This window comes from Musca vetustissima, unplaced genomic scaffold, assembly GCF_032173495.1.
Source record: "Musca vetustissima isolate MV318-11 ecotype Yass unplaced genomic scaffold, APGP_CSIRO_Mvet_v1 utg2237, whole genome shotgun sequence".
Taxonomy (NCBI): Eukaryota; Metazoa; Arthropoda; class Insecta; order Diptera; family Muscidae; genus Musca; species Musca vetustissima.
The window spans coordinates 74,032-141,700 of record NW_026882745.1 but is presented as its reverse complement, the minus strand read 5'-3'; the positions used below and the strand labels follow the sequence as shown (position 1 = coordinate 141,700).

The following is a 67,669-nucleotide window of genomic DNA, read 5'->3' as shown; positions in this document are numbered from 1 at the left end:
TTATATTTACATATATTTATATTTTTCGCTCAAAATGCTTACCTAATTTCAAAGTTCCGAAACATGTACTTTCTTGTTTCAGTATCGCTAAGAATACTTGTCTGGGATGGTTGTAGCGAAATGGGAAGTCAATTTACTGTTAATCAAAATAAATTCATAAAAACACTATTTTTAAAGGGATATATTTACCTCTGTGCGCAGTTCGATTTTTGAAACTATCTTAATACTCAAAGAAATTATGAGTTGTACAACGTGAGTTGTTATGAATCACTTCAGCATTACTCTTCCTACATGATTCAGCATGGTATATAAGGTCAGCATTATATAAGCAACTGTGACAAGTTTCAAACATCTGTTTTAATTATAACGAATTGATATGCTCTTATATGTAGACATTAGGTAATTAGAACGTTTTAGACACAGGGCGTACTCACGGCGTTTTTGTTTGTTTGTTTTACAGGCCTTATGGAATGAGCCAATGCTCATAAAAAGTACGCACAAAAATTCACGACGACACGTTTCAGCGACACCATAGTTACTCGATGTTTTAAGCATAACCACATGCAACAATTTGTCAGTGACATTCGTCTGGCCTTTGGGCGAGATTTCGTTTGTCTGTGTTTGTGGTACCGATGATGTGTACGTGTACGTTGCTGCTAGATTTTGAGAGTCTCTGGGACCATGCGTATGCACGCCAGCTCCGTTATTGTAGACTTCAATTTCTATGAAAATCAAAAATCAGCCGCAAGGCAATTGGATATAATTTCTAATTACTTGCTTGAGCGCAAATAACTAACAGCATTTTGCCAAGAAACGGAAACGGAAACATGTTTTGTTTTTGTATTTGAAACACCCTCAAACTGGCAATGGAATATGGATTGTTTTCTCTAATAGCATATGGCTCTCTGCTGTCATAAGGTATATGGGACAGAGGCAAATTGTTTGGACATACCGAGTAATTGAATCCGATTGCCATAGGAGAACGAAGGAAAGAAGGAAGGAAGGTTAACCTCAATGAGTGTTTCTATGTTTTGCAGTTTATACAGCTTTAAGGTTAATTATGATCCTTGTTGTACTTTGTTTTGTATTTATTATTATTAAACTAAGAAAGAATATTCAATAGAATATTATTTAAGTTACTATTTCAAGAAATACGAATATATTTTTAAATAAAGTAGCACTGTTATACATCCCATGTCAAACCCTTTTTGCTTAATACCCCTAATTTCCTAAGTACATTATAAAACCAAGGAAAAACTTCAATTACTTTGACGTTACGAAAAAGTTCGATGCGAATAAATATCGAACTGCTAGGCGGTTAACATAATTACCAATAGGAGATTTTCGCTGACGGTTTCGGACACTGTTTTTGTGAGTTTCTATTCCAAACAAGTAGTGCTGGATGTACGATATACGTCAGGCATGCCCCACGTTGGTTCTTATAATCTTATTACATAAAAAATAGCATTACAATATCACAGTCTTAAATTGTAAAAATAAAAAAAAATTGACCTCCATCTCTATGTTATGTTAAATTTTGTTTGCCATATTGCCTCTTAATTTTAACCTCTGTTAAGCGCCCTTAATTCTTTTAAACCAACTACTTTATCAAAAATATATTTTATCAATTCTCCACAGTTTTACTTATTTGCTTCATCTTTTGTTAATTAGAGTGATCATATAAGACAAAACTATATATTTCACACTATTTCTCATTTCTCTTATCGTATACTAAGATAACATTCAAATTATGGAATGGAATGAATTTCGACAAAAAATACTATCTTTTTACATACAATTTAATATGACGGCGAGATCTTATCGTATGTTTTTTTCTTAAACTCCATTTAAGCATAATCGTGATATTTATCATCCTGCGACTAACATCCTTTCTTAGCTAATTTCAGTGCCGTCTGGCGCCCAACGACAAATGCAAATCTACCAAAGGATGAACATCTTTTGAAGTGTTTGTTGTTTGCTGAATTCATCATTGCAATATTGTGACAATATTAAGTGACATTCAAGTAACGCAAACAAATAGACTCACCCGTAAACTCCCTTCCGATGCATACATACACATGTTCTCACTCACACACTCTTCAGGCACTTGTAAACACGAAAGAAGTCATGGCAAACAATGACACACACAAAAAGGGAGGCCAGGAACCATGAGCCATGTTTGAAACAATAAAAAACGACACTCGTGCATCAGATATTTTACCTAAAATTAACAACAACACAGCCTGCATTGGAGTGGGAGAGACTCGAAAGAGACAACAATGCACTTGAGTAGAAAAACTCTTAACTTTAGAATAAACAATGACGGCATGGCGTGTATAACCCGAAGAGTGCTTCGAGGTTGCTTGTTATTTAAATAAATGAAAACAACAAGCTAAATGGGACTGCATCCTACACGGGGACCTTTGTTCGTATACGTTCAAACATGTAAAATTCTGCTAAATAATTATAAGAAATATTAGGAATGCTTTGCGTATCAAGTATCAGGGAGGTACATTCAACGTTATACCAAGAAAATATTTGAAAGATATGAAGGTAATTCGCTCCACCGAAAATTCGGAACATATCGAACTGTTTATGTTCTGTGTATTCATCTTAAAACATCGACGTAAACCGCTTCAATGGCTATACAAGTGATACCATAATTTATATATGTCTCTCGTACAATTACACTTCCCACAGTTGTAGACATAGAATATTTGGAATTGCAAAAGAAGCTGTATGTGTCTTATCTGCTTCGCAGCCCATGTTGCAATCTTTTATTTGTTTCCAAACAACAGCAGCTGAACAACATGTGACAACAACCAGTGGTTCGTTCGTTAAAACCATTTTTCTCGCATATTACAACCGCTGAAGCTTGAAGATAAATACAATTTGCTACGGCATCCTACTCCTGTAAACTGTCATTGTCTCGTTTTCCACATTGGCGGCGTGGTCTCATACCCACCAGGCTCAGCTCTTTTTTCAGACGCGAGAGAGTGAGAGAACCCTTCAAGGGATTATGAAAGAGATTTGCTTACTAATGTATTTCACCTGCCGTTATCCAGGATAGGCAACACAATAACAGCCAAGGGGTGGAGGGTGCCGCAGCATAGTTCCATCTAATGTTACAGTTTTAATGGGAAAACTTTTCTCCTTTGCAACATTTCCATTATTACTGTCCCGTGCAAACGTATTGAATTCACGTTGTACACACTCCGCCGTCACTTTGTGTGTGTCAACCGGATGAGGGTCCTTTGGATTGAAATGCAGATTCCACATTGTTATCGTTTCATTTCGTTATTGCTGCATCCATCCTGCATCCTCGTCAGTGCCACTGCCGCTGATCAAAAGTCAGCTTAAATTTCACTTCATATTGCGCTTTATTGTGCTCTGCTCGTTGCACCGAAAGTGCTGTTGTCATCAAATTTCGTTTGTAGTGGCCTTTGGCTTCAGCAATTCCTTATTGGTGTTACAGTTGTTGCTGCCGCTGTTTCTGATGCCAAGGTAAAATTGACTTTTTGTGTCGTCAGGTGTTTGTTGGCACATACATGCTGACAAACGTAAAAGACCCGACCCGCCAACCTGATATTTTAGTTTCGTTTCTCGTTAAAACAAACGAAACATTATTAAAAAAATGAAAATAGGTTCGAGTTGCTCGGTTATTTGTACATGGTGCGCTGAACATTTTTAAGCTCTCACGGGCTGTGCTGGACATTTCATAAGTTCTTCATATTTCCAAAATATTGAATGTTGGTTGATAAATTCGTATTTCAATGAGGAAAACAAATATTCGATAAGTGTCATCGAAAACGAACCATACACTGAATCTCTTAAAATAATGGTATCGAATATACATATTAACAGAAAAGTTAACAATGAAAATTACATTACTTTCCGACATATATGTATATACTAGCAAAGTGCCCGCTACTTCGTATGCGGAAAGGTAATACAAAGCATATTTCATATGGAATCGAGAATACTGCAAATTTGTTGTAATATAGTTTGCGATTTAGTACTCTTCATACACATAAGCACTATTTTCTGAAATATTTCTTACTTCCATTAAAGAGATTAAAACCAGTAAGGAAATAAGTAAAGTGCAAGTCGAAAGATATATAGGGACTTTGGTACACCATTTACATTAAATCGGACGAAGTTATATATGGGAGCTATATCTAAATCGGAACCGATTTTCATGATGTTTAACACACATCGTTCTAGACTTAATTCAGCTCGCTGTGCCTAATTTCGTGTAAATCGAAGGATATATAGGGAGTTTGGTGCACTATTTACCTAAAATCGGAGTAAAATATATATGGGAACTATATCTAAATCCGAACCGAATTTTTCCAATTTCAATAGGGTTCATCCTTGGTACTTTTCGAACACATAGTTACACATTTTCAGGCCTACTTTCATACCACCACCACTAAATTTAGTACCAGTTAGTGTTAAAGAACCCTTTGGTACTTCTTTCTAACTCTCCGTCAGTGACCCACATTACAAACTTTAGATTTCCAGCACTTCCCGTTGCCGAAATCGAAATTTAGTGCATTTGCTATTCTATTTACTATTCCTACACATCAATTCGAGTTTCCAAAGTTATCTCCATAGCTAAATACTACACTTCAACAGTAATCTAAATTCCAAATCTCAGGATCCAACCAAATATAAATTGTTCCAAATTTAGTACCATAATAGTCATACGTAAGAATTTCTAAAACTACATCAATCTTACTCTTCCAGTAATTTTAATCCCACCAAAGTCCAAATTTAGTACTTTTCGTACTCATAAGTACGAATTTCCAAACATACCTCAATACTGATTTCAAATAGTAATCGTAAGTCAAAATTTAAGAATTCCAGATCTGTCTGTTCACCAAAAACCAAATTGTACCAGATTTGGTACCATTCTGTACTTTTCGTACCCATATTCCAAACGATATCAAATCTACACTCCCAAAGTAACCTAAGTTGCAACATTCGGGATTCCAATTCTACCAGTTCAAGTCCGAATTGTACCAAATTTTATGCTTTTCGTACCCTTAAGAACGAATTTCCAAAACTACCCCAGTCATGTTCTCCAATAATAACCTTTAGTCCACATTTAAGGATTCCAGCTCTATCCGTTCACCAAGAACCAAATTTGTACCATTTATTACTTTTCGCAGAGGTAAGTACGATTTTATAAAACTTCCTCAATTCCACACTCCTATCCGTTCACATAAATCCAAATTGTAGCATTTTTAGTACCATTTAGTACTTTTCGTACTTTAAGTTTGATACTGTCTACGTTCAATCCTGTACTCTAACAGTAATTTTATTTTCAAATATAAGTTTTCTATTTCTATGTCTATCTATATCCTTTCATTTAAATCCAAATTGTACTAAACTTAGTACCATTAGTACGCATAATCATGCATTTTCAAACCTACCTCGATATCTCAATTCTACACTCCAAGCTTAATTTTAACTCCAAATTTTAGGATTCCCGCTCAAACAAAACGAATTGTACCATATTTAGTATCATTAAGTGTCAATAAGTACGAAATTCCAATACTTCCTTAATTCTGTAATTTTCATTTACCATATCTATCCGTTAACTCTAATCAAAATTGTACCAAATGTTGTACCATTTAGTACACATGCTGACGAATTTTCAAAACTACCGACATATCTCAATTCTGCACTCCAACTGTAATATTAATTAAAAATTTCAGAATATCAGCCTTTATCATTTAGTACTTTTTGTTTCTATTATTAAAAATTTCCAAACCTATGTCAATCCTACACTCCAACAGTAATTTTAATTCCAAAATTCTGGAGTCCAGCTCTATCCGTTCTCAAATAATCAAGTTGTAACAAATATAGTACCATTTAGTACACATAAGTACTATACTATCATATCTCAGTTCTATATTCCAACAGCAACCATTATTCCAAATTTTAGGTTTCCAGCTCTCTCCGTTCACCCAAATCCTAATTGTACCAAATCTAGTGCCGTTTAGTACTTTTCGTACATACAAATACGAATTTCCAAAGATGTCTCTATAGCTCAATCTTCAACAGTAATCAGAATTCCAAATTTCAAGGTTTAAGCTCATTCGTTTAAGCAAAAACCAAATTGTACTAAATTTGGTACCATATAGTAATTTTCGTACCAATAAGTAACTACCTCAATCCTACATTCAACATTCATTTTTTCACAATTTGAGGACTCCAGCTCTATCTGTTCACCTAAATCCAACTTGCACCAAATGTAGTACTATTTAGTACTTTTCGTACAAATAAGTACGATTTTTTAAAACTGCTTCAATCTTGTGCTCCAATAGTAGTCCTGATTCCGATTTTCCGGATTCCATCTCTATACACTCAACTAAATGCAAATAGTACCAAATTTAGTACCATTTTGTACTTTTTATACACATAAGTACGATTTTTTAAAGCTACTTCAATCTCGTGCTCCAATAGTAGTCCTGATTCTGATTTTCCGGATTCCATCTCTATACACTCAACTAAGTGCAAATAGTACCAAATTTAGTACCATTTTGTACTTTTTATACACATAAGTGCGAATTTCTTTAAGCATTTCCATACATCAACACCACTTCCCAACCTGTATTCCATATAAAATTTCAATATTCTAGCTATATAGGTTCAATATGTTCAAAATATATACAATTAGAACTAAATTTAGTAATTTTTAGTACTTTTAGTACACTTATAAGTCGAATTTCCAAAAATCCTTTTGTACATCTTCCTAACTTTACATCAGTGACCCACATTCCAAATTTCAGAATTCTAGCTCTTCCCGTTCGCCTAATACAAAGGGTACCATATTTGGTACATTTTAGTACTTTTCGTACCCTTCTAGTTCGAATTTCCAAAAACCCAGCCTTATCTCACGCCTACACACCAACACCAACCCACACTCAAAATTTCAAGCTTCTAGCTTTAGCCGTTTCGTCTGGGCGATGATCTGTCAGTCACTCACTCACTCAATCACTTAACACTAAGCTCTTTTATATATATAGATTAATTAAATTGTATACTATGTCAAAAAAATATTCTTATCTAAAGGGATATTCAGTTAATATAGTTGCTTTCTGAATATCTTGTTTGGGTGAAATTTGAAACAATGCATCGTTTTTTTTTTAAGTCATATATTTCTATAGCTTGATGGCGTACTTAATTATACCTAAGATCTTATTCTTAAGTATAGTTAATATGATTGACCATCACAACAGCGGCAAACAATTCAAAATTAGTTCATTTATTTTTTCAAAGACATCGCCACTTATTCATTTGACCTGAGAAAATGTATTCTTGTCATGGTTTATCCACTAACAACAGAATTCTGGTAACAGCAACACTGAATGAAATCTGTTTGAAAATTCATACACAAATGCAGAAAATTGTTCTTTATAAGGCCACTTTACAGACGTTAAATTACCTTTGTATTCCATTGTCATCCGACATACCTTATCCTTTGCACTGAGGCGATTTTGCCATGCAAGTAAAGTTCATTGAACGACTTAACAGGCCCAAGTGCACGCTGACATTTCACATGTATACTAGACTGGGTTACTAATTTATTTTAACTAATTACGGGAATTGTCGGCCCAGATATTCCCGGGGTTTCCGATATTATTTCCCAAGAAAACGGTAAATAATATTTCTAATTAAATACACACTTATCACCAAAATTATGTGTCGCAATTTCATGTTAAATAAATATAAATACAAAATTAAAAATTTCAACGCAGAATGGATCCGTTGAGCCGGTGATGAGGCTTACATTGATGGTATTGATAGTTTGGTTTAGTTTTTGGTTAGGTGTTTGTCACCAATCAATTACATCGATGCATACATTACGATACATAGTAAGTTCGGGTAACATACAGAATTAAAAAAGTGTTTAGTTTTCGTTTGTTAATTACTAAAAATAACCAACAATTTAAAAAATATATATCATTTAGTTGCAGTGATTTTTTGAATAAATTTGAAAATACATTTTCACATCATTAAGAAAATTTGCGGGTAATGTGGCATTCAATACAGTCATATGTGAATTTATTTCAAAATTTATTAGAACATTGTTTTTATTAAAAGAATAGTGTAGTACTTCATTTCAAATAAATATTTACCATTTCATCCTTCAGTGATGCAGATAAGGGAGGACGGCCAAACTTAGTTGACAGGATATAATTAACAAGTCAACCATTACACCAAAACAAGTCAACCAATACACTAACATAAATTATTCAACTATTTTCTGGTAGAATAAAATTAAACACAAATACAATCATGTATTCTTAGGATATTTAACTTATTTGATTGGTACCGTTATTGTCATGCTCTTGTTTAGGAAAAACACTGCTGTACCATCTCACATTACCCAACCTTACTCTAATGAAAATAATTTTGTTGTGTTATTTTCTTTTATTTTCCAAGCATGTGCACTAGTATTTGATAAATCAAGTTTTTACCATTGTTTTGCTACCGCAAAACCAAGATGGCTTTTTATTAACCATAAAACGGTTACTTATTTTTAAAATATACATTTATTCCTATTTGTGATCTGAATCAATGCGTGTTACCACAATGATAATTACTTCAGACAAAGTTATAGTCCACAAAAAATGTTGTTATGAATAGGTTTACCTTGGGATGTTGTCATCTCAGGGTATGGGCATTTTAGGGAGTGTTAACTCAAAATATTAGGAAAATAACCCAGACTTCATATCAACTTATATTCCACTTGACCCCATGTTTCAGTCCACATAAATTATTAATTTTATTTTCTGATATAATATAAATTCACATAATGAAAACGAGATTCAAAGGGGATAAGACACAAAGGCTTCCGCAGAACTACACTACTTTAGATTTCCAGTTGCACTAAATAAATTTTTATTTAACATAGAATAGCGACGTTAGTCGCATACATTTCAATATATATATATATATATATATATACCGTGTGCCAAACCTATATCAACGGAAATTGCAAACTGAATAAAACACCTATAACATTTTAAAAACAAACTTATAGTGAAAGCTTTTTCAGAACAAATTTGGTAATTTATTCAATTTTTAAAAAACCAAAAGCATAAACTCAAAATTTTTTTTGAAATTAAAAATATTCTATGGAATTTTTGAACAATTTTTACTCGGTCTTTTTGATTCTTAAAAAAAGCAACCTTTGCTAGTAATCGACAGCATAACCATTGTTTTTATTACGGCAGCACCCCTACGAGACATTGAATCAATAAAATGCCCAATTCGATCCGTGGGCACCCTGAACCTTTGGGAAGAGGTTATGCATGTTTGTTTGCGATTTTTCTATAGGGTAATACCCTGATCCATTACTTCATAAAACTCGTAAATATCTCGAACTTCAGAAAAGGCCCAATACCATTATTGACCCACAACTTATAATTGGAGAAACCACTGATTTGTGCATGATATATTTCTCCGAATTCATTTTCTGTTATAAATTATTTTCACAATCTTTGGTAATTAGCTGTTTTATCGGAGTACTGTAGTTGTATGTAACCATTTGTTTATTTTTTTGGCAGTAAGTCAAAATTTAAAACTAGTCATATGTGAATATAATAAAATCCATTTAAAATTATCTATACGAATCAAAATGGGTGAAAAACCAAAACATAGTAATTATAAACCTAAACATAACTACAATTTTGGAGTTTTTTATACAATTTTAGCTGTTTAGTTTAATGTATATATGCATATAACCCAGTCTATTATTCATCCACATATTCATATTTTGTATTCTTTAAAATCAGTCATTTAGCTAAAAGCAACAACACCAATATGCCAGTCATTTGTTGTCAAGTTTAAGAAATTGTTTTCCTCCAACACGCCTTCTGCACAACCAACAACCGAAGCAGGCCTAGCAATACATATCTGTAGAGAACAATGCCATGATTCGTCACCTAATGCAATTGCACTTGGTGTCAGTGGATGTGACTTATTTTAGCTAGCTGGCATATTGTCGTAGCTTTCTTCTACCAGTTTTTCGACTCCGCTTTCTATCGTCGTTGTTTCGGAATTTTAATCGCTTATTATGAAGTCTTTTGTTTGCTTCATTGGTTTACATTTTTTAAGCTGCTTGCTTTATGTTTATGCCTTTGTGGATGTTGTGTTTGAAGAACTTCACGTCCTTCCCTGGTGCCACCTCTTTGTGTGTTCACTATAATCTGCCCTGAGCCTATGGCTTTCGATTCCTTTCGTCGTTGCTTCTATTGTTCGTTTATGTTTGAATTTGTTCTTTGTCGGAAAGAGAATATTAAGATATGATAATTGCTTTGATAATAATGCCCAAACGTTCATTCTGCGACACAAAATGTAAACAATGTATCAATAAAATACTTCTGTAAGCTTATTGATAAGTTCGGCCATGATGATGCTCTCCGCTATTTGTATTTTTGAAGTAAACAATTATGACTTAAATTTGAGAAAAAAAACTCCAACTTCCTTTAATGCAAGCGAAAACGCCTTTTCTCCACACATTAACTAAATTTGCCATATTCATCTTTTCTACGTGGAAGAGTCACATGTTTTTTACTCCATTTCATGTATTTCGGAAAAAAGTGTTGGTTGCATTGCCTCGCATACAGCGGCAATGCAACCATTGCCGCTGTATGCTATGTTGGCGAAAAAACGTGAGAACAAATATTGTGTTAGTCTGAGCAAAACAATCGTTTACTTGTTGGGTAGATGTCGGACAAGTACTCGCGTTGGTGCTGGCTTCTCGTTGTTTGTTGATCTGGAAAATACAAACATTTTCCCCGGGTGTAGTATTTGTTTGGTTTGGAGTTTCCACTTCGTACTGGCTAGTAGAAAAACTATTGTTTGTACTTCCTTTCAAACAAATAACTTACAGACTATGGAAGTGCATTCACCAAAACGTTCTATTGGGATGGTGGTTTGTTCTGCAGTTTATTGTTTTTTATTAAAATTGCGAACTTTCTCAAAGTAATAAATTTAATATTTACATTGTAGTATTTGAAACATATTTGATAGATATGTATAATGTTCCTTCTCGATGCGCTTCTTTTCAGAAACACACATCATTTCAGAAACATAGAGGAAATTAGGGTAAGTGAACTATCATTTACTTTTTTTGTTTAATTTGTCCCCGTAAAACGGTAAAAATAACAACAAATTGTTTTCACAATATAGAAGACATATTGCCTAAATATAGTCCAAGTCAAACATTATTTTAGAAAAAAACTCAAAACTGCCAAATAAGTTTATAATTTTATTATGGGCCCACAATTTCAAATTATTCCCCATGAAAAGGACCCGCTTTTTAGCGGTTCACATTACATGAATTTGAATTTCTATATTTAAATAATAATTTTCGGCTTAAGGTTCGTACCTAAATGCATGCGTATGCGTAGGATGTTATTCACCTCAAAAGTTAAATACATGTATTTCAATGAATCTTACCCAAATACGCATTGCGTATAAAAACATAAAGTTGAAAATGTTCAACATTGACAATGCGTATTTTGGAATTTTTGTTTTTTGAAAATAGAATTCCAGTCATTGAAAATTTTGTTTTTCTATAACTGTAAACATTTTCGGTTAATTGGGAAAATGTTTTCATCCATATTCGCTGTTTTCAATTGGCACAGATGCAAGTAAAGTCTTTGCGAATTTGGGTAATACAGTCGTCCGTATCAAACCCTAAAAAGGTGTGAAGGTGAGTACTTTTGTACGGAGCGCAATAAATTAGGTACGACCCTAAAAAATAAATAAAAATGATAACTCGCCGATTGTAATTACAGCTAGACGTACATTTTTGTTGTGGAAAATAAGGAACCATACAACTTATTCATATTTAAGAAAAACTAATTGTTTGACTTTTGTGCTAAAAAATTTTCAAATCACAGATTTTAATCGAGCTTAACTAAATTTTCAACATAACAATTATTTATTCAAAATCATTATTTGAATTTTGCGTTGTAAGGACAGTGATCATTTGAAGGTAATCTTTAAAGTGATTGTTTATACTTTTTTCGAGTCGAGCTTAATGATTTATGTTTTGCAATGAAAAGGAAAGGCAGGAGAAGAAAATACGTACCCACCATTATGCGACGCGTTTCGCCGTTGGTTAAGCGGCTCATGTTAGATTTTTTGTTTTCACCAATGAGGAAAAATATATTAAGGCGGTGTTGTTACATTTCAAGCCTTTTCCACATAGATTAGTCCACGTTACCCGCAGGTCCTTTACTATCAGGTTGTGATGTGTTTTAACAAATTATTTTTATTTAATTGTAAAAATCAGCATTTAAAATACTACTTGCTGTCTTGGTACACTTAAGTTCTTTCTAATTTTCATTTGTTTACAATTGTTTCTACTTAAGTAGCAACAATTCGTAACTTTCTATAATAGTCTCCTAGAATTTTTTTCAAACGTTTCTGCCTTATATAATTTATATTATTGAACTATCCGTTTTTAGTATTTTGTATTCGAATTGGTATTTTTTATAGATCAGCTTCCCAATATATAGTACATACACCTTTATTAATTATTATTTTCTCATATAGTTTCAATTAAGGTCTTTTGCTATATACAGCATCGTACCTAAAATCTAAATACATTCTTTACTCCAATAGCTCTTATTCGTATTTGTCTTTTTGTCAATATCTGTCTGTAACTACGTGAACTGTGAATATTAGGTTTATCGTTTGTTTTGATTCTCTTTTTACTTCCTTAAGGTAATCTGCATTCATTCTTTTCTGTTGAGCAACGCAAATAGAGTTATTTAAATAAATTCAATACAAATAATATAGAAATTGTTCGTAGAATAAAGTAATGGAAAAACTTTAAAACAACTATCCAATGGCGTGGATAAATAAATTTATGTTTTAATTCGAAATCACAATTTGTTGTGCTGAATTGTAAAATTATCTTTGGCTAGAATACTTTGTACATATATCGTTATTTCCGAACTCCACCAACGGTGTTAGTCAATGACCACAGAAGGCTTCTTAATTAAATGTCAACTTCGCAAGACTAAGTCATACATTCAACCATCAACATGAAAAGTTTGCCATTATTCATTCTGCTAACACCACTCTCCCTTGATGGACGAAATAAGGAGAACGCCAACAGATCCAATGAAGAAACAAATGACAGAGCAGCAACGATGCCACTAACAAAAAGTCAACCCAAAAAGCACCACCATTTTCTTGTAAATTCGTGAAATATGTACGACATTTTTTGCTGTTGTTCTTACAACACCAGATTTTCAAAATTTAATCGCTCGTGTAATTGATATATTTGAGCTGTAATTAGCAACACTTCAAGAACAGAGACAGCTTGGCTGACTGACTGTAAGAAAAATGAAAGAAAGCAGAATAGGAAATGCCGAGCAACTATAATCGGGGTAGAACGAACAGAACACAGACAAAAGGGACGGAACAAAAAAGTGTAATGAATCAGCTTCAACTGATGGCGATGATAAAGGTCTTTGAACACTGCCTGCAAGTTGCAACACATTCGAATTTCTTGCACTGGAAGTACCCTTTCGCGTAAGAAAAGTCATAATTTATATGCGGCGACCGCCAAAGGCACCCCCATTCATTGCACCCAAACTCGTGCTTCGATTGAACAATATGGTCATAGGGAACAGGATCTTGAGGTTTTTTCTTTTACATTTACATTTCCTTTTACTCTTCTGCTCACCTCTGGCTGAATAACATTTCCTCGCTTTTCCATTTTGGTTTTGGCACAAATTACACTCGTTTCCACCTTTTGGTAACGCAATAAAAAGTGTAGCAACTTTTCTATGTTGGGTCTGCGTCAGTACGTCGTTGCACCAGACAGTCTGTTCTACTGTTGCTACGAACACAGACACCTAAACTGAAGTAAACCGAAGGTCGCCATTACTGTTGGTGTGGTTATATTCTACGCCCGTCATTCCCTCAGCATCTCTTCAATTGTTGCTGTTGTAATTGTGTTGCTTGATTGCTTAAAGTTGCTTACAACATATTTTCCCTTATTACCGTTTGTGTGTGTGAATGAACATTTGCAAAAAAAGAAAAATAAATTCTGGCAATTGGCCAAAAACATGGCTGTAAGAAAAATAACTTCTGAACCAAATATCTCACAACAAAGATTGTGATGCAGCAACGCTGAACTGCAACTTCCGTTTCCGTTATTGCTACTTATACTTGTTCGCGCTTACAATGTCCGCCATGGCGATATGTACTACATAAGTAGAAGAAGAAGAACCTGCTACTAGACATTTTCCATTAGAGAGCATTGTGACGACAGACACCCACGCACGTCTAGGCGGCTAAGAAGTTTATATATCAAACAAACAAAAAATTGTGTCGAAAATTTGAATTTGGTGCTTCTGAATTCATTTCACATTTATTCCAATTCTGCATTTACATTGTTTACATTTAGTAAGAGCCACTCATTAGTCACTGGCTAGAATGTGGCTCGCATTTGTGCACGCGAACTCTTATTCAGGAATCCTCACATTTAATCATGCCATTTAACCATGCCGCAATTAGCAGCACATGTAGTATGAGTATGAGTATAGTGAGATGTTACACGGAAATGAGTGCAAAATGTTAAACATGTAATTGTGATCAAATACGTTTTATTTCCGAGTTTGGTATTCTAAGTATGTATGGCAATCACAGATTATAAATTTATTTTAGTACAAAGCACTGATCTACTAGATAATTTATCATAATTTAATTAATGAAATGAAATTATTGTCGTTGTCGTGTCGAAAATTGTGTTATTTATACGACAAATCGGTATTATGAAAATCGTTACAATATATATATATATATATATATATATATATTTAATGATTAACTGATACATTAGAATTTATTTGATTAAATTTCTCAGTATTCATAGGAATTCAACTTGCCAGAAAATTAATTAGAAAACAATCTAAATGATGTAGCTTTTCCAACACATTATATAATACAACGTTTGCTTCGATTCTGTGTAAATGAAAAATCTATTACCAACATTTGGCGTAGTCGTCAATTCTACATAATACCGACCAACAACGACTACGTCTACAAAACCTGGCGTACTACGACAACGCCTACCGTAATAAGGATGATTATTCTTCGTTCATAAAATCACATTAATAAACAAAATAAAGATCCAAATGTACCAGAAATTGCTAGAACTACTAGAATTCATCTAAAGGAGCGGAGAACGACTGTATTTTATATAACATTCTAATACATAATAGGGAACTATGTCATGTTTTGGCACGGTGGCCATAATAAATGAATTTTAAGTTGTTCACCCTTTAACGAGTTAAATAATGCTCTGAATACGAACCGGACAATAGCAATGTCCGGCCGCCAAATGCTTGCATTTATATTGCGAGCAATTCAGCTACGTGAATGTACAAATCAAAATATAGCCACAGATTCATTAATTAATTTGCTGGCAGAACAGCGACAGGTTGCACATATACGTGACGCTTGAAGGAATCGGATAGTGTTGTGCGGTGGCTAGTTATTACATAAATCGCAAAGGGTTCTTCGAAAAACTGCTCTAACAAAGAAAATTATAAAGTGCCAACTGGCGCCCTTTGATACGTCTTGTCAATAAGAAATAGAGCCAGAGGGTAAAATTATAGCCTTCACCTGAAAATGAAAGTCAAAACGTAGCTAAAATGGAAACGATGTACGTTGTTGCAATGGTACAACTGTTAATTTACATATGTATTTCAATACTTGTGAGCAAAGCTATCGACCGCACATTTCACAAACACATTTTTTACATAGAAAAAAATTAATTTTGCAATCAGAAAAGGATATATTTATTTTTGTTCTATTTAATATCATTCTGCCCCACGTTGGGCGCCAAATTTGTAATATCGCACTTAAAAATGTATCTTCATTTAGAGGCAAATAAATTACAAGCACTGGTATATAAGATGGAATATTTAGGGCATTTACTCGCTTAGTGCATACTTCAGTTTTATCAATTAGCGATTTTAATGCAATAAAGTGTTAACAATAATTTTTTAGACAAATGGACAAAAATATCTAACATCTAAAAAGCGGTGCATTACATTTATTAGTGTTACAAATTGGTATATCTAGCATAGAAATGGTTATTAAATCGGAAAACGATATCGATTTATATGGTTACTAATTCATTAATAAAATAGTATATGATGATGACATTAAAAATTGAAATTACTTCGGATTTCTACTTAGCATGAGGAAATCATTGCCCGAAAGACATCGAAAACATCAAAATAAAACTTCATCTGAAAATTCAAAATCTACAATAAAAATTGGCATTCTATAGTCGTTTTATTTTAATAAAATTAAACACCATGTTCATTTTTGCAAGTGCAATCGCTTACAATTTCTGTCCTTACTTGAAGACATGAGCTATAAAAGTCAGCGCTTTTTAATATCGCATATGTGAACAATCGCATGGTGCACGCACAGTTTTTGTTCACATAAAAAATCTGTCACCTGCACGTTGGCTAAGAAAAAAAGTCCGGACCATTAGCAACGGCTACTAGAGCATAAAAAGCATTGTAATGCTCGGCTCCAACTCACTTGATTTAGTCAAGGCTTAAATATTAAGTGCTCGTAGTTAATAGAAATCCATGCACACATGTATGTGCATGAACAGAATGCGTCCTGGAAACAGGACAAGACAGGAATGCCGGTTGTAGGTTTAACAGGTGAACTAAGAATGCAAAAACCAACAAACCGACGACGCAACGAAACAACGAAGTTGTGCCGACACTATGACACTGTTAGTTCTGCATCACAACCACATTCGCTTCTGCGAGGCAGTTCGCCGTTAACGACGCATGACTTTGGCAAATTAACACAAATTCCAAGCAAAAACATAAAACACAACGTTCCACAATTTAACACAGGGCATTTACTATGCAAAGGCCAAAATTACATACAAAAAGAATACACAGCAAAACATTGTAAATTAGTTTTATATGTTTTTTATCATTTCAAGGAACATGTCTACAAAATAAAGTGTCACTAAGAAAAACTAGTTAGCATTGCAGGTTTTTGTCCATCCCATCGAAGATTAATTGCTTCGGCTAATTGGAAAATTAATCGATTAACTCATTGTTGTCACGCCGATTATTTCAAACAAATGCATCAGCTTTACAAATATGAAACATATTTATTATGTAGGGTATAATCACAGATATTCCTGAATATCGCTTGGAATATATATTAGGGAGGAATGGCTATAATTTATGGACAAACTACAGATATTCCTGAATGTCGCTTAGACATATCCGAATATAACCATAACATTGGCATTCGTCAAAAATATTCAACCCAATTTTAATTTACGTTCAGCAAATACAATAAATACAGAATTTGCAAAAAGAAATCTGTGGATGTCTGCTTTAATTTTGCCCTTTCACACAATATATTGGTTAGATGTGTGTGTCTGCCCGCTTGTCTTATTTCATCTTAATTGCCTTAATCAAATGGTGATATTTGTTATGTTATTCCTTAGCCACAAAAAGTTCTACATTTTCAAATGTCAAGCGTACAATTTCTGTGGTTTTAATAACCAGCAAAAATTAGTTTGGAGAGACGCCAAATTGCCTTTCAAAAAACATTCACATACTCATGGAATTAGAATAGACAGACGAGAGAGGCGACCAGCCTGCCAGTTAGCCAGTCAGACGGGCAGATGTGAGATGCCAGATACCAACCACAAGCTGATACTACCGACTGCACAACTCGTGGCAGGAGACTGATAGGATGAGCAACAGTATCAGCATCGAACAACGGCAGCTTACTGTCCTGCGAACAGGGAATCTCTTGTGGTTTCATTATTGCTAAGATATGGAATGGGTGGTGGTCGTTTTGCCAATGTTCATCCACATTACGTTCATCCAGACCTCAAGCATAACAACAAAATCTGACAACACAACAAATCAAGCAAACTCAAATATGTTGTTGTTGTAATAATAACAGACCACGGCCATCGTAGAATGATTTCGTTTGAATGAGATGTGTGTATGTTTGTCGCCGCTTGTTATTGTTCGGATGCAAGCCAATGTCTATTTGATTGGACTCCGTGGAGCCACAAAATTTGTTAATAGCACATGAAAGGAACGGAAGATATGTGCCTTCATTAAAAGAACATCAACATGAAAAAGTCACATCGAAACGGAACATGAACTAATGGAGTCTGCCAGTGCCTGATTGTGAGTAAAATTAAACTGTCCGAGTTTGCAAAAGTACCCGTGAATAGGCTTCTACATACAAAAGTAAAACAGTATCAGTCGGTGTTGCGGACAGATATATGGTTTCGGAGGTCTACGGACTCGCGCACAAGGGTTGTTTAAATTTTTACTAATTTAGTTTTATATTTTAATTATTCTTTGGAAAAAATAAAAAGTTTAAATATAATAGGTACCACTTTCATAGAATCAGTACTGAAATACAGTCTAGATATCGGATTAGCGATATTTTACTGTTCACGTAATTGTAATGTGTCAGGATAAACCATAAAATATGTTATAAACTTGCGCTATCATCTGTTTCTCAAATATAAATGCGTTTTTTGCGAGTTATAATCAGATCTTTTTATTTTTTTAATTGAGTGAGGTCAGATTTAAAGATGTGAATGGGTCTATAGCAAAAATATTTTCGAAATAAGATGTATTTCTATTGCAATAGAACCATTGATATCTTTGAATCTTACCTCCTTACACCTCCTTAGGGCCATATATAAAAACTTATTTGCCGCAATTTTCTAGAATAGTAGTTAAAAACTCTAGTCTTGTGGTAATTAGTTTAAGATTCATAAAACAAGGAGAAAAAAGCGGTGAAGGACGCGAGAAAGAAGGAGGATGTCTTTAACAAAAATACCCCTCATTCGATTTTTCTGACGACATCTCTAGAACTTTAGAGTTTCCAGCAAAAATTTCCTCAACTCAAAAACTTTACCTATGGTCAAATTGTCCTTCTGGATTCTTAATGTACTCACCAAGGGCTTTTTCTACTCCCTACCCAGTACATCTACTCGATTTTGTTTTAATGTGTGTAGAAATGTAGAAACAATTGAAATTTTGTTATTTATTGTAGCAAAATAAACTGCATATAATAAAAATTGATCTTTGTCAATAATGAAAATGATTCAAAATGAGGAAAAATCCTTGACTATTGTAAATTTTATCCACTTCAACTGTTTTCAATTAGTTGTTCCCATTATTTGTCAGCTCATCATCTAATTAAATTGCAATGGTAATGTCAACTCTATTATTATTCTCTCATTAGTTCATTGACATTTCCAGGGACATGTTTCAATAATTTTGTCGACATTTTCTCAAGTCGAGTTTTCGGTAGTTTCGGTTTTTAAAATGTTACTAGAGGACTGGACAGATATATCCTACCTTCCAAAATTATAGAGACATTGTTAAAATAATAGGTAACGCCAAGTTTCGTTCAAATCGGGAAGTTCGTTCGAATGTTATTAAAAAAATTATTTTATAAAAAAATTGTGTTTATCTCATTGTTCTGTCATGTCCGTCTGTCTGTTGAAATCATGATAGGGATCGCAATATTTAAAATAGAGCATTGAAGTTATGTACATTTATACTATTTGTACTGCAAGGACGGTATTGTAATTATATTGTATTGGATCACGAATTCCACAAAAACGTAAACCACTTAGGGGAAAAATCAATCTGTAAAGCTAGTTATATTTTCACCCTTTTGGCCGATTAGAGGTCAACTTATCTTCTTTCTTTCCCTGGGAAACATGATTCGGAAAAGATGAATCATGATTCCCATAATTTACATTTACCCCATAACAAATTTTGTTTTTTAATTTTAATTTCATTAATTCGACCCACTAAAGCTCAACCACTTCTCTGGGATATATTGTCATATTCTCTGGTCTATGTCCTTCAAGACATATTAACGCCACGGAATACATTTTTTCGATTTTTCACACAAAACTCTGGCTCCATTAGACCTTCAAAATATTGATCTACCTTTATCAAAACAGGCAACTATTATAATTCGCACGCTGTAAAATTGCGTGACATGGAATTCGTGATACTGGGATTTTGACATAAGTTTTTGGTATTTAGAGATATCATAGTGTAAAAAATTAAAAGTATACCCCATTCTTGGTATTTTGGGGATTTTGGTAATGTTTATCAATACCTTTAATCGTTCAGGGTCTTTATGCATGGCGGCCAATATCATGGTTGTAGAAACCAATCGTAAAAATTTGTGAAATGTTATTAATTTTTGGTAAGAAGAAATGCTACCTTATGTAAATTTAAATTAGAGATAATTCCTTTGAATAACGTGCCCAATAGGGTTATGCATTCTTAACTTTTTCTCAAAAATGATTTGCTGCAGCAGGAATGAATGAACGTTCGCCTTTTTTTGATATAATTATAAAAATAAATTTATATTTTTGTGAAATATATACTTTCATGGCATAATTATGAAAGGTAGTCCCATTTGAGAAATTTATAATGGCAACCCTTTTTAATTTTTAGCAAATCTAATAATTTCAAATAAAATGAAAAATAATTAAAATATGTATTTTCTAAAGATTTTGTTTATTTTATAATGGACAAATCTTTATATAATTACATATAAATATGCATGATATTTTTTCTTTTTTATATGTGTATTCAAGACATTGAAAACGACCAAAAAACATTGAAATATTTTCAAATTCAGATGTAATTAAAAATTTAACATTACAGCATTCGAGAGTAAAATCTTTCAATTTTTCGCGATATTTTCCTTATTAAATAATATTGTAAAAATATATCAAATGAACAAAACAACCTCTAGAATATGTTTATATGTAAATATGACATTAATACATTTTTGTTAATTTGGTCAAGTTATTGTACCAGGCTTGTATAATTGTGCCATCACTTCTTATTTATTTGTTAAATCTTACAAAACCAAAACTGAAAACATCAGTGGCAGTTCGATGAAATCAAATTCATTTTTAAACGCCATTTATTAAATTAAAATTCAAATTCATTAATATTTTTGCCATTCAAAAAAATAATAAATTTTTTCTGATATTAAAAATGTTGTTATTAAAACGAAATCCTAGTTACCTCCTTTTTTGAGCAATATGGTAATATGGGTAATGAGTGTTGATACTAATAATGTTATTTGCCATTGGCAACCATGCACCACAATTCGGGCTCAGTTTATTTGGTATTTATATCTTCTTGGTTCGTGTCGCGTTTATCAGCCTTGCATTTGTTTATTTAAATTAAATTTGGTGTGAAATGGTATGGGGAACTTGATCTAGAATTGGTTAAAATATTAGGTGGTTCAAATTTTCAACTAAATTTTGATAATATGTGGGGACCAATAATGGACCCATATTCCCCATCTTCGAACATAATTTATGTATGGAAGGCATATTACGATGCGCAAAGTTTGGATGAAATCGATGACTTCCTTCGGGAGTTATCTTGCGTTGTCAGCCTGATGGAGGTACACTTGTAAGTCGGCTCCAAATTGTCTGAAACGGATTTTGCCCAAATAAACAAATATTACGATGCGACACATTTTTGCCGTGGCATAAATACCCTTAACCGTAAGGCTGAGGGTATAAACATTTTCAAAATCTATCATTGTCTGTAATCCCCTTGACAAAGAAGACACTCACAGCTATTCACATTCATAGCCATAGAGGTGGCCTTGATAATTTGGATGACATTTCACACGTCCATAACAGCTGTGTCGCAACCGGAGTTAGTAAAGACATTAAGAATCTTTTTGCGTAATGTAGGCTTTATAAAACATAACAACTATCTGTGAGCAATTTCTGCCCCATCGACAGTGAGCCATCACCAATAGAGAAACCTTTCCTCTCCTCTAGGTGCGTGTGCACATTTGTATGTGTGTCTACTTGTATTCTTCTGGAACAGAAGATTATTTAGGGATTTTCCGAATTACATCCCCAATTACTTAGCATTTGTTTGTATATGATGAAATCTATTATAATGAAATGACTACACAATGACTGCCAGCCTGAATGCCTGTCACTTTGTTCATCGGGCGATGCCGATGACAACGACGACGATGCCACTGGGGTTGTTGGCGTAAAACTGGCCTTGATGGGATTCTACACAGCGGATGACAATGCACAGCAGAGACAATAGCACAACTGAGACTAAAAATGGAATGCCAGAAAAATCCATTCAAATTGGAAATAAATCTTTTGAGGAAATATTCTGTTAATAGTTGGAGCAGATTATATAATGGCTGTGTCATAAGGAAAATTAGACTTGTTCGTCTTCTTCTGGTTTCCTTTTCATGCTACTTCGTCCCTGTTGAATGCTGCAAATGGAATGGAGGAGTCATTGGACAAACAGCGCGCTATTGTAGTTGATGAAAAGACTACTCCAAAGTATTAGGATTAGCTTATTGTCGCCATTTTGATTAACCAGAGAAGATAGATTCTCCAATATGTGTAGGGGTAGGAAAATATCAGACCCTTAACATGGAATACTAAATGGGTCATTGGGAAAATAAAAGGTTGCACAGTCAAACGGCATGGAATTGCAATTAGCATAGGTAAATACATTTCGTATCCCATTATACGCAATTTGGACATGTTTTCAACTGAATTGGCTGTAATTTTGAATTTTGGGTTCTCACTGTATAGCACATATCCGTACCAAAATTATTAATATCGACCCAAGTTTCACGGTGCCACCAATATTTGGTATTTAGGGGATTTTGGACATTTTTTCAACCGAATTGGCGAATACAAAAAATTATTAATATTGACCCAAGATTCAGAGTACCCCCCATATAATGGTACCCCCAATATTCGGTACTTAATGGACTTTGGGTTATCATTGTACTAAAAATTGTTAATATTGAACCAAGCTTGAGGGTAAAACCTATATAACGGGCGTCCAACATGTTATACTTCAAGATTTGTACCAATTTTGAGTAAGCTTTGGATACAGCCAACTTATTAGGCTAAATGTAAATATTTTGAGCCTTGTGTGGGTCCCAGATATACTCGCAAATAATTTCCAATATAAGTCCACATATATACATGCTTGCTCAGCTTTCTCTAATAATTATTTTTGACTGCCCTTCTTTCTAAAGAAGCCACAATTAACAATTAAAGAAACTCCTATTTAAAGATTTCAGACCAAAAATAAAATTCATCAGATTTACCCTTTGATTCGAAACATCTCAGAATGAAGTTCACGATCTGGTATTCAACTGTAATCTTAATCGTAGTCATTTACTTTAGGGAATACAATTGTCATGCCTTTGTGTATGTGTTGTCCTTGTGACCCCTTCAAAGCAAATAAAATATTACAAAAACATAATTTTTCTGTCTTCCATTTGTGTTTTCCGTTGGAAATAGGCGTCCCTTGCTACGAGACGACTTTGTGTTCTAGTGCAGTTCATATTTAGCGTGGTATGTGTGAGTGTTTGTGGACTGTCATGACTTTTGTGTGCATGGAATGTCCCTTTGGTGCATAAATCTTAGTCTGCATTAAATCGAACAAGTGTGAGTCTGTGTGTTTTTGTTAGTGCTTGCAAGATATAAAGAGCAGAACATTCTTAATTAAATTGCATTTCCGCTTTACAGAAATTGTGAATAAGAACACACAAAAAAACTGGAAGCGAATAATGGGATTTTTCTCAGTTCCCTTTGGTTTTGACTTCTTTTTTTGGGAATCAGATTCTTGACTAGCGTTTTTGTTCCTGCTACAAAGAGAAGTCTTTGTGAAGAACTCTTTTTGGGAAATTGTTGTCGTTGTCTGGTCATCAAAAAGAATTTAATAATTCTGTTGAAGAGAGAACAAATAGCTGCGGTACTTATTATGCAAATACAAGATGTGTCGGTGGGAATTTTATAATTAAATTTTATTGTAATTGACAAAGAAGCACAAATGCATGCAGCACTTATCGGCATCAACGATGTAATGTATTTTTAATATTATTAACTATTTAAATTAACAAATTAATTGTAAATATTGGCGATTTGGTTCATATGTCGAGCTTATTTCATAAAAAATTACCAAGGTATAAACTGGGATGATATTATGTTTGAATACATTACAATGTGGTATACATAACTTGATACGGGTAAATATTTGTAATAAAACTTTTACAGTAGGTAATCGACCTCAACTAGTTACTCCACAAGTGCAAGACCAACTCCACATGGAGCAGCAACATTTGAAGTGAGTTAAATTAAAAAGATACCCCTGTAAACAATACAGCTTGAACATGTTGGCATGTTGTAAAAATATGAAACAAACTTTACAACTGGGAAACAACAAACAACTACGCTTGGTATCCACTGATTTAGAACAAATTCCAAGTCAGCAACAGGAACAAGCCAAAGGTGTTAAAGTGTAAATTTCCATTTACAAGATCGGAAAACGCAGATAATCTGTGTAGGCCAAGATATAGCTAAGGCTCCCACAAATAAACACTCTCGCACAAATCCCATGAGTAATTCAATGTGTGTTGTTATTGCAAGTTTGTGCGTTTCCTTAGAACACAACAGCTGGGTAATGAAGTGGATGAATGGGGGAAGGGACAAAAGCATGAAAACCAAGTGTTTTACATACAATAGATGCTTTAAAGCTCTTTAGGAAAAACCCCCTAAAATATAAGGTATTCAAATTCAAACTTGAAATAAAAAAATTAAATAAAATTAACCGTTTAAGTTTCGGCATGAATATTTATAGCAAGTACTAAATAAAGCAAAGAATTACACTAATAACAGAAATAATAATCACTATAGGGAAGCACAGTTTTCTAGACAAAAAGTATTTTTTTCATCTTTTAATATTTATAATTATAACCTACACAACTATGTTGTCAGGGTATTACAGCTTTGTGCAGCCCCAAGAGATTTTAACGCCGCGAAATATTGGTTCTAGACCAGGGATGCACGCCCTTGCACTCTAGCGGTCAGCTCAACTCACACGGATTCTTACGCTCATTTGTTTAGTCGTTGTTGAGACTTCAACAAGTAAACATGTCTATGGTGGTGTACATCATATTGCGGCCACGCTTAAGCGCCCCATACACGTCAAACATGTACGTTTGATCGGTGTGAAGCTGATAGGCCACAAATGAATCAACAAAACTTTGGTTTTTAAAAAATGAAGATGGTCCGCGATAGTGACGACGCAGAAAAGACCGATCAATTTTATTTATTTTAATTTTTTTTTAAATTTAATTCACACCGATGGAAAGCACATGTTTAACGTGTGTGGCCCGCTTTAACTTTGTGTGCTAGTCTCACACATACATTTACAAATTGCCATTCTCTCACCGTGTGCATCACTGTTCTAGACCACTGTTCACCAAACAGGCGCCCGTGGGCGCTTTGGGAGAGTACCAATACAATCACAGTTCTGTGTTCGACTAGCTGAGTCTCGACATCGAACATGTCGTATGCTTTGCAATGCTTTAACATAGACGATATGTACCGAGAGAGCGAAAATTACTCTCCCAACGGATCTATGCGTGTGTCCAACACAATCATAGCAATTTGCATATGTATTGTTGGCTAACCCTGTTCTAGACCCACCTTTTAGTGTACCGATCGTCATATATCGACTAGCTGAGTCGATCTAGACATGTGTGTCCATCCGTCCGTCCATTATAATTTGTAAACACAATACAGGTTACAGTTATGGACCAATCTTCACGAAATGTTGCATATAGGACCGTTTCTGGATAATGAAGACCCCTATTGTGGTAAAGATCGGCTAATATTTAGGTGATGAAATGGACCAAAAACTTTGTTTTTGACTGATTTCTTGGTAGCTCCAGAGGCAATTGTGGCCCGAACATCGCGAATTTTTACATGGAGAAGGAGATCGGGGCAAAGAATAAGCATGCCTGTTTTGATAAAGATCGGTCAATATTAAGCGGGTCAAATGGACCTTTATTTTTTTGTGTGAAAAATTACAAAATTTGTGTGTTTTTTCGAGACGATCTATAGGCCACAATTGCAAAACTAATACAATTGTGAGTTGGAAAAAGCACATAATATGATGATATTTCCAACACACAATTGTTCTATTACATAAATTGCAATTGTATATTAATTATACCTTTGTCCAACACAAAAGAAAATTGGTACCCAAAACAAATCTTGTTAAGCAACCCTTTTAAGAGTTTTGGTATGTGCGATTGAAATTGAGTAGTAAAACGGTTTCGAACTTTTAGCTCATGGGTTATCACATATGTAGGGGGAGCATTGTATGACATTATCCGTTCAAACGTAATGCGAACCTTAATACATACGCCACATGTGAACGAACTGTGGGTCGGCAAACGATTCCCAAAACATAACAACAAAATACAATGAAAGGGAAATATTATCTACATTTTTGTGGCTTTGGCCAAATGTCGTAAAAGTCAGACAGGTTGCTACAACGATGTGAGTACGAGTAGAAAGTGTCCACTTTAAAATCAGATTTTATTTACGTGAGAAATAAATTCTCTGTAGGATAATAAATGTTTTTGGTAAGAGAACAACATGTAGCTGGAGAGAGATGATCGGATGTTTTTGTTCCATAATGAAGAGGAATGTATACCCATAATAATGAAAAGCAACATCATCCAAATGGCCGCCACGAGCTCACATAAAGAACCATATCATTTTTTTATACAGTATATTGCTCTGTGCGTATGTTTGTGGATTCTGAATGGGGAGTGGGAGCATGTTTGGACACGGACACATTTAAATAATCCTGTCAAAATCTGGTTTTAATTTTTTTCGACCTGATAAGTACATTTGGTGTCTGAATAGAGCTTGAATCGTAGACTTCTGTAGCTAGAATAATATTATAGCCACCCCTACAATTTGAATAGCGCCAACAATGGGGCGGGACATTTCATCGTTCTGAATTATGTGTATATCAATGCATCTTTTAAGGATGTACATTGGAATCTGATGCGCGTTTACGAGTTTTCGGTCACTTAAATGCAACGTGTACTTCAATAAGCCTTAAAGTTTAAAAAACCACAAAAAAACTCTATCAAAATTCATTGCAGATATATGGTTGTTGCTTCGCCGCTGCATTTTCAACAGGAATATCTGTTTTTTTTTTCGCATTCAATACCTTCAAAAATACGTTTGCAACTGCATCCCAAATGGCTTGTAGACAACGACAATAATGGCAAATTGTTCTTGAACCGTTAGCCGTGTTCACTACTTCACCTCATTCTTTGTAATTCAGACAGGTACGAATGCCAAGAGTTAGAAAAAACTTCGTGCGGCTGTTTTCCGCAGGCATTGAAAGATGAGACCAACCGAAAGACCGGCAACTGCAATGGCATCTGCACCGGTAGCAGCGGCAACAACAAAAAACTGGCAAAAAAAAGCTTAACAGTTGTAAGGCCAAAAAGACATTTGCATCTTTGATGAAATGTGAAAACATATGTAAACTCAAAGAAAACCCGACAGAAGATGAAACAGGAGAAGACGACGATGGCGAAGAAATCAAAGCAAATAAAATATTTAAATGTAAACCGTAAGGCTGTGAAAGAAGAAGGTCTTCGACAGCATTACCAGCCAACGAAGGTTATAAATTATTTACTGCCAGAGTGGTGCAGCCATGGAACAGCAGCATGCACGATGCTCCTAGTTTTGCTACAAATGGAATTTTACATTGAACTTGACGACCAACATGGATGATAGCCGAAATTCCTTGTCATGCCATGTTTTCTATTGTATTCATCAGTGGCGTACAGTCAATTTCATTCAATAGTGTGGACCCACAATTTATATGTCATGGAAACATGGACCCATACAAACTGAAATTAGTACGATAGGCTATTGTCGGATACTATTATAAATTCAAATTTATCACAATTACTATTTCTAAATCGAATAGTCCATACTTTGGGCATTCGCGATTATTTTTAATACGCCTATGTGCCCATTTCAAAGCCTTATGACTAAATTTTACATTGTGAGTAACCTTTGTAAGTGGAATCGCATCTATTTATTCTTTTGTTCGCAGTTATTCCCCTTCGCCAAATAAGAACTTCCATCCGGAAGGTAACGAAGAAGTTGAAAGAAAAACCGCACCAAACATTCAATGGCGCTGATCAACGATTTTCCAAATCAAAACCCCAAAAACCATTCATTAAATAGTGCAGGATGTTACATGGTAGCCGATGGTGATAATGGTGTTGGCAACAAAACGACGGCACCTCTTATTGTCTCGACCAACATATGCTCCTCCGCACACCACACCCACGAACAACAATAGTAACAAATTACAATGAGACATTTGCCAGAACACTCCTGCAACGGCATTAAAGAATATCTTATGAAATTGTTAAGGGAAAACTTACCAATCCCTTGAGAGGCTATACGAGCGGCGGAATATAGTAACACTGCGTTTATTTTGGAACAAAACTACTGTTCGGTGGCATTACGACAATAATATATTAGACGAGTTGGTTTTCTTTTTCACGTAGCCCATTCTTATCCCTCGTAACATGAACACCTTTCAGTTTCTGTATTAAAGGTAGAAGCAACGACCATGATGGGAGCGAATACAATGGCATTGGGATTCGTGTTGGGTAGTAACAGTCAAAGAAACAACAGCATTGACTTGATGCTACACGGCTTGTGGGGTTTCATCTCGAAACACTTTTGCCATAAATCTACGAATTTATGAACCATAACACACTTAACTGACACAATTCACAAAAAAAAAATCCAAAAGAAATGAAAACGAAAACTTTTGTTCCAAAAGGGGTAGTGGTGACCAAAACGGCAGTGTGTTCGGTTGCGACAGGTTAGTTGTGCTTGCTTTTGTAAGATTTTAAAACGAGTAATTTCCAAATCGAAATACATACATGGTTTCTAAAAAATGGTTTCTAAAACCTACTACTGACCAGAAAAATGTACACTTATTAATTAATGAAAATAAGCGATAATCAAAAATGACTGCAGTACAACCTGCAAAAAATCTTCCTCATGTCCTAACAACAATATTTTGCTATTTTATACAGATGAAAAGATAAAGAAATATTAAAAAAAAAAATACCAAATTAAATTTATTCTGATTAACATTTTATATCTTTTTTTTCTTAACGACTAAACAGTGTATTCGTTCAGATATGAAAGCTGAAGTCTTTCCTTTGAAATCGCTTATATCTGGTCATATGCAAAAACAAACGAACTGTTCACTCATGCGGATATTAATAATGAGTAAAACTATGTAATATATATCTGGATTTTTTAAAATTAATACATTTATTCATATACAACTTTTAATTCAAAAAGGTTTGCATTCAGGAATTTAAAAAAAAAACCCTTCACGAATGTTACTATACCCATGACATCAAAAAAATTATGTTGTAATCTTCTTATGGATACATATGGGGGACTAGAGCCACTTTGGCACTTTTTGATTAGAGCTCTACATATATGTACTTATTCACCATATATACACATTATGTGGCTGGTCATGGTACGCTGATAATCAAAAACATATTTTAATATAGTATTAGTTAAATTTTGTTACAGTTTGGTCAAATTTGATGGGGCACATTCGTCACCCATAGGCATAGCCTGATCATTGCTGATCATACATCATCAAAAATAGTTGATTTCCATCGAATTTTGTCAATAGAAGCACGTTTGGTCTTATAGCCTAGACAGACGACAGCCTTAATTTGCATTAACAGTCTTAATTCAAATTAACTTGTACATTACAGTACGTTTACATTTAACCGGATTTCGTTAACCCAGTGGGTTTCAATTGTCAATTCCTTTGCATACAATTCACAAAATCAAACTGAATTATATACCGTTTTATCCTCATTTTTATGCTGAATTAAACAATTCCAATATGGCAATGCTGTAGAAAATAAATTATTTGTTGTCAAATTTGTTTACGTTTATGAAAAAAATATTAGAAATAAATTTTCAACATTTTTTCCAATCGGGAGCTGTTTTACTACCATTTTAGCTGTTATTCTTCCGTTCTGCCATGTATCTATTTCATAAAGGTGTAATCCCAAAAAATATTGGAAACAATTGTGAAAATTTGCATCCTACACACAGACAAACAATAGTTTTGAAACAAAAAACTGGTTCATAAATGCTGAAACTCTCGTCTGTCAGGGGTAAATATTGATTCAAATTAGGAACTTTTTAATGCAAATTAAGACTGTCGTCTGTCTATGGTATTATGTATGTAATTTAGAACCATATTAAAGGATTATTTTCAAAGACAAATTCAAAAACAATTAAAGGAAATGAAATAGCACTTTCTGTAGATGACCCAAGGTATTTATCCAAAAGGTATTTTCTATACTATTTTTATTTTTGTTTTTCTATCAGTCTTCCAAAAACATTATATTTTTATTCATTTTTTATATGGAAATACATTGCAATTATTGACTTTTTAATAATACTACCTTAAAATTTAAAAAGTTTTATACACGAAATACTTATGAAGCGGAATTGAAATATTACAAAAACATCTGTAAAAAATATAAAGGCCCGTGCATCTAAATAAGCTTATTAGCTAGAGAATTCAAACATTGCGACAGTTATTTATTTTGATATTTGATACATATAGATTAAATCTAGTGATGTACAATGAGAGCTTCATATCAAAAACGTCATTGCCGAAGCTACTCCAGTTTCTAAAATTAGCGAATGCGACTAATGTACTAGGATTAATCAAATCGGTGCTATTTTTTGAAACAGGTGCTATTTTTATTCGGAAAAAATTGGGATGTTTATTTCAGTTACCCGATGTTTTCACTTAAGAGGAGTTCGGTTCGTGAGTGAACAATCCCTCAGTCATAAGAAGTTTTTGAAATGGAAACTATTTCAAAAACTTATCTTTTATATCGAATTCATCTTTTATCTACTGACCATTAGAAATTAAAGGTGCTTATGCGATTTATAATCCATCTTGTATAAGACATATATCAAAATGTGGCTCATAAAGAAGTCCATATGTCTGCCTCTCTCAGTTTCGATAGACCACAGAATATTTATAATAGATCTTAGGATGTGTGACTTCAAAAATTAAATATATCGGTTCATGACAGGTTCTCATATTACGATACTGGCTGATTTTAAGTATTTTTAGCATGACTGTTTGTAACTTGGTTGTAATATTCAATTTGGGTTGTGAATGAGTAACATTCCTTCTCGCGAAACAAATTGTGGGAGATGTACTTGAAACAGTGATGGTACAGGATATCCTTTTCACTTTTTCGATATTTTTCAGTTAAGAGATTTACAATAGATCGGAGTCGACTGCATTTCTGAATCGACTCCAGATTATCTAAATCGATGTTGTTATTTTTAAACTAAATTTAGTTTTGCAACAGAAAATTTTTAATTCCATTAGAATTCATATAAATTTCCTGATGTATTATATATGGAAATGACGCCCACAAAAAAAAAACGGAATACCAAAAAGAGGACTCAGCCTTTATATCGAGAGTGAAAGATGTTAAAAATATTTAGAACATATTATGTACAAACCAGTTTCCGATATATTGAAAGAACAACAGTACCCTGCAAGCATTTGGAAGTGAGTTTCTCACTCCCTCGCCTAAGAAGTGACTTCCGCGTCACTTCTTTCCTAAGAAAAGGTCACAGTTTGTATATTTACAATAACAAAGCTATTGTTGTCTACTATATATCGCGTTGGAGTTACTTCTAAGTGACGTCCTGGAGGATAAAAGAAGACTGCTCAAATTTTATAAAAAAAATTTGCACTGCTTCAAAATGTTATATTTTTGTTTGGAAAAACAGGAGAGAAAGTATTGAGTCAACTCAGTTAAAGTAAGATTTTCAATGTGATTGGTATGTGGCAAAGAAAAAAGTAAAATAAAATTAATTATTAGTATTAAAAATAAAAATTGTGTATATTAAGTGTATTCAATTTTAAAGTAGTGATATTAAAATTAAATAAAAAGTAAAATAATGTAATAGTTTTAAGATGTGTGAATACGTCAAGTAAAGTTATAAATTAGAAAAAATATTAATATGAATAACTATTTAAAATACCTATTGATATAACATTCCTGACTGAGAAAATCGTATTTATAAGAAGTAAATAACGTAGAAAGTGAAAAAGAAGTTACGCCTAGGCGATAGAAACAGTTGCGGAAGTCAACTCTTTTGGGATGAACCACTTCCGCAACACTTCCAAGAAGTTACTTCCCCGTGTCATATGCGTAGTATTGCGGAAGTAACTTCTAGACGTTACGTAGAAGTTACTTCTTGGAAGTGACGTGGACGTGGTTCATTTCTTCCCGAAGGAGGTGACTACCGCGATAAGAATGCGACTATCTTCTGCAACTGCTTGCAGGGTATAAATTTAAAGTGGACATTGATACAATTTACTTGTATGGTAAAAAGGACATTGCCTTGAGGGGAAGTAAAGAATCTGGAATACTCTCGTTAGACGTTGATGATCCGAATGAAGGAAATTTGAGAGCGCTGTTGCAATATAGAGCGGATGGTGAGTACACCCAAAAATTCAACATACCTGTGTCTTGGAATACAACATATATAATGGAGTGCAGACCATTATTAAATAAAAATTCCCTTCTTCAGTAACATTTATTATTCCTCTCACATTTTAAATTTAAACTCAAAACTTGGAAGAATTGAGAATTTCAAAGTGCTCTTGCAATATGGTAAGATTTAATTTGGATTAATTTTTAATAAAGAAGTAATTAATGATAGATCAAACCTTTCTTATGACATACAACTGTAGTGATAATCGTATATTGACACTGATACACATATTAAATACTATATGACAAAATAGTCATAAGGAATTCCACAAAATGTACATGAAACAAAATTATTGCCGGCATATCTGGGGTGGAAGTTTCAGTGCCAAGAAGTGTTGGTACGCAAAAGTACAGGTCAAATGTAATAAGTTCGAAATCCGAATCTTTTTATAGAACTACATTATTTGCCCCATATATGGACGAACTAATTGTAAATTGACAAGGAGGTTTTTGGAAAATGAAACAATAATTAAAACATTATCAAATGTAGTGCCATCGAGAATTATAAAAATTTCATATTAGGTTCTCACATAAGTTTCTTCCCTATCATACCGATTTGCATATCCCATCTTGATAAAATGCCTGTGTACCGTTGTCTTGGGAATGTTAGTGTCATCCACTATCCCGCGAACATTATATCGCGGATTTTCAGCGAGCAAAGTCTTGATAAGGTCCGCATCCATCATTACTTGGCGGCCGCTGCAGTCTTCATCTTGCAAATCAAAATTGCCGGCTCTAAATTTCTTAAGCCAATTGCGGATGGTCCTAATGGTCGTAGTACCGCTACCGTAAACGGTGCAAATCTCGTCTGCAGTGTCCTTTGCACTATTGCCTTTTTAAAGCAATGAAGCATAACTTGCCGTAAATGCTTCTTTTGGTTCTCCATGTTGAATGGGCAGAAAAAAATTTAAAAGAGGCTTTGTCACCAACGAACGACGACTGAAACCGATGCCATAAACGGCTAAGAAATAAGCCTGCATGTTTATATAAGCATATCCAGTCAGACTCATTCATAGATTTTTAGGAAATCATAAAATCTTATAAAAAAAAACTATTTTGAAATCGTACGCAGGGCGTAGAAACTGAAGTGGATCTGTGGATCACTCTGTGGAAACCGAAAGATCCCCGACCATCTAATCCACTTAATGCGATTGCGATATAAATATAAACTTACAAAACTTAATAGCGATACCGGTAACTACAACATCAGTTGAAAGGAGTTTTTCTACCTTACGTTGAGTAAGAACGAATTTAAAGAATCAAATACAAAAGCCACGCTGTTCTTACTTTGTAACAGAGATTGTTTTATATACAACACATTTACTATATTCGGAACACACTAAAAGTAATAAATTTATAAATTTTTGTGATCTCAATTTTCTCTTTATTTTAAATATATTTTCACGATTTTATATTAAAAGAAAACATTATTTTATAACTTAATCATCTACTATTTTTTAAGGAAGGAACAATTTTACTTTTTTTCTCGATTCCTAAGATATCAATGATTCCATTGGTGTTGTAAAGTAGTAGCAGCCAGCTCCATCTATTGAATAAGTAGCATGTCTCTTTTATTAGAAATAGTTCAAATGCGCATTCCACACGGCAGATGGAGCTTGTGTAGAATTCTTGTCATATTATTTTCAAATACCATTGAGAAATATTGTGTTTCAGGCTAAGCTAGTATTTCTCGCCCAACTAATACTGTCGTTATGTTCGACCACGGAAAAAACTTGAAAGTTCCAAAGTGAATATACATATACAGTCGAATTCGGATAAGCGAATTCCGGTCAATCGAAAAAAAACGATTAATTGAAACTAATATTTCGGATGAATTTTCAAACACTCAACTTCGCTTAAAAGAAAAATCGGTTTATTGAAAATCTGTATAAGAGAAGGACTTTTTGGTTGCAAAAACACAATTATATATGAAACGAGCACAGTTTAAGAGAAAAAAACCCTAAAATTATGTTGCACATTTTTCCAACCATCAAAGAAAATGTCTATGAAAAAAAATAAGTTCTTACTCAATTCATTTCATAATATGATTTATAAATTTCACGATTTTTCAGATATTGATTGAAAACTTCGTTTAAGCGCAACGAGTTTCGATTATCCGAAGTTTTTTTTAATTGAAAATACTGTTTGAGAGAATTTTTTTCTGAAATTAGGCGTTTTCGTTTCACCGAATTCGAATGTATATGCCTAAAGCAGTGTTTATGTTACTTACAAATCCCAGTCGTTTACATAGCGAATACATAATATCGCACCTATTAAAAAATCGTTACAAAACTGTGCTCGGCATATTTATGTTTGGGAGATTACTTAATGAAATAAAAACTATAACAGTTATCAAATCCATGGTACAATAATACAAGGTAGGGCTGCTTGAGGTGAATAACAAAAAATCAACAATGCACGTGTGGCCTCTTCTGCCAAAAATAAAATAAATATACGCAACAAGTGTTTGTGTTTATTTGACATTTTTCAACACAAAACTAAAAACGCGAAAAATGAAAGGACATGATCCCAAAATACAGTAGGGAATACCATCAAATGCTTGTTTCATCCATAACAAAGTAATTACTTCCAGACGAACATGTTAAAAACATAATTTTCATTTCAATTAAATTTGAATATATTTCAATTTATTTTGAATTTATTTGACATAGTATTCAAAACAATACGCACACATACACAAAATATGTATTTTGATTTGATGGAACAAGCCACCTTGAGAAAAAATTGTAATCAGTTGGTAGCTGTGCCCTACCTTGTAACAATTATACCATGATCAAATCTAAAATAAAATTTTACATTTTAGTCATATTTTTAAAAAATGCTCTCAACTAAAATATACTTATTTATTGTATAAATAATAATATGTACTTCACTGAGGAATTGTGTTATGTAAGACTTGAATTCTATTGCATTAATATTTCAGTAACTTATTTATTTTATTCTACTGCAACAACGTTAATCATATGCTGCATCACTGTAAAAATGAAACAACGTTTTCGGTTTTACTTTGTTTACTTTTTTCAGAAAATAAAATAAATTTATTTTAAAAAAATTGATAAAATTTCAAAATATATCTCAGTATCTTACAGACTTATGCTAGAATCTTAGTAAAAGTTTTGTTTGGAAATACATCAATAAAAATTAACTTAATTAGCGACGACCACATAAAAGGAAAACATTAATAACTAAGAATTCGAGGCGCTGTGTATGAAGATGGATGATTACAATTACTTATGAATCGATGTTATATCTAAACTAACAGTTAGTTATAGTCTATACTGGGAATACGATCTCCTTAAGATATAGACTGATGTGTCATGGAAAACATAATGCTTTTGTTGTCACTCTTTAATACGTTCTATACAAAAAATTAGATACAAAATAAACAGGTACAACAACAGTACAACGCATCGTCCATTGTTGTATATAAATTGATTGACTAGCTATTTGTTTTGTTGTTTTTTAGAATTTACTTAGAATTGAAATGTACAAAAATATTCACTTATACATAGGTATGTAAAAAATAAATTATCCTTAAGAGTTATTTAGACCTGCAAAATAGTAAATTGTCTTATTTTAATGTCAAGAATGAAATAAGGGCGTAAGGATAACTAGCAAGCGAATTGATTAGTACTACTGTCTCATTTAGACATTTGGCTGCGTTTGTGAAATGTTATTGCCCACCTGAGCCGGAGGCTGTGATGATCCACCACCACCGCCGCCACCTTCAACAGAGCCGCTCTCAGCATCGGAGTCTTTGAGTGAACCGGCATCTTCATCACCGACCAATGCCCTGTATTTTTTGGCAATGGCTTCCCAATCGGCAACATTTTCGATGCGATTCTGATTGGCAGCTGAAAAACTTGTTTGTGATCCCAGTGGGGATAAATGTACCACTGACAAGGCCATTGAATCTGTGAATTCAATATTAGACATTTAGTTTGTTTGATTTCAATTCTATTTTCTATCAATATTTATTGTGTTTAATCGAATACAATACAATCGTAGCTGGATACTGTAAATTCTGCCAAATAGTTTATTTAATTTAAGGTATTTACATTATAGTAAGTTTACATTTAACCGGATTTCGTTAACGCAGTGGGTTGCAATTGTCATTTTTTTTGCATATATGTCAAATAAATCCTCACAAAGTGGGGTAACCCGTTAAAAAGTTCTAATGTATATGCCGTTTTAAATGGGTCAACTGCACATGTATATGTGTAGTAAATATTTTTCTATTAACAAATCAAATGCAAGTTCTATGGTATTTAGTAAACTACAGTGCATGATTTTAAAGGTAACAAATGCTTCATTTAAAATCCTGCAGTGCAAGGAGATGCCATATCGTATATTATTCTGGGGTAGACGCAATAGGTTCATATTTTAGACAAAGTCGGCACAATTTTAAATCATATCATTATTTAAACCTTTTTTTATACAAAACATCCAGCCACGACATATAGCACTAAAATGTTATGTATGTTTGATACATATACACCGTTGAGCTGTATCTACAACATTTTGAAAAAATTATGAACTTTCAACATGACAATGGTGAGTGTTCGCAGTTGAACATATGGGACATCCACCATGTTTGTCTGGTGAGGTGCAGTCATATGTATTATAGCCTACCTTTTTTGATCTTTGAAAGCCATTTGGCACCGGCTTTGGTGCGAGGACTAGCCTGGCGTATTCCCATCATCTGTACCAGACTTGGACGCTTCTTTTTCTTCATGCGAGCCTACATGTTCGTGTTGTATTTTTTATTTTTCAAAAATCAACGCAAGAGCGAGACAAGAGACAACAAATAACAGACACAAAATGAGATCAATATCAGGACGAACACAAATGCTAACAACGCTACGGGTGCAAGGATTAAGCAATAGAAGTGCTACAAATTAAAACTGGAAAGGGTTGTTGATGTGACAATGTACGAATGTAATAATTCATTTTCTAGGTGCTTTTAAACGAAAAACAAACAGACAGAAATGGGTGTTCGTTTGGTTTTAGAGAATGTTGCCATTTTGCTTTAAATGAATTGGGGAAAAGGTCGCGTCCTTTGCAGGATTTCTTTCTTAGATCATATACATAGTGGCACATAGTTTACCTTGACCTTCTCGACGATCCACATAAACCAGGTGGTAACTAAATTAAGCGGAGATGGCGCTGTTGTTGTGCGATGCATATTGCGTATAAGCTTCGATAAACCGAATTTCCATTCGATATCCGATTGGGCCTATTATGAGTTTTGCGAACATTTATTTTATGGTTAATGTAAATAAATTCGATTCATGGCGATGATGTAGCATTCCGTGAACGATTGAAATGAGAAAGAAGGAAAAAGAGGGTATGTGGTAATTATAGGCCCAATCAATTCAATTATTTTCAAAAATTTTCAAAATTGGCTGAAACATAAACAAACAGGAATATTCTAATATGGCAAATATTTTCTCTCATGGCGTTTCCTTCCGATTTTTGGGTTTGGCGCTTGACGAATAATCCATGGCGTTTAGTTCCTCAATTGTTATCCTCCTTGGAAAATACTCACAATATTAGAATATTCATCTTAACTAAAACAAAATATTCGTCTGTCTGTTAGCAAAAATCAAATGGCATGCTAAATATTTACTTGAAACATGCATTTAGGATAAATAATTGCACATGTTAATGATTTCTTGGGGAAAAATGTTTGTAATTTCGTTATATTGGGACAACACACAAAAGCTTTGTTTATAAAAGCTTTTACCAGGCCAAAAAGCTATAGTACACACATACAAGAGTAACATTTTCTGTTAACAGCGGGACGTTAACGCTACCGCAATAGCTTAAGCCTACAGACTAATGCACACATAGTGTAGCTTTAAAGCTTATTTTTAGTAAAGAGAGGAAATTATCCTTAAGACACAATGTATTGTATCTTAAGGACTTTCCTTTAAATATATTTAATCCTGCAAATATTGAGAGTACACCAAAGATGCAAGTCTGGGCGAGTAGATGGAACTACACATTCAGAAACATTCTGATTCAGTTATCTGAATGATATTTTCTTTCGATTTGTATGTATGTAGATAATTTCATATAAGATGTGTTAAATGTAAGCAGCATAAGACAAGCGAACACCTTTCTTAACATATGTACTTTAATGTTTGTAGGATGGAAGGTAAATGGAGTTCTAAAGACGTTGCACGAACAAATTTAAATAATTTTAAAATCTAGAAGACAGAGTACTTTAACATTATAATGTTCAGAGCTGACATCTTAATACCTATAAATATGTTTACTTGAAAGGCCTACATATAAGAAATGTATACATTTAGGCCCATCTTGAAATTTATTTACAAATTATAAGATGTTTTAGTTCGTATCATGACATACCTCAATTAGATATGAATAAAATATTTTACTTCATGCGTTCTTAATAAATATTCGGAATATTATATTAGGTTATTGAAGAAATATAAGTCTATCTGCCCCAAAGGTGACACTTTAAACGAAGATGTCAAATTCAAATTCAAAGCTTCAAAAAGCAAACATTCGTTTTAAAACAACACCATGTGCGTTTGCATCTATATTTATATGGGTAATATTGTCAATTTGTAGCAATACTAGACAAATATAATACCTTTGGATTACTTCATTGCGTAAAAGCTGTTCTATATCATTGTAAAAAATGGGTAAATGCAGGTTGAGCCAAACTAGATTCTTTATGTTCTCTCTTGACATGTGACTAAGCCACATATTTCACGGCCTTCGAGTCAATGTAAAAGTGGAACCCTACGCAATGAGGATGATGGTTTTGTATGTTTCCTTCAAGTCTCAACGCGCAAAGGCAGAATTCCAAAATTCAGTTAAAGGATTTTTGTATTCACGAATCTGAATATATATATATATATATATTTGTGTATATAATATGCACAGTTTCACAGTAAAATAGCAGTTTTTTTTGAAAATTTCTTCCACGGCATTTTTATTCAAGGTAGTCTCATTTGCTCATTTGCACTCTGTACTTGATTTTGTAGTTTTTTTATTAAATCGATGTATTTTTAATTATTGAGCAAGTATTTATAAAAATATCAATGTCTAGAAAAAGTGGACGTTTCCTTCCAATTCCTTCAGGATAAAGAAATATAAATTCCTTCATACCGTTTTTATGCCCACCATTTATTTAATACATATTCGCAAAATCCACAACTACGATTTAGTCATGGCCGGTTATCGCTCCTGCTTTATTTTTACATGCTTCTATGCCTAATCTTGCTTAAGTCTATGTTCACTGCCAGATTCAAAGATGGACTTTATAAATACCAAAGCCCCCTATAATCAAACTATGAAAAGTTCATTATTTTGCCATCAGCAGTACGTACCAAACTAAGGAGGAAATACTAATTGTAATTTTTGACAATGAAGGTACAGCAAGAAAAAAAATTTAGCATATGAGTGCACGAGACCACCTTTCTTATTATACCATGATTTCTATTTTTAATTTTCACACTGATGGAAAATGACTTGCTTGCAAAATAGAAAAATGACTTCAAATTTTTAAGTCATATTTCTTTTATGTATTTAATTTTATGCAATTCACTGAATTCTGTTTCCACTACTTTTATATACATATATGATCAGATTTCAGCTATTGCGACTAGTTACAAAAATAATTCTTATTTTACAGCTCCCTGAATTTTCGTTGTAAATAATTAAAATCTGTTATTTTTTTAGAGCGCACAACAGACATTTCACTGGCCTATGTTTATATCATATTATGGGATATTTGGTGGCGTAAACTAACCCTCTTTTCAAGCCAATAATTAAATTTGACTGAGTACCCAACAGAATAAACTTTAATTTTTAAATAATATTTTCGACATTTGAAGTACATATTACGCTATCACTTGTCTTATGCTAGTGTTGTTGAGAATTTACAAATCTCAAAATATGTCCAGTATGTATGCATGCTGGATAATAAAAATCCATACAATAACCTAACGCTGAAAGAGAACATTATTCGGTGGTGTTACATTTCACATGGTTGGATTAATCAAAAATTTCGATAATAAATGTGTTTATATATAATCAATTCTTAAAACAAAATACTACCTGTATCCGCTGGTATGTATCGGACATCATAGCAATTAGGAGATTAATTAGCACTACCACCGACACCAACATATAGACACCGAACACTATCTTGAACAGATACTCCACCCAGTAGGGTTGAGTGGGCGCGTTTACACTATTGATTTTGTCAACCTGTGTCTGTTCGGTCGTCGTTTGACCAAACACGGCAAAGAATAATAACTCAAAAGAATGAATCGGATGCATGCGCACTGTGATGTCGAGTCCATTCGCCAATACCAATTCAATTTCCGAAGAAGGCGGCGGCGAGCACAACATCCCAGCCCCAACCAGAGGGGATGATTGCGGGTTTCACAGCACAGTGCACGCACACACACGAGACAGACAAAATAATGATAACGGAAATCATATTGCATTGAACAGAAATAAAAAGGTAGTCAACGCCCACGCAAATATCCACGAACACCCGAAGTGTCGCAGTGACGATGTCGCATTAATTCACCGTTTCGTTGGATTTCGATGATGACGATGGCAGTGTCGACCGACGATGGCGAAGACCACGATGACAAGTTGAGTCGTAATGGAGTTGACGGTTAGGTTAAGATGTCCATGTTATTTGCACCCAGGAAATAGAAAATACCAAACAAAGAAAAGTTGCATTAGTTTTCCAATACCAACCTGAATACGTTGATAAGTATCCGACATCATGGCTATCAGCAGATTAATAAGAACAACCACAGACACCAGCAGATAGATGCCAAAGACAAGTTTAAACAGAACCTCGGTCCACTCGGGCCTCAGATGGCGCATTGGATTTATGTCAACCGTTGTCGTTTGGCCGAATACAGCGAAGAATAGCCGCTCGAAGGCCAAAAAAGGGGTCATAGGTCCTGTATGCAAGACGTGTTTCGTTGTGCATTTCAATCAAAGATCGTGGTGGATGTGGCGCAGAAGAGGGGAATATCAAAAAATAGGAATATTTCATTTCAATTGAGATTTGGGTTGCTTTGAAGAGCAGAAACATCGTTCGGTGCTATACCACTGGCATTGCTATTCTTAGTTAGATTTGGTTTTATTTTTATGTGCACTTTTGAATGTGTGGAAAGCGTCAAAAGCCTCAATTGTCATTATTACTACAACTTGTTATTGTTCTTGTTGTACAAAGACATATAAAAAATATGAGTAACATCTTTTTATTTCCTTTGGTTGACATCAACATGCTTCGTTTTATTTCATGAATTATTTCATATAGCACATCGAAAATTAAATAGGATTTAAAAAAGAAAATAAAATAGTATTTGTTTTAATTGTCTGGCCATGCAATCAGTGTTTTACACAAAATTTAAAAATATTCATTAATAAATATGCAAAAAAAAAATAGAACATAAACATAAACCATACACTCGGAATATTTATAGCACACCGGAAAAATTGCAAAATAACTTAAATTTTGACGACATATAGGCCTTATTTGAATAAAATACGTTGTGCAGGATATGCGAGCTTATTAGAGTAACATGCATAAAATGAAAACAATTTAAACAAATGAAATATCCCGCTTTGACTACAACAATGAAATTTTATTTCAGCATATCAGATCCAAACGAACCTAGATAACAATGTAGCATACCAAGAATTTCAGATTTTTTGGGGTCTTTTATCCTCAAAAAGGTATCGACTTCTATATAGATATAGAAATAACAAATGCCACATAATAAAAAGCCACTTTCAAGAATTTTGATAAAATCGTGAATTTCTGACCGCAACCTACACAAATAAAAAATTATATATTTCTAATGTAGTCATAGCTGGACCTTTTGTGGGACTATATCAATGAAAGTGTTAGTAAAATAATTTATACCCATTTTTGAATTGCTTGAATATACGAGAACAAATGTTAATGTAAATGTTTTTTGATATTAAATAAGTTTTGGATACAAAAATATAATTAATAATAAAGTATGTTTAAATATAGTTGTGCTTCCCATCTTATTTCTCTAGTTAATACAACTGTTGCCGCGTATTAAGTTTCAAAATAAATTTTAATCGAAAATTAAAAAAAAAACAAAACAAAGAAACACACAAATAAAAAGTGTAAGTAATAATTATAATTATGGAGTAAACAACACTTTTCCACAACATCAATGGATGCACATAAAATAAAAAAGGATAACACTCAATAGTCGCACAAACAAACTGGGGAGCCAACATGCCATAGCCCGCAAAAGGCTCTTAGCAAGCTTCTTTCGGAATTATTCCAGCCACAAATAGAGCGTACAGAGGTGGAAATGTTGTTAAGATGCACAACTGTAAATAAAAGATGATTACACACAAACACACAACACCGAAGGCTAACAAATATCATTCACATTGAAAACATTGAAAGGCCCATTCGTCCCATTAGGGTCAATTGGCACCAGAGACGACTTAAAAACTTACGATCATCTTTATGTTTGCGCCGAAATTCGCTTAACATACTACGACTAGTATCCACGTAATTTTCTGGTGGCGGTGGACGAGGAGTGGGCATATCATCTAAACATATATAAAGTGATTAAATCGATTAAAACAATTTATATTAAAGGACAAGTAGTCAATGACACCTAAATTATCTAGCTGCAGCATTCATTTACAGTGGAAATGAGTTCTCCGAATATTTTTTGTGTTTTCCGCCAGACAGAACTTTTTATAACCTCCACCACGGGTGCACTATAATAAAATGTCAAACCCCACATAGAGCCGTACTACACATCAGTGAATGATTTTGAAATCTTTATTTAGGAAATGTAACAAATATGTGGAGAAATATCGACTATGTTCTTCAACGGTACTTTGTAATACACAGGACAGCGGAAATACTGTTTTATTTTTTCCTATTTTTTTTTTTTTTTAATATCAATAAGTAGATATCTTCCTACTTGGCCTGCCTGCAAAAAACTAAATCCAAATTATTATGATATATGGAACCAACATTATTTTTTCTTATGATTAAAAATCATATCGATAATTCTCAAAATACCGAACCAATTTTGGTATACATCAACAAATCGAATACTTCTATTTATATAGGACCAACGTTATATGGTGTAACCCCAATAGGTGACAAAATTTTGTAGATAAAATAAGAAGCCGGAATGCAAAATCACACCAAATTCGGCCCAAACTCGTGTCAACATCATTCAAATACCGAATATCGGGGTTACATATGGAGGCTATAGCAAAACGTGGTATAGCCTTCAAAACCACGCATCCTATCATAGCTATTTCGAGCTCTATTCTGATTTCAAGAGACAGACAAATAGACATGGCTAAATCGGTGTTTTATTCTGACAACAAATATATATTCTTTATAGGGCCCTTGGTGAATATTTCGATACATTGGCAATATGAATATACCCTCCATAATGAGGTGGAAAATGGCCCAGAATATTTAAACAGATATTCAAACCTCTAAACAGAAAGTAGTAAGCAAAGCAGTATAATCGGACGGTGCGGACCATCTGATACCAGAGACAACTCTAGGCGGTGTCTTCCCGGACGAGTCAATTCTTGTCAGTCGGCGTATCTAATCCATTTTAAAACGTTTTTTAATGTTTCTACATTACTGTATGCAAAAGTTTTCCACTGTAAATGAATGCCTGCAAATTTTAGGTGAGAGAACGGAAGTGGTCTGTAATTGTTCAGCATGCAAGAATATAACCATAAAATCGTTTGATACTTATCAATATCGCCATTGACGTATAGCGATACAAACACACACTCATACATCAGTAAGAATAATTCTAATAAAGAATAATAATTATAATAAATTGTATTGAACACATATGTGTACATACGTATGTATACCCATGTGTACGGCAACTAACAAATGAAACTATAAATTTAAGATTTTAACATCAACTTACCGTCGCTGAAGTAACCGCGATTGCGGTTGCGTTTCTCAAAGGAACGCAACTCTTCTGGCGTGAAGTTTGCAAACGACTGATTCAGTGCCACAATGTGCATGGAAAATCCAAAAACGAATATTGCCAAGACAGCAAGAAATCTCGCCAGATCTTTCAGAAGATCACCAATAATGATGGCCCAGGGACCAAACAGATGATGGAACGAGAGAAAGTCCAAAATTTGCACACAGGCACACAGGAAGGCCAAAGCAAAACATTGATTACGGCAGTAGATCAGGGTCGGCCAATACTCCTTGGACACGAAACAGAATGCCGCAACATGAACACCCACGCCGGCCATGCCCAGCAGCAGTACCAGTAGTTTTATTGATCCCAATCCTGACTTGTCGGACGGATTTGTCAACTCGAACAAAAGTAAACCACTCAACCAAATGAGCAAGCCTATTTCGTACCAGTAGGGGACCAAACTCAGCCGCAGCACCGGATATATGGGCGTAATGCCCACAATACTGAGGTGGATCATTAGGAAGATGTGGGAGGTAAGGTAAGACATGAATTTGATAATAGGCACTTTGTTGAATTTGTGGCCCATTGGGAAGGTGAAGCCTATCCAAACGGGTGGACACACAATGAAGGCAACCAAGAGTAGTAAAATTTTCCACGATGCCCATGTTAGGGAGCCTCGCCAAAGTTCCTGCAATTTGTCCAAAGGAGAACTTGTAAAGTTGTACGTATAGATTACAAATGTATGTTTACCTGAAGGTATCTTTGGACCACGGTATGGGCAATAACTTCCTTCTGTTCGTTCTCTATTAAAACGTCGAGAAATTCCACATTTCGTTTATCAGTTGCCTGTAGAATCTTCCCCGCCGAATCGGAGCCAGCAGCCAAGGCGAGTAATTCGGTGGCCATCGTTTCACATTGTTTACCGGCCGCAACGAGATCCTTGGCGCGTTCTTTCTCCTACAATGGAACACCGTTAATCGGCGATCTTCAATTAATCCCCTGTACAACCCACCTTTGTTGATAAATTTATGTAAATATTTGACAATTTTGCTGCAGTGTCTACAGGCGCGGGAGCCACCAGAACAAACTCTTGTATGGGTTTATTATTGTTATTCTTCGACACTACCATGAGGTTGTATACAAATCGTTTGTCCTCCATTAGACCATACGTGTCGTGCTCCTTGTTCAACAGATAGCGAAGCACATCGTTATGTCCCTCGGAAGCAGCAAACCATATAGGGGCGCATCCGTAATTGGTCTCCGATTTCGGCGATGCTCCTGCTTCGCATAGAAGTTTTACCACTTCTAAGTGGCCGGCTTTGGAAGCACAATGCAGTGGCGTCCAACCATTTTTGTCGGTTGCATTTATTTCTGCGCCTTGACCGAGCAGAATCTCCACCATTTGAAAATGACCATACATGGAAGCTATGTGGAGGCCAGTGCGCCCATGTCGATCTGTCGATTGAAGGAGTTCAGCGGATCGACTCAGAAGCAAACCAACCACTGACATGTGACCTCCGAAGCAAGCCAAATGAAGTGGATTATAGCCCTGTATGGAGAAGAACATTCGTTAGCGGAGTATCCGAGGTAAGACCCCAAGAAAAACTTACGTTTTCCGTTGAAGCTGCGTCCACTTGCACACCAGCCGAATTCAGAAGTAAACGGACGACGTTTTCATTCCCTGAAAAGGCGGCCAAATGTAAGGGCGTCATGCCCGATTCCGTGCCTAATTCCCCGAATAGGCTTTGGCCTGTGGGCGTTTCGGATTTCACTGTGGCCGGCACACTAGTCAACAATTCTCGCACCGTATCCGCTTGTCCATAGTAGGCGGCCACATGCAACGGTGTCAGTCCCAATTTCTTGCTGGTGATCCTCAAAGAGTTCGTACTCTTTAGAACATCCAATACCTGGCCATGCCCATTCTGTGCAGCGAGATGTACAGCTGTAAAGCCGGCTTTATTCTCCTCAGTACAAGACGCCCCGGCTCGTACCAACGCTTTTACCACATCCGCATGACCTCCTTCCGCAGCCAGCTGGAGCGGTGTGGCATCAGTCAATTTATTTCTAGCAGATATCACGCCAGATCGATCAAATTTCATAAGTTCTTCGATTACTTTAACCGAACCCTGCATGGCTGCGATGTGTGCACAGGTGTTTCCGTCCTTGCTGGTCGCATTCACCAACGATGGATGCTGCTGCAAAAATAATTTGGCCACTTCTGAGTAGTTGTTCTGCGCGGCGACATGTATTGGCTTCTGTCCCAGATCGTCGGTCGCGTCTATGTTAGCTCCCAACTCAAGTAGAAGCTGACATACCTCCATCTGGCCGCTGGCCGCAGCGAGATGAAGTGGCGTCTGTTTGCGTAATGTCAAAATATCGATGACGGCATTGTGATCCTTTATGAGGAACTTCACAAGGTGCGTGAAACCGTTCATCGCGGCCAGATGCAACGCCGTGCGACCAACGCGTGACTTGGAATTGATGAAGGCCTTGTTGGTAAGCAGAGCATCGCACACGTGCAGGTAGCCCCGCTCAGCAGCCAAATGCAGTGCTGATCGACCTTCAATATCGAACACGTCAACTCTGGCATGATTCGCTAAAAGGTTGTTGACCAGTTCCATGTGACCTCGGTGGCAGGCTATCAGCAGCGGGGTCCAACCCACCGAAGACTGGCGATTCATTGCCTTCTGGATTTCAGTGGGATTCATGTGGGCTATCATTTCCATCAGCACGTCATTGTTGCCTGCCATAGCGCAGTAGTGGAACGCAGTCTCCAAAGCATTTTTGGTCTGGAGCGAGACGTCTGCCCCGTTCTCCAGTAACATCCTCACAATTTCCTTATCAGATTCGGGAATCTTCACCTCCTCTTTTGTAATTTGGCATGTATAGTGTAAAGCGGTGGCCCCGTCGTCATTCACGGAGTTAATGTATGTAGTGGCTTTGTCCGGCCCGTGTTTCTCCTTACACACGTCTATCAAATGTTTAACAATCTCAGGATGACAAGAACGGCAGGCCATATGAAGAGGTGTTTCACCGGTCTGAAATCATTCACTTTAGAATACCGGAAACTGAAATCGCCAAGGTGGAGGGATACTTACATTGGACTTGTAGAGGGGATCGCCATCATCTTCGAGGAGTAGCATCAGCGTGGCCAGATTGCCATGACGGGCGGCAACATGCACCGGCGTCAGGCCATCATCGGTAGTTAAATTGGGACTAGCACCGGACTTAAGGAGCATTAAAGCACATCGATCTCCATCCTTAACTCTAGCGGCTATATGCAAAGGAGTTTCGTTCATTTTGCCACCGCGGACATGTACATCAGCTCCAAAACCCAAAAGAGTTTCGACAACAGCCGGTTTGGCTGACTCCACAGCTATATGCAATGCCGTGTAGTTATCCTAAACACAGACCGAAATATCATTAATAATTCATTCCAAAACAATTTACGATACCCACGTTAGTTGTCACATCGACTTTCTCCCCCTTCTGCAGCAGGGTGTTTATAATGCCAGTATGACCATAGGCTGCGGCGGTGTGTATACTCCGGGCACCATCCTTATTTGGCATATGCAAGTAGACACCTTTCTTGAACAACATTGTGGCGCACTCAGCATGGCCATTGAGCGAGGCTATATGCATGAGGGTACTGCCATCTTTGGTGCGTTCAAATATGCTGGCTTTGAACTTGTCCGCCAAAATCTCGATGACATGGGCGTGTCCATTTTCCGCCGCCAAATGCATTGGTGTGCGATCTGAAAATTTACAAAAGTAGTCAAATAAATAAATGACACCTTTATCATTGGTCACTTCAACTCACCTTGATTATCAGCTATGGACGCCGAAGCCCTAACTCCATAGAAATACTTTAGTAGAGCTTCATCACCTTCAGCAGCAGCGATGTGCAGTGGCGTTTGACCTTCGCCATTTTGTGTGTCAACATTTGTGCCATAATCCACCAAAATGCGAACCATGTCGACGTCCCGCCGTCTGGCGGCCAAATGTAAGGCCGTATCCCCATTAGCAGCAGTTGCCTGAGAACCAAATTAAATATTTGAGATGTAATGTAAAGATTGTGGCATGCCACCACATGCTATACGGAGACCAAGAAAACACAGTTGCACAAATTTATGCTGAAGGTCAAAGTTAATGTGGGCCAGATGCAAATCAGTTGGAGCGGCGCATGTTGCATATTAACCGAACACAGAAAACACGACGACCCACCTTTTGGTGGAGTTGCACCGTAGAGGCCAAAGGCAATTGAGGCCGTGCGTGCAGGCCAAAAGATGTGCACAACTTTAGTAAAGTTTTTTTGTTGTGTTTGTTTGTCAGCTGCAAAAGTTACTTGCCAAACTTACCCATTCAGCCGGCAAGAGAACGCCGACATTTCAAGCAACCGGTGGGAGAGTACGAGTATACAAACACCAAGTCATTTCGATAAAGTTTAATTATTTCGACATATCAGTGTTTGGGTGTGTGGCGATGGGGGTATTGAGGTGAAAATTCGCAACATTAATAAATGGATTACATACATTGGGAATACCGAAAACAAACCTTCACATATGTACACACTTACACATGTATGTATGTATGTGTGTAGAACATTATAGTTTAGTGTAAATTGTTGCTTGTACTCATTCAAAGTCTTAAGGGAAAGTTGCGTGATTTATATATTTGAATTTATAGATACACTGAGAGAAATACCAAACAAAATCGATATCCGTTACGCAAATATCACAAGTTCCTACAGTTTTCGTAGTTTCATCTAATATTAAAATATATAATTTTAATTTTTATTTTAGACAAAATTCAATTTAAAGACCCAAGTAAGCGGAGAGTGACGTTAAGGGAAAATACTACGGTTACCACTCTCCATTAGTAGTCTCTAGGTATGAAACCTGTGCTGGCATTCACATTCTTTGCAGACACCTCTTCAGCAATTTAATTAAGCACTCCCTTGTGTTTTCAAAAAATCACGTCATCCAGGCATTTAGTGACAAGTCATTTTTCGGTCATTTATTTATTTTGTCATGTGAGAACACCATACACTACACTTTTCCTTCAGAAGCTCTGGATTGTTGCGATAACATTCCAAAAAGTCCACACGTAATTTTCCGTCGTATTGTCCTTCCATAACGACGTTTTGATTCCTACTGAAGGATCTAATTTCAGATGAAGCGGACACATGTGCCCATCATGCGGGCGTAAGTATGCGTGAAAGTGTATTTGTAAAAGGCAAAGCATGTCACATGCGCCATATAAACAATCCGCACGAAATTTCGCCCATTATTGTCTCAGTGTATCCACGTTGAAGAAATTGTCGTGAAATTGAAATTTTCTAAATTGCCTCAACACGCAAAATCATTCTTAGCCGCTTCTTTCGCAATTATTATGTCGTATTAAATGTTCGCAGGTGGAAAATGACAGGAGAATGAACGGGTGTGCCATATCCACCTCATTACTTGAGAGAGAGAGGACATTGCTGCTGACAATAACTTTTCACTTTCTTGGATCGGTGGATGGGTATTGCAATGGAGGCATGTCATTGCTAATTTAACACTTTTCGTTAAGTAAAACTTAATTATTTAATGTGAGAATAATAAAGTCATGAATGTGCTGTCACACAATCAAGAAAACATACGCATGTTTTTGTCAGTTGCGAAAAACCTTGACTTCACTTCAGTAGCGTGTTTATATATGATTGTCAATGTAAAGTCTTTTTTCGCGACTGGTTGCACAAATAGTTGTTGAGATATGAAGCATTTTATTTTCGTATAGTAAGGATATATACTCTTTATAGAATCGAACAAATATTGAATTCAGTTATTTGACCTATCTGTGTTATAAATGGCATATCCTTAAAACTTGAGCCTCTGTTGCATTCAGCATTGATTTAGATTGTACGTTTATTACGGGAATAAAATAGCTAGTGTATAGTCAGTAATATGTTCAGTTGGATCCAACAATGTACATTTTTTAATGAAACATATTCGTAAAATCTTACCTTCAGTTGTTCTGCCGTTTGTGCCGACAATAATTCCCGAACCATCGACTGGTTGCCAGCCTCAACAGATAACAGTAGGGGTATCTTTCCTCTCTTTAAAAAAATATTTTAGCAATAAAGTGGATTTAATTAACTTTGTATATCAATATATTTAATTATTTTCATTTTGTTTTACGATATACACGCTCAAGCAAGGCCTATGACCAGATTATCCAGTAAGGACAACCGATATATACACAAGGCAAAAATTATTTATTTATTTTTCATTTTTTTTTTTTTTTTTTTTTTGTAAATGGAAAGTATTTTAGATTATTGTATACAACAAATATTTAAAATATCCTATACAAATTCATGGAAGATTTCGTTCATTCCTTTTGTTGATATACGATTTTTAGGTGAATCTTGAAATCATATTTTTATTACATGGCAACATAATAAGGCCTCACAAAACCAACATCATTCAATAGTCTATTTCCGTACTACTAATTTTGCCTATTTTCTTTGATATCATAAAGGAAAAATTGTTATCGTAGTAAAAAATGTTACATTCTTGCAGGTTTTGGAACAGATCATAAATAATTTTAATCTACATCAGGACAAACATGCAAAAAATATTTGTTGTCTTTAATTATAGTAATATTAATTATAAATTATTTTTTCTCTTTTTCAACTATTTTGAATATTGACGTATTTCTACATTTAGGAAAAGTGATGTACTTTTTTCTGTTGGTACAAAGGGATTTTGCATAGGATTTCGAGCATATTGGGTTAAATTATTAAAGTTCAGCTTGATTTAGAAATTAAGTCGGGATAATGCATATTATAAAAATAAAGTGTATAGTCTAAACGCGCATTAAAGGGTTAAGAGCATATTGGAAAATATATCAGTGTGTGTGTGTGTGTTTATGTTGGTTTGTGTTACGATTTATGTTTTTCTTTGTTTCCGTTTGTATTTCTGTTACACCTGTAGTTTTCTAGTCTGTCCCTTTCCCCATTTGTATTGGTTGTTGTGTCTACTGCTATTGGCGGTATTGTTGTCTATTTTCACGAATGAAGGGTTGTTTCGTTTAGCTTTATGCCAAAATGGAAATGTTTATGTTTACATTGGTACCGACTGTTACGACTCCGTCAATCAATTCTTCATGTTCTATTGGTATTCTTTATAACTTCTGTCTGGTAAAATTCAAATGTTTTTACAAGCATTTAAAAAGCAAAACTGATTTTTGTATCCATTCGAATAATTGAATACCTAATGGGACTAATAATTAAATACAAAAATTCACTCATTACAATATGTCTGTAGTATATGATAAAAGATGTAAATTTGTGATACATAATGGGTAATATCAACACATTGGACCATATCCGTTTTTGTCTTTTTTTTTTTTTTTTTGTTTACTTACTCCGTCGGTTTTTAGTCGTATATCCTTGCCAGCCGCTGCCAATAGTGCTCTCAAAATATTGGTTGCAGTTCCTGTTTGACGACTGGATACCAAATGAACAGCGGTTTGTGAACGCGACTGAAATATTCAAAATGAAAAATACTGTTACATTTAATGATTATTAAAAACCGAATCGGCTACAATTCCTAACAAAACTCAATTGCAACTGAATATCTGTTCCGTTTGTAAACAAGCATGGAACCTATTAAGTACGATTCTCGTTTTTGCAATTGTACTTGCATTTATAATTATATTTGTTTTCGAAATCCAGAAGATTGACATGCCCTAGCAATGCAAAACAACTTGCGCAATGATAACCAAATGTAATACACCTCCGCTTTACGTCCTTTCCATAGTTTTAATAACTTCCTAAAGATTTGCAAAGTTGCACATCCACTCCAATATCAACATAGTATAACAAATGTGGGAAATAATTTAGATGTATTTGCATTTACTTGAAATATTACCATTACCTCACAAATAAGCAAACTCAACAATTAGTATAAGGATGTTAATGTATTTTATTCGCTGTCGGCTATTGACAACATTTCAATCGAATTCGAAGAACTCAAAATATTTAAAAATAATCTAATTGTGTCTTTATGCTTTTGGTAATCTACAAGTTGAGCCTGATTGGATGTATGTGTTATTACGGGTTTTAATTGTATGAACTATGATCCATTGCCCCTATATGACAATTCCACATAGGTTATATTTTATGTTTGTTCTTTGGTGGACAGCCTTCCTAACGATGAACAAGGGATATTGAAATGAGGTCACATGTATACTACAATATCATTTTTTGGAAACAATTTGCATTTTCTTTACCATTTAAAAAAAAAAACTTGAATCAAGGTTAACTTTGAAAAATGCATAAATTTTGGAACATTTTATAGTTATTAAAATGCAAATTATTTTTGTCCTCTTAACTGGCCAACCTTGTGGTTGTTAATTGAGTTGAACTTGGCGTTTGGTCACATGCATCTGTATGAACACAATCCTTATGCAATTTACTTCAACCCAAGAAATAACAAAAAATAAAGAAATATAATTTAATAATGGCACCTGAAAACGGTAAACCTCCTGCAAGAAACATTGCAAGCATGAAGTTGCAACGGCATGTCGCAATTAGTTAGTTCAGCTACTTGACCTTTACCTAATGACACGCAGGAATTTTCCACAGAATAGTTTCTACTTCGAAACGAACACTAATAATGCTTTTTGAAAAGGAACTCCAAATTTACATGACGTTCCTCGTTTGTTTCTGTTCGGAATTCCCAATGGTGGGAGGGAATTAGAAAAAAAATGTGAGTTTGAGTTTTTATACTTACACCTCCTGTTGAAAAAGGATCAACGCCACGTTTGTTCAGCAACAGTTTTACGACATCCTCACGCGAATACATTGCTGCAATGTGCAGCACATTATAGTTGTCCTATGAATGTGAAGAATCAAAAGGAGAAAGGGAATAATAAATTAGAATGATTGTATTATAAAATGTATATGTATATTTATGTATGTATATAGAAGGCCGAGTTAAATTTGTAAGTGTGAAAACCGATTCTGGGTATGTTTGAATGATTTAGTAACATGACATTTTCGAGTAAACACATCTTACAATCTTACCAATATTCGACATTTTACAAGAGTCTGGTCACATTCTTCCACACAATTGGCAGAGATTAGGCTATTTAATTACATAATTAGTTCGCTTGTATTCGTTGTTCTTTGTTCATAGAAAAGCAGCTATCCTTCCCGAAAATAGGAACTGTTGAACCTGATGTTGTATTTTTTGGTTCGGACATGTTCTGAAAACACGCTGAGTCTGTTACTATTTTTATACCCTTCACCACAATGTGGTACAGGGTAGTATGTCTTTGTGCATATGTTTGTAACAGGCAAAAGGAAACGAGATAGACATATGGTTCCTTTTGAGAATATGCATAGAATCACTTTCTGAGTCGATTTATGCACGTCCGTCCGTCCGTCTGTAGATGTTAAATTGTAAACAAAGTACAGGTCGCATTTATGATCCGATTTGGATGAAATTTGGCACAAGTCACTTATTTGGTCCAAGGTAAATGGGGACCCAAGGCCCTATATATCTTTCGATTTGCACGAAATTCGGCATAAAGTACTGAATTTGGTCAAGAATGACCTGTGCCAAGTTTCGGGAAAATCGGGTCATCTTTATATATAGCTCCCATATATATTTTCGTCCGATTTAAGGTAAATGGGTCTCCAAAGTCCCTATATATCTTTCGATTTGTGCGAAATTTGGCATAGGGTACTGAATTGGGTGCAGAATGATGTGTGCTAGGTTTCGTGAAAATCGGTTCAGATTTAGTTATAGCTCCAATATATATTTTCATCCGATTTAATGAAAATTGTGCACTAAAGAACCAAAGATTGGCCGTCCCGCACACAATTGTGGACAATGTACTGAAGTTACTATAACCTTTCGTGTGTCAAGTTTCCTTGAATTTGGTTCAGATTTACATATAGCTACTATATATACTTTCGTCCGATTTTAAGTAAATGGTGTACTAAAGACCCATAGCTAGGCCAATTGGCAAAACGTACTGAAATCAATATAAATTAATCTCGGGCAAGTTTCCTTGAAATCGGTTCAGATTTAGATATAGTATAGCTTTCATATATAATTTCGACCTATTCATGTTGATTGCAAACCAAATAATCAATAGGTGCTTGATTGATATTACATTTTAAACAGTGAAGCACACCAAATAACGTGCGTAAAGTTAGCTTAAATTCTATTTACAAAGTATGGACTAGATTGCAGAATGGCATGTGTAAGGATTGATGTTAGTCAGTTTACTTATAGATAAAGATCGCATTTTTAAGTTCGTTCAATTTCATGTCAATGTTCCTTCGAAAAGACGACATCTGTAAAGATGCATATGTAGAATATCCCTATAGTGATGAAGGGTATCATATAGTCGGCCCAGTCCGACTTTACTGCTTTCCTTACTGGTTTTTATACAGTTATGTGTTGATATGTGATGCACTTGCCAAATCATATTTGAAATTTACGTGGAAGGCATTTATAGAGCTTTACGTTTGTTAATCGATAATAAATAATTTGAGAAACATCCAGGTAAAAGGCAATTTAAGTCTTGTACACTTTTGGTTAGTTCTCGTACTGCAATAATCTATTTTCCTCTTTGAAATATTTAAACGTCTCTTTCCAAACGAGTTTATTCTATAGTATGGATAATATGTCCAGGCCACATTGAATTACAATAGTTTATTTTCAAAATCTAGATAATATCGAAGGAAAACAAATTATAAATCTGTGTGTTTTTTTATTTATTATTATTTTTTTTCTTTTTTTTAAAGTTCAACTGGGACATCTATAAACATACACTATCCAAATTTCGTATTATCTATTTGATACTTATTTTATATTATGTTAAAAAAGTAATATATAGCCAAAAACGTCTACATGTTTTTCTTCTATATATTTATTCCATATTATGGCGATATCGATTTTACTTATAGTATCAATAACCTGATCCCGGCTATGAGTAATGGGATCCAGAGAGAAGTTCCTCAATATACCCCTAGTTGAGTAGGTCTATTACGTGCGACTTCGATCCATTTGGTATCCAGTTTTATATACTAATGTCATGCATAAATTATATCCAAAGTATATCGGCATGATACCAGATTTTAACTGCAATTATTAATAAGATCTTTTTATTTTTCATAAATATTTTAGGCCAATGTCTATTGTGTGGATTTTTCAAATGTTCATAATCTATTTTGTCTTTTGCCAGATATATTCCGTTGAAGTTTCGTACATGGCCGAGGTTCTATCACATTTTATCGCCTCACGCTATCAGTTACTTTGCCAGAAATATTACAAAATCCATTTGTTGATTGCTTAAGATAACACCAAAGATCACGCATAAACAAGATCTAGAATTTTCTGTCTTAGCACTCGTTTTCTCCTAATATTTCCTTTTTTAATGTGAATAAATTCATTTCTTTTAATTACATTAAATGTGGTTGCACGAATTTCGTACGAAAATCACATTTTGAGATCGGAGGACCTACCCAGTTTGTAATTGCCATATGTCAGTGTGTTCAGAGCTGCACCTATTTCTTGGGTTCTTTGCGAATCATGTAACATCTCTCTGTATGCATGCAATAAATTCATCAACATAGAACATCCATCAACACATTTTAAGTGCCCCGGTTCGGGTGTGGTAACAGGTCACCAATTCATACTGTCAGATTTTAAAATAGCCATTCTATTTGGGGTCATTATGTTAAGTGAATTCCATCGCAAGCAAATGTCACGACAAACACCGTTATAGGGCCGAGGACAATTGGTGTTCTAAGTGTTTTAAGCAAATGAGAAGCCAAGTTGAAAGAAAACTTATTACAAGAATTTGCGGACAGATAGGCGTAGAAATTTACTCCATGTTCCAATGTGAGTCATGGTGTTCGCTACTGACGCCAATTTATCGTCTCGTTATGGCTAAAACTTATCCGCCGATGCAACATTTCTATGTCAGTTTTGGTGTTAGGTGTCGGCTCAAAGGTCGACGTCGCGTTCTTTGTTGTGTGTCTGCACGTTTTCATTGTGAAACCCACACAGTCACGTCAGTTCAAACATCCATGTGAACGTACATCGAAGCAGACCGGAAATAGTAGAACAGCGAACATTCTTGCCGACTTGATTTACTTTTAAAATATTACGGCCGTGTTTGTGTTTGTTGCTTTGGCCTACTTTCGTTTGGTATGGGACCCACAACAATTAAGGAGTTTTTGTTTGATTGTTTTGTTATTGTGTTCAGTCCTTTTCACCTGCTGTCTGTATATTCGTTGTAATGAAGCCAAGTTTCCAAGCGTAGCTAAGAAATGATATTTTCAACTGCAGTGTTTTTTGCTCGAAATCCATAATTCTTGTCATTGTTTTCTTTTGTTATTCTATGTCCATTGGATATGCAAAATATTTCTACTTCAGTCGAAATTTGTAAGTTTACAAAATAAAAATACAAAGGGAAGGCATGGCTTTCTTTTTAAGTTGGCACATTCATGAAATCCCCCATATTAGGGTTACTTTGACACTGTTACTTTGTTTAGTTTTTGTGATAAAGTAGCCAAATGGTGTTGACCGATAACGTCCCTCATATAATATAACAGTTTAAATATTACAATGTAATCTAAATGATTTCTTATGCTTTCTCCGCTTATGGGAGGGCTACGAAAAAGAAGAATTACTATTTGAATAACTCTGTTTTCGCAGATCATGACATTTTATTTTCTGTAATATCGAAATTCAACATTTTCGTATTTTTAATTGTTTTTAAATTAACAACAATGTTAGCATCACAAAATCTTATCAACTACAGTTTGGTTTTGGTTGCAATTACAAAATTACTATTATCGAATATTGTTACAGATTGACCTCCTCAAACTTGTATGTCCCAAACTGCCTGTTTTTCGATGAGGCTCATTTTAGCCTTAACAAAGGCAGCCCCAGGAACAAAATAAAATTTGGAAATAATATTCCTTATTCTAGTATGTTGAATAACTAACAATGGAATTAGGTCCACTTATAAGTCAATTAACTTAAGAAAACCCACGCCTAGCAAATGAGTAATCCAGTGCCGTCATTGTGCCAAATAAAATGTAATTGTCATCACATCCGTTGCGAGTACATGGAATATGACCTTCCTTTGTAATTAATGGTATTTTCTTTTGTCCCGCACAGGAATGCGTGCAAGAAACCTTGATATTTATGTTGACACTTGATTCATCCACTATCATTATGCCGTAAACATGAATGGCATTCCATCACCTGGCCAGTAATAGAGCATTTCATGACAAAGGCTATTTTAAAGTAATTGAAATCAGCATACGTTCGTACCGAATGACTGTGATGTTTTCTAAATTAGTTAATTGTAATATTCTGCTCACTTGGCTGCCAAAAACGATGTTGTCATTTTCAACACTCCTTTATTTTTTTTTTTTTTTTTTGGTACCAACAGTGAAGTTCAACACTTAGTTACATGAAGAAAAAATCCCTTGATTAATTTTAGCTACTCTTGCAGTGACTCAATCTTCAACTCCGATGATTAAATTACTGTGGCACTAATCAGTCTGTCATTGTTAAGGCATTCAGCAGCACGACATGCTATTTCCTCAACTTCGTGTGATTTGAAAAAGGAGAGTGAAATCATTTGTTAGTGGCGACCTCGTTGTATGATATGATTAATACCAAGATTACAATCAGGAATGGAAGTAATTGTGTTTATTTGCAATCGGTGTAATGGTATATTGTTTGAGAATTCTCAATTTTTCTTTTCCCGGGAAATAGGGAACACCTGAGGTTTCATATATCATATTTTATAAATATAGCGAGCTGATTTCAACAAACAGGCGAACATCATCGAAAGGAGTTCAACACCCAAAACGGTATTCTAGACTGAAGTTAAAACTATTTATGGAACCGGCGATAATCGTAACGCAATTAAAAAAAACTTTGGAACTTTTTCAGATTTCAGCACTTATTTAGATTTCAGTAAAAGTGTGAAAAGTACAAAACAGACAGGCTTTATACAGAAAAATATATGTTTAAACTAGCTGACCCCGGCAAACGTTGTCTTACCTTAGCTATATTGTTGATGTATAAGTTTCGGTATTTTAGATTTGGTTTAATACTCATAAGGTGAAGTGTACAGATCGTTTGTAATACCTTCGTGTTTATCAGAGCTCACTTAAAGTAGCATTACAGAACTGAATATCTACAATTTTATGTTTCGGTGGGCATAATGGTATTAATTAAATTCGTGGAAAATAAATTTAAATTTAACAAATTTAAAAGGACATTTAAGTTTAACTTTCAGATTTAATTAAATTTTTCCAAATATATTTATACAACTTCAACATTACGATAGTCCAATATTAAGTAAGCTTTTTATAACCTCCACGATTTAAGATAGAGCTTTGAAATTTGCACATACATTGTTACTACTCTTAGGGTATTTCGTATTCAAAATACTCAATAGTGGTTGCTTATTGAGCAGAAAATTTCACTTCTTAAAATTATCAATATTGACCCAAGTATCCGGGTAGCCCCCATAAAGATTTCCTTTACTATTCAGTATTTTGCTGTAATTTTATATCTACCCATGTATCCGAATAACCCCCACATTATTCCATGCTTTGGGGGTTTTGTGCACGTTTTTAAATCTAATAAGTTGTAATTTTGGTATACTAAAAATATCAATATTGGCCCACTTTTTGATGAAGCCCACATAAAGAGCTACCCACAATTTTCGGTATTTTGGGAATTTTGGTCACCTGTTTCAGCCACATTGGCTGTAATTTTATATTATGGATGGTCATTGAGCAAAAAAATGTCTCACTAAAAATTGTCAATATTTGTCCAAGTTTTAAGGTAGCCCCCATATGGTATCCTTCATTGTTAGGTATTTTCTCATGTGGTGTCAAATCGTCCTACCAAAATTAATATATCTCCATTCCTGTAATATGTCATTCCGGGATATTGGAGATCAATGTTATGATATAGCTCCTACATACAGGTCGCGTCCCATTTTCGGTATTATAAAGATTTTGACCGAATTTTCTTATAGAGTTGGCTATAATTTGTCATAACGAATTACTGTGAATAAAAAACGTATTCCCAACATCAAACATATAGTTTAAATAAGATAATTGAAGTTCTTAAGGCGAGTTTGGGCTCTAAACCCACACGATTTCAAACGTCAATTCCATACCGTATACGTGGTGTTAATACAGTTCACAAATCCTGGGGTATATTTTACGTATACGCTATGGAATTTGAGATCGAGTGTATTTCGTAAATCTAAACGCAGTTTATTCCCTGTTTTACCACCTGTGTGTCTGTAATTTTAAATTTTTTTTAGAATCTACATATTGGAAGTTAAAAAGTTCGATCCTAACGATGTCCTCATTTAATATATCGGTAGTTGATATATTGCGGTATTTGAGGTATAGGTAACATCAGGAAACTCTTTGTTACAATAAATGTTTTTGACGGAGGTTTTGGAATAAATGTCATATTGATAGTTTTGATAGTTATTCCCTTTCCAGCTTAGCTCAATGATAAAATTTTTTCGTATAGTAGTTTTCTCTGTGATACAAATTTTTGGTACCGTATATATGCGAGGTGTTGTGTTAATAAGCTCAAAGATATTAAAATTGGCACCATATGGTACCACTTGATTTAATATTTGCTGTGGATTGCAACATTTTAGGTACTTTTAGGAACAACATGTTCCTACGGAACTATTATTTTCAAACAAAATAATTTAGGGCATGTATGTTAGAATCAGAGTTCCCTGAATGGAAACGAACTCGATTAAGAATATCTTCTGATTTTCCATCCTTGCATTTGACCAATTAAAATAGCTCGATACTAAATTCGCGGAAATGCAAATATGCTTCATAATACATTTTTGCAAATTTTTCACGGTTTTTAATTTCTTCTCACCTTTTAAACCTTCCCTGGAGCTCCACGAAATTTCCAAGACTAAGATAAGAAAAATCCGTTCAAACAAGCGCAAACAACCGCAAAATTATACTCCATATTAAATTTAAGGGGACCCCCCATTCTCGGGGTCAAAATTTTTTTTGATTTAATTCGATTCTACATTAACTTAAGAATGTCCCTACAAAATTTCAAGTTAAATCGGTGAAGATCTTCCTTATTTTTTAACTTGGTGTTTGGTCAAAATTCGGCGATTTTTCAAAAATATTTTTTCAAAGGTCCGCCATTTTGTTAATTTTAAATCTTTTTTAAATCTTCAAATATATATATATATGCAAAGTTACAAACCTTAACAAGCATTGGTATTGATTTACCAGCCCATTGAAAATGTTGAAAAATTAAAATCGAGAATGGGTGGGGTTCCCTTAATTCAACTCTTCAATTTTGCTGAACATACAAATTAAAACAAAGTGTGAAATACTTCTCTGACCGCTAACTATTATTTGAATACAATATTCTTTCCCACACTCACAAGCACAAAGAAATATTAACTTCATATTTCAGACATAAATAAAAGGTAAAATCCCTCTACCAAAATAGCCGGTTTCATTCGCAATATGTGGGGGACAAAATACACACCGCCTACTGTGCTTTGCAACGTCAACTGCGACCGTCAATCTCTACCAAACGGTTCATAAAAATTGCCCTTGGTCAACACACCCGCATGGAGTGCTTACACCAACATATCCAACTAACGATTCACACAAAACAATGAAAAAATAACAAAAAGTTTATTTGGGTCAAGGATTTTTGGCAATGTTTAATTTGTGAAAAAAAAATAGTAACAAAGGAATATCGCGTCTAATTCGAATCATATTTCGACTATAGTAAATCGAAACGCATATTCTATAAGACAATGCTTCGTACTCACATCCCAAGAAATTTGTAAATATTTCGAAAGAGTCATCTGGCATCGAAATGCCAAGGGACAAAGTTCATTAAACGCATCTGCACTGAATCAACCCTTACTCCCCCACGACGTTACACCAATCACATGGCAAACGTCGACGAGTTCCGTATTTTGGCTTTTCGGGGGCGCGCACTGACGCACTTTGTTTTCTTATGGATTCCATTACAACTTGCTTGGCAGGTACATAAATTGTTGCGTGCTCCGCTGCCTTTTATTGTGCCAGACCGACTTCCTTTTGACCAACTTTGATTTCAGTCCCTTAAAATATGTTGTGTATTGATTTTGGTTGTTTGTTTTCATTTTTATGGCAGTTCTCTTCTTCATGCGCTTCTCGATTCACATGTTTGCTAAATAAACAATGAACATCAGCGATTTTACTTACATTATTTCGAGCTCCGACATCTGCTCCCAGTTCAATCATTCGATCCATAATTGAGGTTTTATTGTCTTTGGTGGCATACATTAGGGGTGTCATTCCCGTATTCTGTAAAATATAATGAATTGAAATTAATTAGCAACGCTTTATGGAGAAATTTAATAAAATATCGTCTTCTATTCGTCAGTGAAAGCAGGCTTTATTTTATTTATTGAAAGAAGTCACAACCATGGGTCTTCAACGTATCTAAGACCGGAACATGAATATATTTGGAACATTGTACGTATGTCATTTGACTAATTCTATTACAGCCAAAATCCAAAAATGGAAGTTTTGGATTAAAGTGGTCTAATTTATTTATGAATTTTATTTAATGCGGTCATGGTATAGCTATAACAAGGGGATTTAATTAACTACTGACGTCCCGCCTGATTAAGTTTTTAGTTTATAAGAGCTTCTATTGACATTTCAGACGTTTAAAGAATATCCATAGATATTGATAGATTTTAGCAGCATTTTTTATTCGGTTTGTTTGGTAATCATGTCAGTTGTCACATTTGAGTTTTTCCCTTTTTGACATGCCTTCCAGATTCATACTTATTTTATTATAATCAACATTATTATATTTTAATCTCAGTCAATGTCCGTCAGCCTCTCTGTGTGGCTGGTGCACATAACTCTCGAATCAAGATAGGGAATATCAGTCCAATTCTTCTGTCACCTGCCCCACAAACAAAGTTTCATCGAAATAAAAAAACCAAATAAAAACATACAATGATTTTCGCCCTCACATGCAAAAACTCAAAAAAATAAACTATGTTGACCCACACTTTTCCTGGTAATATTTCTATCATTATGGCTAATAATTAGGTGATTCTATAGAAATACTATTTTAAATAATTAAATGGAGTAAATTATATTTTAGTAATTAATATGCAAAAGTTCATCCATTCCTACAAAGGGAAATAATTTATAAAAAAATCAAAAAGCCACAACATTAATATATAACATAATGTGGCTCATCGAAATACCGATTGTCATATGTTCGCAATCTTATAAAGATCTAGACATGTTTGTCTATCCGTTTGTCTGTCCAATATAGTCTGCAAACAAAATACAGGTCACAGTTATGGACCAATCGTTACGAAATTCTCATGTTAGTTTGGTTTTGGACAAAGAAAACACAATTATGCCTCGAACTTCGCGAAATTTATATGGGGAAGGCGCCAAATAATAACGACATCTAGAGAGTCGAATGGCCAGGACTCTTCTGTGAAAAATTACAAAATTTGCATTATATGCCGAATAATTTATTCCACAAGGACATTGACCGGAGTAATAGATAGTGTATCCTAGAGGAGTGGTTCACCTATAAATATATACTAATTATCAATTTTCTAGTCGCTCTATTGTATACGGAGAATGGAATCCGGTCAACGGAAAAGCAGGCCAGTTTTTACCGATCATTAGGTCCATATTTAGCGGTTCTAATGGACGAAGACTTTTGTGGAAAAAAATTTAAAAGCATATATGTAAATTTTATTGATTTATATACTCGGATGGGGGAGTTATACTAAAATGTTCTCAGGGTTTACATAATCTGATATAGTTTAGTATTATTATCACACCAAGAGTTGTATATCCTGCGGAATTTTTTACCGACACGGGAAGTAGTTTCGCATAAAATGTAAGTGTTAGTTGTGTAGGGTATCATATGATTGGGCCGTCCGACAATACCGATCCGTTCACTGTTTTAACATTTAACACCTCATGTAAAATGTACAGAAATTTCAATGTGAAATCAAAAAACCAAATATATCCAAATTGTAATAAAATCCGATTCAGCCTGTTTTTTTCAAAATAAAAAGTAATAAAAAATTCTAAAAAAATGTGTGTGTTTTAATATGAAGTTGAAAAATTACTAAATCCAGCAGGAAAAACACTAAATTTGCAACACTGCTGGTAATACAAGGAAGAAAGTCGTGAGGCACTGTAGAGGCTATTGATTGATTTCCCATTACTTTTCTTATATAATTAATATTGGGAAGCTTACATTTTAAATTTTGTGAAACTCGATAAAAATCGGAATTTGCTTTAAATAAAGAAAAGCAGCCCAGAACTATATTAATCAGAATCTTATAATCTTATATTAATACAATTAGTGGTAATGTTGTCACCTTTACCATGATCACATTTTAACAAGTAAAACAACTTTAAATGGGCCCATACTAAAAATACTTCATACTCGTGCTATAAAAAACACGGAATGGCACATTTTTGAATCTTCGGATAGCTTAACACTTCAAAAGGTGTACCGTTATATAAGCGATATACCTAAATGTGGACTGTTAAAGAACATCCTAGGAGTAATTGCAATGCATGAGCACAGTTTCAAAGTTCTATCGTAAATATTGAGAATTCTGTTGTGAGATCAAACGAAGTCGACGTAGAACTATAATCAAGAACATATGAATATTAAATTTAGACTCATTTCCCATAGCAGGAATATTTCCAATATCTAATCGCAGGTATCTTACTTTGAATCGATTGCATTTCTTTGTAGGAAGTGCTAAATCCTTTTATGATTTTTACAATTGAAAACATTTCATGGGATACAAATTCATTTTGCTTACCGTGAATCAGCACACTTTTCAAAAATGTTTACAAATTCATAAATATCAAATTTTCAAATGATTTTATGTATGATGGTTTTTATAGAATATCCTTTAGTCTAATCTTAAGTAAAAGTTCATAAAAATTTGAAATAGAAATACGAAGTTGTAAAAAAATTATAGCCCTAACGTATATAGACCATGATATATAGGGATGTGACTCGATTTGAGCAACTAAATACACATACTTGACTCCAATTCTAAATTTGTGATTCTATACTATATGTATTGGCAAATTTGACAACAGATATGAACATGAGAAGTCCAAAATTTTATGCATAAAGATTTTACCTAGTTGTTATGATATTGTTACAAGAAAGCAATGTTAAACTTCTTAATCCTTCATTCATTGTGATAGAATTGAAACAACACCAATAGCATGGAGATATAAACTTCCACCATATTGGCCATTTAAAAGAAATCGTTATTCCTCTTTTTTAACATTTTTCATCATAGAAAATTAAAAATGCATAAAAACGCAATTACAGTTAAAAGGACAAACGTACACATTAACTTCGATTTACCGTTAATAACGTGTGTAATTTTTGGCAGATATTTAGAGCTAAAGCGCTATATTTCAATATTGAAATAGAAAAACTGTATATTATTAGGTTGGGGAAAAATAATTATTTTTATATGAACTAAGAACTACCAAATATGCACCGTTTTGTTGTATGATTTGTTGCCATTTTAAAGGTAACTTCATAATGCCTATCTCATAGAAGTCCTGGTCTCTATTTGCAAAAAAACTCTAGTAGTCGATTTTCACAGTCCTCCGTAGATACTAATTTCTTATCATTAAACACTTTTTGCAATGCAAGTTAAATAAGATAATCGCTTGGTGCCAAGTCCCGACTGTATGGCGGATGCATTAAAACTTCCCAACCAAGCACCCGAAGTTCCCGGCGAGTCACTGTAGATGTGTGAGGCCTAGCATTTTCGACGACCGCACTACATATCCGAGGTGCATCCAAAAGTCCAAAAGATTAGACATTACCCCCATTCAATAATAATAATTATGTTACCTTACAACATAGATTTGTATACAAGTTTTAAAGAAAATACTTTTTTCTTATTGAGATTACAAATACGTTCTGATTTTCATATGATATATTATTATCTGTGATTTGTATTACTCCTTCGCCAGCGCAGAGAACACATTGATTTCTATTGATCACAAATTATTCCTAAGTGATTTTCTCAGGAAGATATCCATGATCGTGAAAATTGGGATCTTTGAAAATCACTTCGGTGAGTGGTAAATGCAACATCCACGCTTGTATGTACAACAAATTTTCCTCTCTCCACTTCATTTGTGTTTCTTTCTCCAAATAGTACACAATGCACATTTTTGGTATAAAAAACATTTCATTCTATTCGATTTTTCATATACTCGCGATGTTAACAATTATTTGTCTAGAATAATATTTTCCTCCCCGTAAAAGTGAATAGAATTGTTGTCAGTAAATATAGCAAAATATACATGTCTTGGAATGCTGATATAAACCTCACAGATATATATATATATATATATATCCCTTCATCAATTGTTTGTTGTCATTCGATACTTGTAGTAATGTTCCTGCATATCTGCTAATACTCGTATTGTATAGGCATCTTGTCTGGTCGCATTTAAGGGTGGGACTAAAGGATTGAACCCAGAGACGTGCATGCCTATTTATAACAATCACAACAATAATAATAAACCAAAATCAATAACATGGAATGATGAGACACTGCGACAGCAGTAATAACAACAACGTTGCCGTCAGACCAACCAGACGAACCCAAGTCTATAAGAAATGTGCCCATGGTATTAGGGAATGAAGTGTCAGTGGCTGAGGAAGGGGCCAATGTGAAATACCACTAAAAGGTTCATAGATATTTATGCAGATGTATTTATTGCAAAGTATCGTGTTGCTTGTTGTATTTGGTGTTTGGGGTTTGTGGGTCGCTTTGGTGTTTTCGGTTATTTTGTCAAATAAACAACCAAATTTGGGTTGATAGGGGCGACGGCAGCGAGGGGTAAAATTACTATCGACAAAAAATGGAAAAAATGTTTTCAATTGATTTTTGTGATTTTCGTTGTAAAACGGAAGTACTTGACTGCGTTGTCATGTCCCATTTAATAGCCGTTCGACATAAACGACGAATATTACTTACCGGATCGTGAACACCCGCCAGGGGAATGGTATTGCCGTCTTCGCCTTGATTGGCTACATATTTTTCCAACTTCTTCAATTCCTGTTCGACGGGAGTCCATTCACTTTTCATGGCCAGAGCCAAGACTTTATTGGCCGTTTCTCGTATAGATGCCCCCGCACTGGGAGGTTTAGGTGCTGCTTCACCATCTTTGCGGTCTCCATTGACCGAACTGTCATCCTTAGGATCTGATTCGGCTTTGCTGGCCGGAGTATTACGTTCACTGGCGGCCGTTGACTCGTCCGGTGTAGTGCTAGCCGCTCCTGTTACAGATGAGGGTGTCTTTCGACCCACTCCGCCAGCTGCTCCACCTCGTCCACCTCGCTTACTTGGCTGAGACATGGTTTATAACCTAATGCATTGTAGCTTAGCTACTGGGTTCGACTATACTTTGCGGGTTTTCATGCACACTCAGCGAATTACACAACACCTGACATTGAAATCACTTTTTGTACGCTATCTTATGGAATGAAACATGGTTTTCATTTGTAACAATATTTAGTATTTTCTTATTTTTTTAAGCTATTTGCTATTTAAAACTGCAAATTTCACTATAAAGCTATTTTTCTTCGATGTTATTCCAATATTTGCCAGCTTTTCGTTTTGTTGTTTAACCAAAATATCTATGGTAAACCACTTCTCTATGAAGTTGCCAAAAAAATTTACATATTCATTGGTAAGAAACACTTATACACTAATAAATACCAGTTGGCTTTCACAAAACGATACACACACTCACACACACATTAGGAACTTATATTAGCAACGATAATAGCCTAACCAATACATTCATTCGTTTTAATGGTTGTTGTTTTTTTTTTCTTTTCTAACCGCACCGCTTCCGTTTCCTTTGTTACTTTTTTTTCTTAGCTATGTAGTTT

General features: G+C 34.6%; 1 protein-coding gene across 3 annotated transcripts; it reads right to left on the bottom strand.

Moving 5' to 3' along the window:
- Positions 1–36,243: 36,243 nt before the first annotated feature.
- On the bottom strand, positions 36,244–67,234 carry LOC133329420 (serine/threonine-protein phosphatase 6 regulatory ankyrin repeat subunit A). Of its 3 annotated transcripts, none has more exons than XM_061537894.1 (17): positions 66,750–67,234; positions 61,921–62,022; positions 53,393–53,494; positions 52,023–52,139; positions 50,620–50,712; positions 48,436–48,649; positions 48,075–48,370; positions 47,714–48,016; positions 46,226–47,653; positions 45,628–46,164; positions 45,366–45,572; positions 44,610–45,303; positions 43,144–43,239; positions 41,383–41,594; positions 37,739–37,867; positions 37,264–37,372; positions 36,244–36,545 (listed from the first exon to the last, which is right to left on the bottom strand). In XM_061537894.1, exons 1-17 carry the CDS (start codon positions 67,128–67,130, stop codon positions 36,277–36,279), a joined length of 5,289 nt encoding a protein of 1,762 aa, XP_061393878.1. In that variant the 5' UTR covers positions 67,131–67,234; the 3' UTR covers positions 36,244–36,276. The 3 variants fall into 3 exon arrangements, with proteins under 3 accessions (XP_061393878.1, XP_061393877.1, XP_061393879.1); XM_061537893.1 differs by lacking the exon at positions 41,383–41,594 and adding an exon at positions 40,726–40,955; XM_061537895.1 differs by lacking the exons at positions 41,383–41,594; positions 43,144–43,239 and adding an exon at positions 40,726–40,955.
- Positions 67,235–67,669: the final 435 nt, after the last annotated feature.

Coding starts and splice junctions, on each gene's coding strand:
- LOC133329420 (XM_061537893.1), bottom strand. CDS start 67,130: ATGTCTCAGCCAAGTAAGCGAGGTGGACGAGGTGGAGCAGCTGGCGGA. Junction 43,240..44,609: donor TCGCGGTTACTTCAGCGACG/GTAAGTTGATGT, acceptor ATATATGTTTAG/ATGATATGCCCACTCCTCGT. Junction 40,956..43,143: donor GCGCAAACATAAAGATGATC/GTAAGTTTTTAA, acceptor TCGACATCACAG/TGCGCATGCATCCGATTCAT.